The 70,622-nt window shown below is 51.3% G+C and overlaps 1 protein-coding gene across 4 annotated transcripts; it reads right to left on the reverse strand.

Annotated features, from left to right (window-relative positions):
- Nucleotides 1-5,310: 5,310 nt before the first annotated feature.
- Nucleotides 5,311-45,002, reverse strand: VWA5B1 (von Willebrand factor A domain containing 5B1). 4 transcript variants are annotated; one of them, XM_087445809.1, is made up of 21 exons: nt 44,864-45,002; nt 42,913-43,065; nt 41,369-41,588; nt 37,971-38,116; nt 36,929-37,060; nt 36,182-36,306; nt 32,139-32,315; nt 27,498-27,608; nt 25,576-25,778; nt 25,007-25,121; nt 23,388-23,573; nt 21,285-21,465; nt 20,218-20,408; nt 16,459-16,660; nt 15,646-15,960; nt 13,285-13,422; nt 10,780-10,911; nt 8,730-8,804; nt 8,025-8,094; nt 7,354-7,471; nt 5,311-5,817 (listed from the first exon to the last, which is right to left on the reverse strand). In XM_087445809.1, exons 1-21 carry the CDS (start codon nt 45,000-45,002, stop codon nt 5,311-5,313), a joined length of 3,636 nt encoding a protein of 1,211 aa, XP_087301935.1. The 4 variants fall into 4 exon arrangements, with proteins under 4 accessions (XP_087301935.1, XP_087301934.1, XP_087301936.1 ...); XM_087445808.1 differs by having other exon boundaries at nt 10,798-10,911; nt 41,369-41,639; XM_087445810.1 differs by lacking the exon at nt 8,730-8,804.
- Nucleotides 45,003-70,622: the final 25,620 nt, after the last annotated feature.

Consider the following 70,622-nt stretch of genomic DNA (forward strand, 5'->3'; position numbering starts at 1 on the left):
ACCAAGTGGAGCAGGTGCACACACACCCCATTCCTTCACTGTGAGCTTTGAGGTGTGCATCTACCCCCGTTCCGCGGTGGCGTGAAGGGCCACACCCACGGTAGTGACCGGCTTAGTAACCTTCCCTTTACTGGTATCCTTCGTGTGGCTACCGTACTTCCTCACTTGCCTAAGGGAGTTTTCTGGGATCACACAAATACACTATTTGCACTGAATCCTTATCTCAGGCTCTGCTTCTGGGGGAACTACTGTGACCAACTTGTCCCGAGTTTCCCAGGATTGTCCCAGTTTTCAAACTAAGTCTCACATCCTGGGACACCCCCCTGCCCCCCCGGACCGACTTGGTCCCAGGCAAATTGGGACAGTTGACCATCCTCAGGGGAACCCAAACCAAGACAGATGTGACCACACTAAACGAGGCAAACAGATCCTTGAACCATTAGTTTGAAAGCCAAGTATCACCTTTGAGAACAAAAGAGCAGACACAAGTATAATTTTGTCATATGATCAGGTTCAACAGTTTTTATGACTAAATGCTTTTGAGAGAACAGTAGCCACCATTTACAAATAATCCATTCCCTTGAGAACAGACACACGCAGACAGCCTTGGGGTGTGATTTGCTAGTTGTTGGTGGACACGAGACGGCTGACGTCCAGGATTTCCACAATGTCTACATAATCGGCTACCGGTCAAAAAGGCGACATGTGTTCCAAGAGCAAGAGGTGGCACAGGCACCGTGGGGACATTCTGGGTGAGCAGGCAAGGGGATGGGACAGCACGTTGTAGGCACTTGAGGCTTGGAGGGGTACAAGCACCGGCCATGCTACTTGAGCCAAAGCCACCTGGGCCAATAGTGAAACTACACGGCGTGTGTCACCACATTGGACCACATGGAGACGGGGCGCTTTGCCTTGGGAAGCGGCTGTAAGCTCAAGACAGCTGGCTCCGGGCCAAGGAGATTTGCAGCATGAACAGGAGAACTCCTACTTCGTCAGGTGACCTGGGAGGCAGTGCTGTTGAGAGGCTGAAGTCCACAGGCTGGGGACCGGGTGAGCGCAGGGGCCAGGGAGCGCCACGGGAGGGGACTGGGGTCCGGCCTGGAGATGCTGCCAAGCTCCTGACCTCAGGAGTGATCTCTGCGGATCAGCTTATCCAGCTGCAAAATGCCGCTCATGCCCCTGCCCTGGTTATTTTTACTCTGGCGCTGCGGAGCATGCTACAGCAGAGGAATGTGCCCATTTGTTGTTGTTGTTGATTTCTCTAGTCCCTGCTAGGTTGGTAAAAAAAAAAAAAAGATCTTCCAAATGCCACGGCAATGAATAGACAACCCATTCCTGGGTAGCAATGCCCTTCTTGTTCCTTTCCCAGGGCACTAAGGATGCATTTGTGTCTGGGGACCACTTGGAGATGTTCCACTACGCAAGTAGAGAGAACGGCATGTGGACCCCACAACGGCACGTGCTGGAGGGTCACACAGGTTCCAGCCAGGCAGGTGAATAGGTGGCCAGTCACCAGGGGGAGGCTGCACACAGATGGGGGAGACCCTTTCAAGCTCACTTGCTCTCATTGGGAGTCCCTGCCAAGGAAGAGAGAAGGGGAACAGTAGCCAAGAGAGGAAGAAACAGCCTTCAAATAAAGGTAGGGACCCACAGGGGCACGACAGGATTTAGAGGAAACTTCCAGAAACCTTTTCTGACAGCTGTTCCAGGTAAACCAGCTGGGGGGGAGGAAGAGGAACCTTTGCTTTCTCAAACACCTGAGGAGCAGGTGAAACCCACCAGCAGCTGGTCTTGGGGCCAGCTATTCCATTCATCAGTCACAGCAGTGGCGGACAGTAGGTGTCATTCGTTTTGTCACAGGCAGGGACAAGCTGGGAAAACAGAAGTGCTGGCTGCAAACCGAAGCTGCTTAATTACACGTCCAGGGTACGTCAGGCCAAGTGGGGGCCCAGTTTTCCCAGCATCTGGAGTCGGTCTCCTCAGCTCAGGGGGCTCAGAGAGAGGACTCTGCATCTGTGTGTGGCAGGAGGTTGGACCCTTGGGTGCTTTGTTGCAGGGACTGCCCTGCTCCCCCTGGACAAGGAAACCCACAGCAGGAGCGCCGGGGAAGTCCCGCACTGCCTCCATGCTGGCTGCACAAGAGCAGGGCTGCTGTGGTCAGCTCTACTCCACCAACGTGAGTGTCTGGAAGCTCCGGGGGCTGGCCATCAGTGCCCATGGTGCCTAGACAGTGCCAGTCTGAGGCCACACCCACAGACGGCAGGACCACAGGCTGGGGATGTGGCCAGTCAAGACACACCCAATGGGAACACCAGGGAGTGGGGCAGTGGTTCACGGAGCAGACATTCTTCAAATGCTCCTCACCCAGCTCCAAACAGGACAGGAACACCACCCGATATGTTCAGGTGCTAATCTAGTGTAACCTCATCATTCTATAAAAGATGAACCAGGGCCCAGAGAAAGCAAGCAACTTGCCAAAAGTCACATAGCACACTGGTGGTGGGGTTTAGACCAACACTTAAATTCCCCAGGTCTGGGCTGAGTGTCCTTCCCACTGAAGGCCAGGCTTTGCTGGACATGCCACTAGACATTTGTACTCCCCTGACTCTTCAGCCAGGCAGGGCATAAATGTCGCTTTGCATGACCTAGAAAGCAAGGGCTAGTTTAACAAAGAATTCAGATTAATCCAAATTAATCCGGAGCGCAGGGGCCAAGTTTCACCTACTTGAGAGCCTTTGGAATTGCTTTAGCTTCAGTGCATGTGCTAATTACTAAGATTCTTATCTTTTCCTTAAAGCTAGTCCCTTCCCTCCTCTGCTGGGCAATCCTGGGGGCAGATTCCTGAGACAGCGTGTCAGCTCAATACCACTAAAGTTCTTTAAGAAATGTCTCTTATCCAGATGTCCCCAAAAGCCCCTGGGTTACTTGAAATCAATGAAGATTTGTTCCTCTGCACCTTTGGGTGCTGGGCAGGGGAGCCGGGGGGTGCGGGGATCAGCAATTGACATGTGCATCAGAATTGTCCAGACCTCCAGCAGCTGCTCCTGGGGCAGGGTCTGAGGAGGGTCCCAGGAGAAGGGGAGTGTTGTGCCCACCGCCGTGCTGGATTCCTCGGTTACTCCTTCCAGGCGTCTGGCAGCACTAGTGCCACACTGTGCAGGTGCTGGGCCCCCTTGAGCCCTGGTCATTGTCCACACTGAGCCTGGAGACCCAGAATCCAGTTAATTGGGGGGCTGGGCAGCCCGGTCCAACCTGGTTGTGCTAGAAGAGGAAAGAGGCCCAGAAAGCACACGAGACTTGTTCAAGGTCACACCGACAATCAGAGCAAGTCTGTGGTCGCTAAGAGGAAAACATCTCAGAGGCAGAGAATCTGGGAATGTCAGAGCACAGGGAAGCCCCCCAGCTCCAGGGTGCCCAGAGAGGGGAAGCCACTGGCCCAAACTAGTGCCAGGCCTTCCAACTCTCAGCCCGACATGTTTCCATTATGGGTGGGCCAAGGAGGGGCTCCACGCCCTCCCTCCTTACCCTGAAGCTGGGGCTGCTGGCTGCACAGCTGCAGGAGTGTTATTTTGGGGCGGATGGGTAGGGAAGGTGTGCAGGGATATAAGGCTGTCCTCAAACCTGCTTGAGGCCTCCAGCAAGAGAGCCTAAATCCCTTGTCCCTCTGGGTGGCGCTGACTTTGAGCCAACGCTCCAGACGGGCACCCTGTTCCGCCGGGGGTGGTGGTGGCCATGGTGTTGGTGACTGCCCCGCTGGGTTCCTCCCCAGAGGGTGAGTCTGAAGCAGAGCAGTCAGCCAAGCAGCAGATGGGATTCATATTAAGTCTCCAGCCCCTTCCCCTCCCTTGTGGACGGATCACTGGATTTTTGTGAGAGCCTCAGAAAGGCAGTGTGGTGAGCTCCTCCTCGGAGATTTTGCAGCATGGCTGGAGGGCAGGGCAGGGCTCCCATAGAGGGGTGGGCGGTGTGTGGGCCAGGGTACCACATCCTGCTGGGGCTGCCTTTTCTCCATACCCGATGGGCGTTCTGCTGGACCCCTCCCTCTCTGCCCCTGGACAGAGGGGGAGTGCGGGGGGTGCCATTTCAGCCTGGGATCCCAAACTGGTGGGCTTCCTTGGTGAGGTCCAGACCCAGGTCCAGGGGAGTCTGAGGGGCAGAGGTGACTGGGCACCAGCCACGAGGGAAACTGAGGCTGTGACACACCCGTCACCACGTGGGATCACATGGTGGGCTTGAGAGAGGGAAGTCCCCAGGGGCTCTCTGCTATGAAACTTCCAGAATCTTCATTTCATTGAATAAACCATGCCTCCCAGCTGACGATGCCTCCCCAAGTGCACTGCAGCCAACCATCATTCTCTGTTGCCAAGAGGGCTTTCTCCCCCGCAGTGTGGCATGGCTAGAGCGGGCCCCCAGCGTCTCAGAATGCAGCTGACACAAGATGCCTCTTTAGCCCCTCAGCGCAAGTGGATAGAGTTCGTGTTACCCAATTCCTGCAAGTGTGTAAATTATTTAAGGCATCGTCTGGTTTCTCCACTGACTTCTGTGACCATGTCTTTCTTTTTGGCCTATTTTTGCACAGACCTCGGCTTAATTCGAACACCTTGGCCTGCAGGGGCGTCTCCCCTTGTCCTGCCCACCTCCTCTTCTTAGACAGAAAGTCACAGATAATCTGCAAACCTGTACTAAAATATACTAAGGGCTTCCAAGCCAAAAGAAAAGGCCCCTGGGTGACACTTTCTTAAAGTGTTGGGAAGGATGGTTCTCCGGTAGGTTTGTAAGTGTGATTTAGGGGTCCTGGACTGTCACCATGGAGACAGGTGCCTATCCCACAATGCAGCAGGTCTCCCGGGGCCTAGACGCAAAGCTTGCAGATCTGGCTACTTGCAATCTTTGGGTTCGCTCATCCACCCTTTCATTTGATGGGGGCATTGCCCATGTGATCCTCCTCCAGAGAGAGCTCAGGTTTAAATTGTATTCTCTCTCTCCACCCCCAGTGGCAGTACACCCCACGGCTGCCCACATGTCCGGGCAGAAAGGAACCTTTGAACCTTCTAGAGATCTGGTCTAGCTCCCTCACCTCACCTTATTTTACAGGTGGGGAAACTGAGGCTCAGACAGAGGGCTGGGGCTGGCCTAAAGTTGCACAGCTAGGTGGTAGCAAAGTTGGGACTGAACTCAGGCCTCCCGACTGCCAGTCTAGGGCTCTTTCTAGGAACCAATATATTGACTACAGCTTCAAAAGTACCCCCCACCAGGCCCAAAGAGTCCCCTTCCTTTTCTCCCCTGCCCCAGCCTCCCTCCTTCCCCCCACTACACGTAATTCGGGTTATAGCAGAGCATGTTGAACTCCAGGTTCTCGTCCCAGTGCCGCAGGAGCACGAACAGCTGGCGGGCGGCAGCCTTGAGTGTGCCCCGCTTTCGGCCCTCGGGTACCTCCTGCTGCTCCAGCCACGAGTTGGCCTTGGCGGCCACCAGCTCCCACTCAATGAAGTAGGAGGCCGAGCTGTGCTCCAGCCATGCCAGCGCCACCACCGTGGCCCACAGCTTCCCTGTGAGTTCTGTCACAGCCGTGGGCTCCCAGCCTGGCTTGCCCTCCGCCAGGGGCTCCGTGGAGAAGCTGTCACAGGAGGGGTGCTGAGGCGAGGCGCTGGTGCACAGCTGGGGACTCAGGGTCTTAGACTCGGGCTGGCGGGTGGTGAGGGACACTCGGTGGCAGGTGAAGGGCGAGGTCCACTTGAGCTTCTCCATGGGGATGTGGATGGCCTCGCAGAAGGCTTGGTTGAGCAGGAAGGCTCCGGAGGCCAGCTGCAGAGATACCTGTGTGTGGGGGAGCCCCTCAGTGGGCCTCAAACTTTTTAGCCCGTGGAGCCCCAGGCCATGCAAAAGTCCTGGGTCCCCATAGCCCACCCTTTCATCTCCCCCAGCTCGCCCCGCCTACCTGTGGGATTTGCTTGCGGGATACCCAGGGCAACTGAGTCAAGTCCATGCTTTATCTCACAGGCACGGATCACTCTTCAAGCCCAACTCAACATCTTCACTCCAAACCTGCATCCTGTCCTGGGCAGGGGGGTCCAGCTTGGCCACTGGGACCGTCCCCTGCTGTCCAGCAGACTCTGGACGGCTCACCTCCCTCTCCCTCCCTCCACACCAACCAGTTTCCAAGTCCCAGCAGGTCTACTTTCTAAACAGCTCTGCAATCCCCCACCTGCCTCCTCATGTTGTCCCTGCCTCTACCTTCCTCCCCTGTCCCCACCCCCCACTCCATCTTTCCTGCATCCTGAGAGGTCTTTGTAAGGTATAGATCATGTTCTATACCTTAGATCAGTGGCTTCAATTTTCTCTAGACTAAGTCCAAACTATGGTTTCCAAAGTGCGGGTTCATCCTTGGCCCTTCCCCCTCAAACCCCGTTCTCCAGCCATCCAGCTTTCTCTCTCCTCTCTAGGCTGTCGGCCGGAACTCCTCATCCTTCAGGTCTCGGCGTAATCATTACATTCTGCAGGAAGTCACGCTTCATTCCTCCCCGACCTCAAGCCTGGAGTAGGTGTTCCCCTCAGTCCCCCCACCAGACCCGACCTCTCCTGTCACAGCACCCGAGGATCAGAATCGCCTGGTTCCTGTCTGTGTCTCCACTAGACTCTTAGTGCCATGAGCTCAGGGACTGTGATCATCTAGTTCCAGGTTCTCTCCCAGGGTCTAGCACTGTCTGGCTCAACAGATACTTGTTGAGTGAATATATGCATGGTACTTTGTTGCCTGGGATATTTGGAAATTCAAAATGACGCTGTGAGCTTGGGGGTTCAGGGACTGGAGCTGTGCAGTGAAACTCAAACCGTGTCCCTCCTTCCAGCACCCTCTGATCCCCCAGCCCCGCTGAGCCCCGCATGTGGCAGGCCAGGCTCCCTTGCTCCTCCATTGAGAGACGCCTACTCCAGGCCTGGGCTTCTCACCCTGCCACAACGTGCTGGGTGTCTGCAGAGCCATTGCTAAACACGGTGCATGTCCCTGGCGTGTTAATTTTACTTGCTTGTGAGTCATTTCAAGGCTTATTTTTATGTATTGAAAAACAGACACACATAGATGGTGGAGTAGAATGCAAAATTCCTGTGAATTTTTAAAGCGAAGACAGCAGATTGCAAAGAATATTCGTGATGCTGGTGCTGGCTACTAGCAACACTCTTAGACCCCGGGTCGGGGGACTGATACAAACTCCCTCTGCCCTGCTGGCTACTTGGGTGGGAAGGTCTAGGTCTTCTTCCCTTTGTGGAGGGGGAAGGGCGGGCGGGCGGGACGCTCCCAGGAAGGCCCCTCTGCAGAGTGTCCGGAGACTGAGATCTGGGGTCTGGGGCACTCACCAGTGGGACGTAGTCGAAGCACTGGCTCCCCGGGGTCGACTCTGGAGCCTTGGTCAGCGGCTTGGTCAGGAAGCCCTTGGCGGCCCGCGTCAGCAGCCTGGACTTGTTGAGATTCAGCCTGTGAGGGGAGAGCCGGGAAGAGTGGCCATAGCCACCCTGGCAGTGTCCCTAGTTATCCCGCTCCCCCAGTGCCCACTCAGCAGCCTCTGAAAGTCAGGGCCAGAAGGAATCTGACCAATGGCTTCCTCCAACCTTCTCATTTGACAACTTGGGAAACTGAGGCTGGGGGAGGCTGCATTTCCCCTGAGTCACTCAGGGAGCTAGTAGGAGCTTGGATGAGGAGCAGGTTAGGGTTCCTTTTATGACCCTCTTCTGATAGCGTATTCTTGTTCAGCCCAGTGGTCAGAGGGTCCTATGCTAGCCCTCCCAGGGGGATCTGCATTTGCAAAGAGACCATGGACATGTGGGAGATGAACCACATGGGGGGGATTTTCCCGTGTGATGCCCAGAAGACAGCGGTATCTCTGGGTAGGGGGGCCTTCTTGACACGCTTCAGATTGTTTATTTTTGTCTAAATGTCAGGCTGGGCTTGCCTTTGGCCTTCCAAACCAGGGACAGCCCCGGGAAAACGGGCGGCAGTACAGTGTACCCCCAGTGCAAATCCCATGTACCTGGATCCAAAGAGAGTCTCCGAGGCCTTCAAGGAAGAGAGGGTATTGGTGGCCAGACTGCGCAGGGGACCTGGAGGGCCACAGAATGACAGTTGGGGCCTGACAGATAACCCTGTCCCACATTTACTGCCCAGCTGGAGAAACAGAGGCCCAGTGAGGGGCAGAGGCTTGCCTACATCCCTAGGGAGCTGAGCTAATCATTAGGCTGCAGGGCTGTTTCTGACACAGATGGTCTGGGGAAGGGTGAAATAAGTGGGTCCATGTGTAAGAAATAAGGCTCTAAGTTTCCTTGGCTGGTGGCCCCTGGCATCTTCTGGAAGGTTACCTGTGGGGGCAGTGACAGCTTTGCATCAACCCCCCTTGTCCCCAAGTGGGGACATGGAGTTTCCTTCCCCGGCACATTGCTGGAGGATTCTAGGCAGAGTGAGGTGGCAGGAAGGCCCTCAGCTGGGAATTGGGAGGCCTGATTCCAGGCCCAGCTCTGTTACTGACTTGCTGTGTGACTTTGGGCAAGTCACTTCACCTCTCTGAGTCTCAGTTTCCTTATCTTTAAATTGGGGATGTTCCTATTTACCTCACAAAGGGCTGTTTTGAGAAATAAATGGACCACCGAGGACTTTGTTAGGCTAAGACACTCTCTTGGCTGAAGGATCAATCACTGTCACTCTGTCAATTAAGAAGAGAGGCGGCCGACTGTCCACTCACCTTCAGAAGCAGCGTACTTCTCGCGGTCCGGGGACATGGTCTCACTGAAGGGCCCAGTGGGGCTTTCCTCCACACCTACAACAGAGGAAGCTGGTGAGGCCTGAGCCGCCAGCTCTCTCTCTCACCTCCCATCGCCACAAAGAGAGCGATGGTCTGGATTCACAGTACCTGGGGGTGGGCTGGGAGAGCAAGGCTAGGGTTTCCATCCCTGCTTGGAGGGGCCTTCATCTTCCAAAGACACCACCACTGCTCCACCATAAGAGTCAGACAGTGGGTTCAAATCCTGACTTCCCCATGGACTAGCTGTGTGACCATGGGAGAGTTACTTGCTTGATAAGTTTCAACTGCAAATTGGGGATAATAGTATCTCACAGTGTTGTTGTAAGGATGAGATGAGATAATACACAGATAGTGCTTACTGCCTGGCCAGAGGTAACACTCAATAAAGCCCTGAGCTCCAGATCCAGCCAGGAGGCAGGAGCAGGTCAGGGGCCTGGGGGTGGGGGCTGGGGATGGGAGCAAGGTGGGCATCAGCTCACCAGGTCTGTGCCTCACTGAGGAGGGCCCCATGGCAGCTCTCCAGGAGGCAACAGAACATGGCACTGACTTGTCAGGGGGCTCTGAGCCTCAGTCTCCCCATCTGTAAAATGGGGATAATAATTGCACATAGTTTGTTCGAAATGCATAATTGAGGTGATTGTTCTTATGATTGTTATTTCAAGGGCTGGAAAAAGATGGGCAATATACTATAAGGGAATAATCCAAATTATGGAAAAAACTTCATGCACAAATACGTTCACCAAAGCCTCTGGCTCCCCTATGAGATCGTCAGTAGCTCTGTGAGAGCCAAGAAGCTCTGTTTATTGCTGTGTCCTCGGGGGCAGCACAAGAGGGAGCTAGTGACTGAACGACAGACTGACGGAGGCAATAAGGAGGCAGACAGCATGGTGATTAACCTCGTGGGCTCTGGAGCCAGATACTGCCTGGGTTCAGGTCTTGGCTCTACCACATATCAGCTGTGTGATCTTGAGTAAGTCACTTAACCTCTCTGAGCCTCAATGTCCTCATCTCTTAGTGGAGAAAATAAAAGAAACTCTGAGATGGGTGTGAGGAGTCATGGATAATTAGAGCAGTGCCAAGCACACAGAGAACTCTCGGGACGTGTTAGCCATTGTCATCCCTGGGGAGGGAAAGGGCTTGTGAGAGAATAAGAGTTTAGAAGTCCGAGATGCTGGGTGTGACTCAGAGGATGATTGAAAAGAAGGGATTTGTGATTTCGATGGAAGCCATGGGCCACCAAGAGCTGAGCTACAGAGAAAGGAAAGGGTAGACTGGTAATTTCCCCTAGACTGGAAGCCCAGCTTGGCTCGGGGGTAGAGCAGGTTCCCCCCCGTTTTGGAGGCTCTGAGGGACCAAGGAGTTGGCAGAACTCCTTAATTCTAAAGAACTCCTCCGGATTTCCACCCCCTCGCACACTCTTTCTTTCTTAACCCATCAGTGTCTGAGAGCACTCTCTAGGCCCTTAGGTAAAAAGTTGTTATGATCTGGCTGCCTGGACTTGTAGCCAGGTGGGACCTCTGATGTCCTCCCCATGCACAGAAGAAGGCAGGAGATCCACATTGTACACGTGAGGGCATCAAGGAAGGGGTTAGGACTAGTGCAGCAGTTAGGCTGTCTTTAGAGGAATAGAAAAACACGCAGACATTCAAGACACAGAGGGTTAAAGCCATCCTGTGAATTAGTGCAAGGTCACAAACAGCTCAAATCCTGGATCTCAAGGACTCGAGCTGCAGGCACAATGAAATCAGCTGAAGGCAGAAAGGAAGTTGCTGGGAATCCTGAAAGAAACAGATGGAAATGCCTCTTTTCTCTTTGCTTTCTCTCTTGTTTATTAGGTTTCCCGGCATTCGGTGCCTGGGGGGCGGGGCGCAGGCTGGAGGCAGGGAACAGCCGCTGGGGTTGGCGGGCCTTGAAAAGGGAGAGCTGGGGGCCTGGTGTGGGCACGGGAGCCTGCTGCTCTCGGCGAAGCTGTGTCAATGGCGGCTCTTACCTGGGTTCTGAAATTTGCCATCTCCTGCTGCTGAGGCTTCCCCAAGCAGGGTCTGCGACCGTCTGAAGCCAGCAGAGGTGCCCCTCCACTGTCGGGTCAGGACCCGAGAGCTGACCATCCGCAAAGCAGCACCTTCCCGAGGACAAGGAGAAGTGGTCAGACGGGTACAATGGTGCCAGTCCTTTGCCTCTTCCCCAGGGCTGGCAGGAATGATTCTAGCTTCAGTCTGTCAATTATCCAAAGGCAGGAAGGCCTTGTACAAGGTAAGCCCATGAGTTTTGGAGCCAGACTGACCAGTGTCTGAACCCAAGCCCCATCTCTTAGTAGCTGGGTGGAGTGCTAACCACTCTGAGCCTCAGTGTCCTCATCTGGAAAATGGGAGTAATAATACCACCTTGCCGGTAGATACTATAGCTGAGATAATGTTCAGAAAGCAGCAACGTTTTCCAGTTAGTTAAAAGGCTGGTTTCTCAGGAACACCCCATTTTCCTGCTCTCCTGGTCTGCTGTCTCAGAGACCAAGGTCTCAGCTCCCCCTCTCACAGAGCAGGCCCTTGAAGTCCCAGGGCATCACCAATGGGGGAGGGATGGAAGAGAATGAAGCTACAGCACCCTAAAGTGTGTTTTGGGGAACCCCCCTCTCGGAGAGCACTAGACTATAAGTTGTCCCTTAAAAAACAAAGAGTTCTATTGGGAAATAGGTTTTGGAGAAGCTGCATACTATAGTCCATTCTCTGAACCTCTTGATGCATATTAACATCCTAAAGTCTCTGAGAAGTTCTGCAGTAAAGAGAGCTTTTGGGCTTTATTTAATCCAGTGGTTCCTAAATGTATTTCCTAATCTGGTATTTCCTAGTTTTGTGCTGAGTGGCCATTAACAAGACATGGAACTAAGGTTCTAGTTTCCTGGAACACACTCTGGGAAGGGCTGATCCCGATCTTAGGACTAGGCTGTGGGACTCGGGTTAAGATACAGGCCAGGTCCCCGAGTCTCCCAGGCTGCGGCTACAGACGCTGGGAGGATGGTCAGAGACGGGTGGGAGGGAGAGACCTCCTGAATGAGGATGTCATTCATGATGACTAAGCCCGGTGAAGGAGAATGCCCAGTGGAGCACCAGCAGCGTCTGTTGGCCAGAGCCTGAAACGGGAGCAGTTGAGGGAAAGAGGGAGGAAGAGAATGGGTCATTGATTATTTTGGTGCCACAGATAAAAAAAAGGTGGTGGTGGGGGGACAGGAGGAATGAGGAAAGGCACATTTTGTTTCCAAACACAGTTCTTTCAGGAGGTCTGCTAAAAAAAGAAAGAAAGAAACAAGGATCTGCAAAGGACAGGAAAATGTAATTCAGGGGGAAAAAAGTACATATAGTTCCTAAACATATGAAAAATACCTCAGAAAAGACTAAAGAAATTCCCCAAAGAGAGATCCTTCCGTTACCTATCAGACTGGCAGGGTTTAGGAAGATGGCCAATATTCAGTGCTGGCCAGGGTGGATCTCGGATCAACCTTTGGAGCAGGGCCAGTTGGTAACATATAGCCCAGTTTTAAATGGGCAGACCCACTGATATGCAATCTTACCTCTGAGAGTTAATTAACCCTGTGGAGGTAACCAGGCAGGTGCACAAAGATGTTCTTTGCGGCATAATTTACAATAATCAAAAGGGAATAAACTGAAGGTCTGATAATAGGGAGCTGGTTAAATAGATTCTGATGCACCTGAGGAGGCAGTGGAGAGCAGTGGGAGGGAGCACAGATGCTGGAGCCAGGTCACTGGGACTCAGAGCCCAGCTCTGCCCCTCACTGCTGTGTGACTGTCGGCAAGTTACTTAACCTTCTCTGCCTCTGTTTCCCTATCTGTAAAATGCGGGTAATAATAGTATCTACTTGCAGAGCTGCTTTGAGGATTAAATGATTTAATATATATATACATAAAGCGCTTTGGAACACCGTCTAAATGGCTGTTACGATCATGACAGCTCCCTGCAGTGGAATATGCTGCAGCTATTAAAATGATGATATAGACTCACCTTAATGGAAAGATATTTTCCAAACCCATATTTTGTAAAACACAGCACATATTGGTTGATCTAAGTCATGCAAAATTATCTATCTTTTCATTTCTCTATATGTTGATAGTCATGGAAGTCTGAAGGATGGTGACACCAAGTCACTTTTATTTATTTTATGTCTTTCTATATTTTGGAATTTTCTACAGTGAGCATATATCATTGTCCCCAATTGGAAAAATACAATAAAGGCATATAGGCATATTCATTTGGTGGGAAAAAGAGGCTGGATGGTGTCACAGCCTTCTGCAGAGCAGTGGATGGGGGCTCATGTGCACCCCCCGCATGGTGGCCAAACCATCTCCTGGGGGCCTTGCTGCTTCTAGGCACTTCCTTGCACCCCTTCCTGCAGGTGTGTGCACCTTTGTATCCCAGCCCCCCTCCTCCAGCCCACCGGGGCTGCTTGGGCCTTAGGAGTGCCCTGGCTGCCCACCTGCTGTACCAGAGTTGGGGTAGCCCACCACGGTGGGCAGGTACCGGCTCTTGCTCACGTCCACAGGCACGAAGGCCGTGTACTTGCTGATGATGTTGCAGGCCTTGCTGGTGTGCACCGCGTTCACCTGATAGCGGCGGCTGGACCCTGCGAAGAGAGAAGCTGGGGTCACTGTGCAGACTCGGAAAGTCCTTCCTGACCTGGAAACTCTGGAAGCTAAAAGGAGGACCAGACCAGTGGTCCCCATCTTTAGGATTAAATAAGCCCTGAAAATCAAGGGGTTGCCAACTTGCCAAATAAGGACATTAAAAAAACCCCAAGAGGGGCCGCCCAGTGGTGTAGTGGTTAAGCCCACGCGCTCCACTTCAGCAGCCCAGGTCCCAGGTGAGGACCTACACCACTCATCAGCCACGCCGTGGAGGCGTCCCACATACAAAATAGAGGAAGACGGGCACAGATGTTAACTCAGGGACAATCTTCCTCACCAACCCCCGCCCCAAGATTATTAACCTCCATCATCATTTCATAAAATAAAGACATTTTAATGTAAAAAAGGTAAGATATGATCTAAGAATAAAAGACAGTTACTTCCCTTAAATAACTTTAGTGTTATTAAAAAAACCCTTTGGTGCTGTCTGTATTTTCCATTTTCACTTTGCAGCTGTCTGGTGAGAACCTTGCTGCAGGATTTCACAGGCCCTCTGGCTGGTAGGGGGCGACCTTTGGTCTGGCCCATTTGGACAAACTTGCAGAGAAAATTGAAAACCAGAGAGGGAGAGTGGCGAGCACGGGGTCACACAGCAAGTTAGTAATGGACCTGAGATCATGACTCAGGACCGTCTGACCCCAAGGCCCAAGCTTTTCCAACTGAACAGGTGAGCATTCTCCATGGCTTGCTGCCTCCAAGGAGCCCTGGAGATGGATGGACAAGTGCTTTGTAAGCTTGAAAGGTGAGGTGCTCATCAGAAGAAAAAATATATATATTACACAAAAAATACAAATAATATAAAATATAAACATTATATTATTATATAAATAAAGCACAAACTTATAACAAATAATGTAAATATTCTCTATTTATATCTCTATCCATCTATTCTCCAAGTGTGCCCCATCAAGATCCCAGAGTCACTTTGTTAGGAAAGTCTGCCCCAAGTCCTGAACTCAGTTAGCTCCCCCACTATCCCTGTTATACAATCTCTTGGATGCCTGTGTTTCTTAATAGCACCTCCAACAAATGCACTCAATTAATTGCATGTATAATTATTTGATTAATGTCAGCTTCCTTGCTAGTCTGTGTCAAGCACTCATGGGTAAGGACGGGGATATTTGTGGTCACTGCGCTGTTCGCCCCGAGCCTGGTCTCCAGCGGATCCACAATCATTAACGGCCTTGATAAGGTAGTGGACCCTAGGTCTAGGCCGTTCTGTGGGAAGGTGTGGTTCCAGGGCAGCCGAGTAGGGGAAATGGGGCTGTCCCCATTGTTCTGTCTCCGGAGCCCTACAGGGGGCGCTGCAAGGGGAAGCCCTGGGAAGTGAGGGGGAGCGGGGATCCTGAGGCAGAAGGGAAGGAGGGTGGAGAGGAGAGGACAGACCACTGGATCCCCAGGTGGGGCGGAGGAGCCCAGGGCTAGGGGGAGAGGGATGCCTGGAGGCAGGAGCAGGTGGGCAGATCAAGGAAGGGATGGCGTCTTGGGCTGTGTGTGTGTGTGTGTGTGGTGGGGAGGGAGTGTTGGGAGGGAGTGTTGGGAGGGGCACCTAGGGGCAGCGGTGGCGAGGGAAGATGGAGCACTGGGCGGTGGCAGGGCTGTGAGAAAACAGAGGGCGCTGAAGCCAGGGGAGGAGGTGGACCATCGTGGGGGAAGGGGGATGGGGCATTGGGCAGGGCTGTGAGAAGACGGAGCGGGCTGGAGCCAGGGGAGGAGGCGGATCGTGGGGGAGGGGGGGGGAGCGTTGGGCGGGGCTGTGGGGAGGGGCGGGGCCCAGAGGACTGGGGGCAGATCATGGAGGAGGGAGGGGGCATTGGGCGGGGCTTGAGGAGGGCGGGGCCCGGACGACTGGGGGCGGATCATGTGGGAGGAGAGGGCGTTGGGCGGGGCTGTGAGGAGGGGGCTCCCGGAGGCCTGGGCGGGGGCGGATTATGGGGAAAAGGAAGGGGCGGTGGGCGGGGCCGTGAGGAGGGGCCGCCCGGAGGCCTGGGCGGGGGAGGATCGTGGGGGAGGGGGAGAGGGCTCTGGGCGGGGCCGTGAAGGGGGCGGGGCCTGGGGACTGGGCGGGGACGGATCGTGGGGGAGGGGGAGGGGGCGTTGGGCGGGGCTGTGAGAGGAGGCGGCCAGAGGCCGGCGAGCCGGACGCAGGCCCGCGCACTCACCTTGCTCGATCTCGCCCTCGCGCTCCGCCAGCTGCTCAAAGTCGCGGATGATGGCGCGGGCCGCCAGGTGGTGGAAGGTCTCTCTCCACAGGTCGGCGTCGCGCGCGCCGCCCCGCTCAGGGCCGGGGGGCCCCAGCTCGAAGCTCACCTCCCACTGCAAACGTTGGCTGTCGCGCAGCCCCTTGACCACAGCCTTGCCCAGCACCGGGCCTGGGGTGGCGGGCCTGCCGGGACTGGCCTGCTCCTCGGACTCAGCCTGGGGCTCCCAGTCCGACGACGTCTCGCTCTCGAAGACGGAGGGGTGATGGGACGGCTCTGGGGGCGGAGGGTCAAGGAGTTGGTGCTCTGATCTTGGGGACAGAGGGCAATCCCCAGGGGACCTCGTCCTTCCCAGGGCGCAGATACCCCTGAGCAAGTACAGTCCCCCCCATCCCCCAAGGAACAGAGAACTCCTTCCCTAGGACAGCTGGGGTGGCATGGGCTTGTCCCCAAGAGTGAGACAGACCCGGGTCCCAAGAAACCAGTTCCTGAGGGAGTCAGGTAGGGTGGGGTGGGGACACTTTCGGCAGCAAGAATGCAGCTGCGGGGTGGATATCTGGGGGCCTCACAGGCAGCCGAAGGGCCAGGTTGATTGGGAAGAGGGATTGGTGAGGTCCTGGGGGAAGGATGGGCCGCAGCAGACCCAACCCTCCCCCCACACCTCCCTAAGGGCACAGAGGCAAGCATCTGTCCTTGGCCTGTCATCTGAAGCTGGACCACAGCCAAGGATTCCTCCCTGTCCCCAGTCAGGACCTAGACCCTGCAGGCACTTACCCAGGTCCCCAGGGCTGCGGCTGTCTGAGGCAGGCTTCAGGCTGGACCCAAGATCCAGCTCTTTCACGAGGCTCCAGGGCTGGGTCTCATGGCCAGAGGGCAGGAAGGACTGGCAGCCTTGGGGTAGCAGTGAGGGCCTGCGGGCCTCTGGGCCCCGGAGTTTGGGGCCCTGGTTTAGGCCCGGGCCACTGGTGGGCAAGAGCTAGGAGTGCAAGAGGAAGGGGAGGCAGCTGGGCTCCTGGTGGCTGTTCCCTTCCTGCCACCTCCAGCCTCAGCTCATCCCTGGGCACTGCCCCTGCAGTACTCAAGGACGCATGACCTTACTCCTCATTACCCATGAGAAACATCAACACGAATAATTCCAAACCATGGAAAAAGTCCAAACCACAGAAAACCATGGAAAATCACATACCATGGATAATTCTAAACCCACTTTTGTTTGCCATAATGTTTAAAACTTTTTTGTGCGCGTGGTTAAAATTATCAGTCTTTTCCCTTATGTCTTCTCATATGTCATGCTTAAAATGTCTTTCCCACACAAAAAATTTTAGAATTTTTGTGATTTTAGTTTTGTTTGTTTAAATCTTTGATTCACATAAAATTTATTTTGGTGTAAGGAAATAGGAACCAGCCTTTTTCTTGATTTTCTGAATAGTATAAATCTCAACACCATTTATTGAATGCAGTTTATTCATTGAGTCCCTATGGTTTATCATTTCTCTGCTTCTATCCCCACAAAGCTCTCATGTATATTTGGTTTTATTTCTGGACTTTCTGTTCTGTTTTGTGGATTTAATCTGTCTATTCTTGTGCTGTACAAAAAACATCAAAAGGCAAGGGATAAACTGGGAAATATATTTGCAACATGCAAGACAAAGATCATTTTCAAGAAAATGCTCTTATAAATCATGGAGGGAGGGAGATAAACTCAATAGAATAATGGATTAAGGGCATCTACAGGCAGTTCATAGAAAAAGTATCCAATAAACCCATGAAAAAGTATTCAGCCCCAGGAGAAATTAGAGCAATCTAAATTAAAATAAGTTACAATTTTTTTCCATCTGGCAGATTGGCAAATATTTAAACGTTTGATCAGTGTGGTCAGTGGGGAGACAGGGTCTCCCATGAACTATTGGTGGAAGTGTGTACTGATGCACACTTTTGGGAGAACGATTTAGCAATGTGCTATCAACATTAAAAATGCACAGGCTCCTTTTACCCAGCCATTCCACTTTTAGGCATTTAATTCTGTGGAAATACACAAAGATGCAAATATCTATGTATGCACTGTGTATTTGTTTCAGTGCTGTTTGTAAAAGTGAAAATCCGGAAGCTATCTAAATGCCCATCATTGGGGGTTGGCAAATAAGTTACAGTCCATCCATGCAATGGAACACCACACAGCACTGAAAAGAACGAGGCGGATTTCTCCATACCAATATGGAAAGATGTTCAAGATAAAACATTTAAAAAAAGTAAATTGCAACTGTTCTGTATTTTGATTGTGGAGATAGTTACATGACTATATGCATTTGTCAAAACTCATAGAACTGTTCACCAAAAAGAGTAATTTTACCGTATGTAAAAAAAGTAAATTAAAAAGACATTAAAAAAGTAAATTGGAGAGCAGTTTATATATGTGATTATTCAAAACATAGATGTGTGTTGCCTGTGTGTGTGTGTTTATGTGTGTGTAGTATTTCTGGAAGGGAACACTCAAAACCAAGGGGGTCTGGGCACGGGGGAGGGGTACTTTTATTTTTGCTTTATGCCTGACTGAACTGTTTGAGGGTTTTTATTGCAAACTCTGAGTGTGTATTACTTTTGTAATTAAAGAATGTTAAATTAATTCAAAACGAATTTTGTGCCTCTGGGAATATATACATCGCCTGGTAGGAGAAGGGGATGGGGGAGCAAAGGCACTTACTAGGTGTAACAGAGGGAAAAAGTGCCTCTCAGTCTTTTAGTTAACCATGGGTCTTTTTCATCTCTATCAAGTATTTACTGGGAAGAGGAATGTGCCTCCCGATTAGATGGGGGCTCCTTGGGGCAGGGGCTGGGGTCTTCCTTTCTGTTTCCTTTGGGCCTGAGGTCCTGGGAGTAGTACAAAAGTGTGGGAGAAGAAAGGGACTGGTCGCTCTTAGAATGGCCACAGTGGGAGCTGGTACCCAGCCAGGGCTGCTGGGTCCCAGGGGATCCCTAACCCCCCTCCTGCATCAGAGACTGGGATTCCCCCCACCCCTGCCCCACCATCACCACCACACTGAGAAACAGAAGCTGCCACAGTTTCCCTGGCAACAGATTAGTGTAAGATTCAGCCCATCATCCCGCCAGAAGCTGCAGGGAGCGTGCATGCGTGTGTGCAGGTGCGTGTGCGTGCATTAGCATAAGTGTGTTGGGGAGAACCAGACTGGGGAAGAAGCCAAGCAGGGGATGGGGGAGAGATGAGCAAAGATGGGCCAGAAGCAAGCAGGAAAGAAGAGAGGTCAAGCTGCCCAGAGCTCTCACCAAGTAGAGCTGCATTTAAAGGACACCTACTGTGTGCTAGGTGTTGCACCAGGCACTACATCTCTTACCAGCCGACGCTTGCAAGAGTCCTCCACTTACCTTTGGCTCCCAATAACTATCTGTTGATGGCTGTGAGCTCAATCATCTGCACAAGCAATTCTCCCATTTTATAGATGAAGAAATTGGGGCTCAGAGAGGTTAAGCAACATATTTGAGGAGCAGAGTTTGCCTGACTCCAAGTCAATGACTTCCAACCATGAGTGGTCCCTGGCTAAGCACAGAGAAGGGCCTTGAGGGACAAGGTGACAGTGTCTCCATCCTTGGAGAGTGTAGGGGCTTATGTGTATGTGGAGGCAGGGAGGGATAGGGGTGGTGGATGGGAGTGGGAGAGTGAGAAAGGCTGTTTTATGGAACCACTGATTCACAATGACAAAGGAACCTCAAGTGTATTCTTAAGAAAATGGGTTAAGGCATACAGATAATACCAAACCCCAATTTAGTTTAGGACAGTGTTTCTCAACCTGGTGATTTTGCCCCCCTCCCCAGGGGACATTTGTCTGTGTCTGAAGACCTTTTGGTTGTCATAACTGGGGCTGGTAGTGTTACTGGCCTTCAGTGGATAGAGGCTACAGATGCTGCCAAACCTTCTACAATGCACAGGACAGCCTCTACAACAAAGAATTATCATGTCAGTAGTGCTGAGGCTGAGAAACTCTGGTTTAGCCAGACAGTGGGTGACTGGTCCTGCTGTGACTCTGACTCTGAGATGATCACTGCCCTGGGTGAATGTCCAACCCTTGGGATTTGCAGAAGGTACAGTGTGAGGGAGTGGGGAGGCAAGGGCTTTGCAGGCAAAAGGTCCTGGGTTGCAATTCTATGACTGGCTGTGTGACCCTGGATAAGTCACTTTACCTCTCTGGCCCTCAATTTCCAGAGAGTGGGGGTAGCCAGACCCCACACTCCATCCTTTCCCAGGGGTGCTGTAAAATCAAATCAGAGTGTAGAAAGGGATGCTCCTTGGCAACTGGGAAGTGCTGTGTGCGGAGAATGCGTGATGTCGTTGACCAATGGGTATCATTATTAGGAAGGTATCATTGGGGTCAGGCAAAGGAAGGTCCAGAAAAAGGAGGAAGAAGTGACTCACTTCGCAGTGTAAGTCATGGACTGGCCCCATCCTTGTGGTTGAAGCAGGAGACACAGCTTTTCCTTGCCCATGACCTCCCCCACCTCCAACCTGCCCTGCTTGGGTACCTGCAAATCAGTCTGCCACTGAGGAGCATCCAGGCTGGCCTGGTTGGTGAGGTCCTGCAGCTTGGCTTTCCGCAGTGGGTATCTCCTGGCAGCCACCGTGGGGTCACTGGCCGTGGGGGCCCTTGGGGAGGGCTTGTGGTTGGTGATCTGGTTGGTGCTATATGCCCGCCGTCGCTGGGAGAGGTCCAGACCTGGGCAGGGATGGTGGCAGGGGAACCATCAGGGTGGAGGGCAGTGCGGAAAGAGAGAGGGGTTTGTGTAACCCTTTCCTACTTGGAAACTTCTTGAATTTTCTACTGCTTGCCTACTGAAATATGTGTAGGTGCCGCACCTTACCTAGCATTCAAAGCCTTGCCTAATCTGGCCCTAATCTATCTACCTAGCTACTCGCCTTTCTGCTCCTTTTTCAAGGTACTATGTGCTCCAAACGTACTTGATGAGTAACCGATTGTGTATGTGTTTTCTAGGCATCACGCCTCCACATCTTTGCTCAGGAAGTTTCTGCTGCCTGGACTCTCCTCTCCCTTCCCTTCTAAGAACGGGTGCCCTCGTTATGTCTTTGTTGACATCTTCTACCAGATGTGCCTTTTTCCGGGGTCCCCATGGTTTGTTAAACTTTCCTCTGGCCCCTGTCACTCTGCTTTCTATCAGAGTTAAGGCCAATTGTATCCCTCTCACTAGATGGAGAGCTTCTGCAGGACAAGTACCATGTTTGAGTCATCTTTGCTTCCTATACTGTGCTCAGTGCTTAGCCTAAGTAGGGGACCAGTAAAAACCCTCTGAATGGAAACTAACACCATACAGAGGCTTTGGAGGCAGACAGGTCTAGATCTTTTCTCTGTACTCTGCCTCTTTCAAGTTCCATGAGCTTAGCCAAGTTGCTTAAATTCTCCAAGTCTCAGTTTCCTCATCCGTGAAATACGTATAATAGTACCCACCTCTGCAGCTGCTAACTATTCAATGAGATTGTTTGCTAAAGTGCTTAGCACGTAGTAAGTGCTCAGTAAAATGTAGCAATTATAGCCTCCCTGGAGAAGGGAGTGAAGCACGAAGGGCAGCAGACTAACCAGGATTGGTGGTGGAGTCTCCACTGGATGGCTGGGCCCCTTTGGCTTGCCTCGGGTTGAAGGGTGCCCCCAAGCTCTTGGTACGGTCTCTGCCGTCTGGGCCAGGCCCCTCCTGTGATTGGCAGAAGACGGAGCTGCCAGACTCTTGAGAGTGCAGCGTGCTGTATCGTCTCCTCTTGTCCTGGAGGGAGGAAGAGAAAAGAGGGCTGGGAATGAGGCTAGATGTCAGGAAGGACATGTCAGACAGCAAGGAGCGTGAGAGGAGGAGGTGGAGGTTCCATCTTTGAAGAACCAGAAGAATAGGGAAGTTTTTTGCTTGCTTGGGGGAATTTAGGCAGATTTCTGTTTAAGAGATGATGGATAGAACTGACGTTTCATATCATTTATATTTTTTATATTTTTAATTATCTTCTTTATTAAATGAAAAAAATATATAATTCTAAATGCCACTGCTGTCTCCAAATAGATAACCCAAATTAACAAAATGAACCATCTGTTCCTTCCACTCCATTCTCCATGATATAAACATACGTATAAAACACAAGGGCTTTTTGGGGTCATTATTTGTTTTACAAAAACTGGACCATATTACTTACATTTATTAATATCTTGAATTTTACACTTAAAATATTTTGGAAATCCTGCATATCAACTATTCTTTTTAACATTTGACTGCACAATATTCTACCATCCCTTAGTGTCAGGCATTCGCTTTGGGGCCATTTATTTTTGCCATCATAAAAGTGTTACAATAAATCCTTGGACATAAATTTATTACATCACTTTTATTTCTATGTGTTAGATTGTTTGGAGGGATTTCTGGGTTGAAACGTTATGTATTTCTAATTTCATTAGTTATTTATAGATTCCTTTTTAGAAAAGGAGCAAGTCATGTTTACGCCAACAATGTACAAGGGTTCCCTTTACCCAAAAGCCCTACTAGTAGCTGGGGAAAACTTTGCCTGTCTCATGGGTAAGGAAAGGAGAATGGATTTGGTGGTCCCTTCTAGCGGTAGGGTCTGTTGATGATCTGCTGTGTCCCAGACCTCCAAGAAGGGCCTGGATTGTGCAAAGACTTGACCAGAATTTTGTTTGGTATTTTTTCCCTGCAGTTGAATGCTCCACTCTTCATGACACATTAATCATTACTGATCATAGTTCTTAAGAGATTCCATAACATTCTAAAATCTGGAAATGTCACATAAAATTCTAACTTCTCTTGAAAGAATGGAAACATGTTTAACACAGGGCCCACATTCCTGCATGGCAACAGTTTGTGAGAGCTCAGTAGGGGCTGCCCAAGTTAGACAGGGTGTGTACTCTCCAGTCTGCCATATTCCTCACCACTCCTATTGCCTCTTTAGGAACTGAGTGATAATGGCTGTCTCTCATGGCATTTCCCCCTTTCATTTTTACAACAAACCCATTTAATTCATTTTATACCCGCCCAATCCCTCTAGGCATTGAGTTTCTGACTCCTGCTTAAAGACAAAACAAGATGATAAATCCTTCAAGGGAGGTGGAAAGACTCACTAAAGAGAGAAAATGGATGAGGAAATAGTTTCTCAGGCAGTCTCCCACATTGTAGCACGAATTCCACCTCCCCTTGAGTGCTTCACTTTTATCCCACTTCTGCCACCATATATTAGAGAATTATTTGTATAAATAAATAAAACACAAACTCAGCTAAGGAGATATGACCTGACTCAAGTGTTCAGGGAAAGAAACCTGAGTGCAGTTGTTTTGAACTGAATTGTTCATCAAAATCACTTTGGGGAGATTATGTAAAATGCAGGTTCCCGGGCCTTACCCTCAGAGATTTTTATTCATTAGACCTGGGTTGGAGCTAGAGCTCTGCATTTTAAATGTGTTCCCTAAGTTCTTCTGCTGCAGGGGATCTTGAGAACCACATTTTGAGGTGGTAGCTTTTACCCAAGCAGTGTCACTGTGACTGAATGCCCATGGCCTGGCAACTACACCCCACAACTGTAAACTTAGATCCAATTAGTTCCTAGCTGCCATAAACAGTCTCTCCAGCTAAGGATGTCTTTATGGGTAGAGTTCTGGACCCCCATTGACCCCTGGAATTTCTAAGATACTTACAGATCTGGGATTGGAGATGTATAAGGAGGCATCACACACAATGCCATAACCCACCAGCCGTTCTCCAGGGAAGAGGGAGCTGGTGCTGACAGGTGAGATCAGGACCTCAGTGGTCTCAGGGAAGACCCACTCCACAGTCACGTCACTCAGGACCGGGGCCATGGCCTTCTTCAGGGATTTGACCATCTGTTGGGCAGGGTCAGAACACAGGTTAGGGGGATGTGTGAGCAGGGGTATGTACAGATGAGGAGCATGAAGACCACGTGGGTATGAGCGTGATGGGATGTGAGTGGGAAAGAAGGGACAATCGGCCTTGAGGTGGTTTGCCCAGCACTGGACATGCCTCTGAGCTTCTTAGACTCCTAGAATATCAGAGTTGGAGCAGACTTTTGCTGTCATCTTCTCTAAGCTAAGCATTTTATAAATGAGAAAATCCAAGACTTAAAGTAGGGCTGTGACTAGCCCAGGGGACACAGAAAGTTTGTGTCAAAACATAGACTGGATAGTGATCTTGAGCAAGTTAATTTCCTTCCTGGGCCTCAGTTTCCCCTTCTGTTAAAGTGAGTAATTCTCAACTCTCCATGTAGTTGGGAGGATTAGCTGAGATACTAGATTTGAAGTGTCTACCATGTGATAGGTGTTCAACAAATGACGGCTGTGGTTTAGCATCACCTAGGCTGATTTCCACAGATGTACCACAAAGCTAGAGAAAACTGATTTGGGGATTGTGCAGCCATAGAGATGCATTCTCAAATCTCCCTTAAAGGAAGACTGTGCCCTTTTGCTGGAAGGCATGCAGTTAGGTGACAGTCTTCAGATGCAGTGCCCCAGTTTTCCAGCCAACATCACACGTCTCCCTGGAAGCCCTCAGGCAATGACTGAGCATGGCAGGGATACTAGTGCCTGACATTTCAGCCCAACATAGATTACCTAATGGGAAATCTTTGCTCTAGAGCTTCCTGTTTGGTCAGTTGAGACCTTGCCAGACCTGCATTGCAGTCTGAAGCTCTCCCTACCCAATCCTGCTTCCCTCCTTTCCTTTCACAGGTGTTGTGTCTGCCTCATGGACTGAAGAGTTTTCCTTCCTGTTTTTCTTTTTTCTCTTTCACAAACATTATCTCCCAATAAACCTCTTGAGCTCTTAACTCCAGCTCTGTCTCTGGTTCCTGGAGGACCTGGACTGACACAGAGGTTTTCTCAGGGTTGGATTATTTGTGCCAATTATGCAGGAAATGGAGAAAAGACTATAATCTCCTTGATTTCTGGGCTCTTTAGATTCTTCTGACCCACGATTTGTCATCATCAGGAACATGGCCAGAAATGACCCCAAACACAACTCCATATCCGTAGAGGCAGTGACTCCTTCAGGAGCCACAATTTTCCCCAGCCAGTGGATAGAACATCTGATCCAGTGGCTGAGGACCAAGGAATCTAGTATCTTCTACCAGCTCCAAGAGTTGTTGCTTTGTGGCCTCCACCTTTCTGATTCTCACTGGGGTGCAGTGCAGCCTAGTGGAGAGCTCAGATTTGGGGTAAAATCCCAGCTCCACCACTGCTGTATGACTGGTCTGGGCCTCTGAGGTTCCAGCACCAGAAGAGACTGAGGCCCTTACACTTACCTTGGGTTGCAGCCGCTCTCCTTCCACCAGGAACTCAGCACTGCCCTTGGACACAGTTGCCAGCCCTTTCACCAGTCTGTGGCAGACATTGGGTCCAATTCCAAAGCTATAGCACCTGGGGGAAGGGGAGGAGAGGGGCTGCTACTTTCCATCCTTTCTGCCATCTTTGTCCCCTGATGGAGAAAGGGACAGAGCATGATCCAGCAGAGCAATCTCAGAGCTGGCCCTAACTTCAGGCAGAAGGTGAGTGAGAAGGAATAGGGTCATCAATGAACACTCATATTCACACATACATCCCATAAACTCCCACCCCAGCACAGAGTCAAAGCAGCAGGAACGACTTCCTCTGAGCAGCCTAGGCTGCTCTTTGGGAGCTGTATGCAGAGGTGTGGGCATCTTATCCCACCTGAACTTGAGAGGGGAAAAGCAAACTTTGAAGTCAGCTCCACCACCCTGGAAGCAAAGCACTATAAGATTGTCTCCTCTCCTTCTGGCATTTTCCACGTTGCCTTGTTTCTGGCACCCCCAGCCCAGGATAACGAAGCCCTAGACCTTCAGCCTGTGCCAACCTGGTTGAGAAGGCGTGGTTTCGCACCAACTCCAGCACCTTCCCCGTGTCGTTGACTGCCCCGTCTGTGATCAAGAAGAGAAGCCGCGGGTGGCCTCGGTGCACTGGCTGCCGGATGATCCACTTGAGCGGGGAGAGGATGTTGGTGCCACCCATGTCAGCCCTCATTCTCTGAATGTTTTCGCAGGCCATGGCCAAGCTCTCCTGCAGGGAAGGGACATAGGCAGGGGAGATAATCCTCAGGGTCACCATATGGCACAGAGACTCTAAGTACCCCAGGGGATGAGTCCTTTGTTTCCCTAGATAACAGTTTAGCCTCACTAGAGTTGACCTGTTCCCAATTTCATCTCTGCTCCATGCACAGGAAGAGTAGATGGCCACTTATTTGGTGTGATTCTGCCCAATAACATGCCCACCAATACTGAAATGCCACCATTTGTGGTGTAATAACTTATCATTGCCCTTTCTGGGTTCCTATTTAAAAATATAAACATTCCTAGAAAAAATGGGACATCAAACCCCTAATTACTCAGCACATATGAGGTTTCCTTTTCTGATGAGGGAGGCAGGCGGTGTGGTAGAAAGTACACTAGACTAGAAGTCTTACTACTTGAGTCCTGGCCTGACTGTGACACTGAATCCCTACCATGCTTTGAGGAAATCATTTCCCCAAACTGGACGTCAGATTCCCTGCCTCCTCGACTAGCACTGTGAGACCCAACTGGCCAAGGATTACTAGCACTGGATGGATGTCACCGCAGCAAGGACAGATTCTCACTGGACATCAGATGTTCTCCTGCTGCTGACTCAGGAAGATGCTCTTCCAACATCCACACTGGGAGTAACAACAATGTCAAAAGTCTTAATGTGTATATGTATCTTTGGAACCAGCAAGACTAGGAATTCATCCCAAGGGAATCATGAAGCATGTATGCAAAGTCTTTGCTACAAAGATGACTACATAGAAAAAAATGGGAACAACTTAAATGCCTAACTAGAGGGGTTTAGTTAAATAAGTCACAATCTATCTGTGTAGTGAAATACTAGGTAGCCATTAAAATTATTTTGCAGATTAATACGTACTGGCATGGAAATATGCTCATGGTGGGCTGTTGTGTTAGAAAAGTAGGTTACAGAACAGTATGGAAAGTCTAATCCTATCTTTACTGAAAATGTATGTACATGCAGAGAACAAAGTCTGGAGGGATTTATACTAAGCTCTTAACAGCGGTTTTTCTTTTTTTCTGACCGATGTGATCATGAGAGATTTAAAAAATTTTCTTTTTGGTTATCTAGTTTTAAAAATTATAGGACAACAAATACACATTATTTTTGTATTTTAAAAACTGGTAAAGTTATTTTTAATTGAAAAGTGGTCCCTATATCCTTCCATTCTCCCTTCCTTCCAGTTCCTAGACCTGGGTAGGATGCTCCAATTTTTAACGTGCTGCTGGGGTCACAGTCCTCTTGTTCCACATTGTAGCTTGAGCCTTGTGAGTTGCATTCCTAGCCCACTTCCATGCCCACTTACCCACCTACTCACTCTCCTATCCCTTACCATTCGTTCCTCTGGCTCAACCTTACATGAATTTATCATTCTCATGAGACAGAGGCTTCAGCGAGTGGGATATATCCTCTCTCTACCCCATCCCTGTACCCCCTCTGTGCACACCCATACTTTGCCCAACCTATTCTTTATTTTAAAGAAGAGGGATGTCATAACGCTGAGATGTCAGAATAATGCCTACACAGAGATAGCCTCCCTTTAATTCTCTGCTCCTGGGCATCATCTAGGTTCTATGTGGGTGGACAGCTTCTGAGACAGGCCTCAGGGTTATCCCCTCTTTCTTTTTCCTTCCTTTTCTCTTTCCTTCCTCTCTCACCACCCACCCTCGCCTGGTCCCAGTCTTGCCCCCTCCTTACCTCACTGTAGGTCTGACTGGAAGGGAAGAGGGTCTTAAATGTAGATCCAAACCAAATGACATTGAAGAGGCAGGCTGGCATGAGGCTCTTAAGAGCCACCAGCATGGCATCCTGGCAGGCAAGAAAGAGATTCTCAGGATTCAGGAAGGAGTTATTACCTCTGTCACCAGACACCAGTATTCTCATCCCAGCACAGAAGAAGCCTGCAAACAGGCCTTTCACCTGTCTATCTACACCCGTCACCTTCTCCCCTAGATCGAGAAATTTGCTGAGGCTGACCAGCGGCTGGACCAAAGCCATCATCATAAAACTGCTCATCCGTGTAGCAAGTCTGACTTCTCAAAGCCATTCTATCATGGGTTGCCAGTTGGATTTCACCTCCTGCTGACCCTGAGAGCTAGAGAGAGCAGGGAGCACCCACTCCTTTCTGCCAAAACAAAATTGACATCTAAGGGAAGCACGTGGCCTGGTCCAGGTTACACTGGCAATGGAACAGGCTTCTGGCTCTCATCCAGGGCCTTTTGCAGCAGACTCACCCTAACTATCATTGACTAGGGATGGTCCCTTTAGCTCACATTTGTTGAACGCCCAAGATGAGCTTTACATACGTTACCTCATGTAATCTTAACAATAACCCTCGAGGCAGGCACAACACTATCCCCATTTTATACAAGAGAAAATTGAGGCACAGAGAAGAGAAGTGACTTGTCGGTGAGCATCCAGATAGTAAATAGTGGAGCCAAGACACAAACACGTGTCACTTTACCTCCAAAGTTTGTGAACCTTGAAGAATCTTAACCTGTTTAACTATGCAGCACCAGGAGACCTTGATAAAGCTACACTGGACAAAATAATGACAAAGAGGGGAGGTGGAGGAGATGACAGGAGGGAAAAGATGATATTGATGATGATGATGATGATGATGATAAGATGCAATGATAAATATCAAGCAATTGCTATGTGCCAAACACTGTGCTAAGCACTTTATATTAATTATCTCATTTAATCTCTATGCCATGTGTTATAGCATAGTGGTTAAGAAGATACACTTTGGGGCCGGCCTTGTGGCTCAGCAGTTAAGTGCGCGCGCTCCGCTACTGGCGGCCCGGGTTCGGATCCCAGGCGTGCACCCATGCGCTGCTTCTCCGGCCATGCTGAGGCCGCGTCCCACATACAGCAACTAGAAGGATGTGCAGCTATGACATACAGCTAGCTACTGGGGCTTTGGGGGGGGGAAAAAAAAGGAGGAGGATTGGCAATAGATGTTAGCTCAGAGCCGGTCTTCCTCAGCAAAAAATAGAGGAGGATTAGCAAGGATGTTAGCTCAGGGCTGATCTTCCTCACACACAAAAAAATAAATAAATAAAATAAAATAAAATAAAATAAAAAGAGAAGATACACTTTGATGTTAAATACATCTGGGTTTAAATCTCACCTTTACCATCACTAACTTGACCTTGGGCTAGTTATGTCACTCCTCTGAGCCTCATCCTGACACATAGTAAACACTCAGTAAATGGTTATTATTACCAACCAATGAGACATGTATTAATATCAATACCTCTGTTTTACAGACAAGGAAACTGAAGCTCAGAGGGTTAAGGAATTGCCCCGGCTAACAAAACCTAAGAATAGGACTGAAGCTTTCAAAACACAGCTGTGAGATCTTTATTCATGTTGGCTTTGCCTTGGCATGGAGCTCAGGAATGAGGGGGGGTCTCCCTTATGCCCATATAGTTTATTGGTAGCATCCCAGGATCTCAGCATGGCTTCAGGGAAACAAACTGCTATACTCCAGAATCTAGAAGGAAACAGCTGCAATTGGATCCTGGCAATTTCCACACCATACGGCCTTCCAGGATCCACAGACCTGCAGCTCCTCTCACAGCCCACTCTGTAAACATTAATATTAAACATTAACATTAACGTTCTCTCTGTCTCCCTTTGTTGTTTGTGTCAATACATTTTGTTTCTCTACAAAAGAAGTCAACATCTGCTTATTTTTTCATTAGCCACTAATGTATATTCCTGCTAGCAGGAGACTCTGCTGATCCATACAGATTGTCTCTGCTCACACCTATTAGAATTTTTAAAGCCATGCTTTTGGCAGCAAATGGCAGCTGAAGAATGAGACCAGCTGCAGGAAATTAAATTGGCTGAACTTTCCCCTTTGGCATGCTATTTGGATTTCTGTTCTCTCCTACCTCCCTAAGCCTAGTTTTTCCTAAAACTTCAATATAATGGGCCACAATTAGTGACCAAAGAAACCCCCCAATGGCCTCTTTGTCAGCGGGGAAAGGGGTGTGTGGCCTGAGCAATTTCTGTGCTTTTTCTAAAAGAGGCATGTATAGCAGAATGGATTGTGCCAATGCAAAGCCACTTGTGAAGGGATGACCTTGAGCTCAGTGAGCTGAACTGGAAAAGAGAGCAAGAGAGACTCCATGGGGAAAGGGCCTCAGAGGAGAGCCAGAGGGAGTTGTTTTCAGAGAATTCTGGAACATAAATGTTGGAAAGGTCTTTAGTTCAGGAAATGGATTTCCACTCACAAACCAGCTCCATTTAACTGGTAGTAACTGCCTGGAACACTGAGATGAGAAGAGACTGAGTCCAGGCTCAGCATGAAAAAAATGTCCTGGTCAGTTACTGATGTCTGTCTGGGCTTGGGAGAGGGGAACAGAGGGACGTGTGACATATGTTTGCCCTCCCTGAATTAATCCTTCTTTCTCATTTTACAGAAAGGATAAATGAAGCCCAGAGATGAAAATCAACTTGTCCAAAGCCACATAGCAAGTAGTGGCAGAATCGATCCTGGAACCCAGGCATTGCCCTTTCCACTAAGCCATGCAGCAGAAATGACATAATCAGAGAAGAGAGCTTTTCTTAGTGGAAGTGTATTATAATTCTCTATCAGCTACGTAAGGGAAACGAGCACTGAACCAAGATATGGAACACTTAGGCGACCTCACTAACCCTGTGATATTGGGAAAAACACTTAACTTCTTGGGGACTCAGTTTCCTTACCTGAAAAATGGCAGGAAAGTGGATTAAATGCTCTCTAACAAGTGCTTTGGGTTTATGATCCCATGATTCTTTAGAGTAAATGACGAGATGTCTTAAGAATTGATATAGCTGTAGAATGGAATACACGTGGCCACACAGGCCTGGAGCGTGATTCAGCACTCCAGAACTATGGACAGCTCCCCATTCCAATTCCTGTCTTTGATGGCAGGCCGGATGGGGAGAACATATTAATTAGTCCTGCATCCCAGTGTGAAGAGGCCTCACACAGGAACTTGGGTCTCTTATATGATTGCTCTGTCATACTTCAAGACTTGTTATATGACTATAACAAGACTGAGGGGTTAGCTGTCATCACAGACCCCACCTAACCTCTCTCCTTGTTGCTGATCCTGTTGCCCTGGAAACAAGAGTTTGCTCCAGGGACAAACTAGGAGGAGGATGAAATTCAGGTGACAGCAGAGCCCTCTCCCTCCTGTTCCCTCATCCCTCATTTTCTTGAACTATGATGATCCTTTACCCAGTTCAATAAACAGTGACTGAGGGCTTTCTATTCATAAGCACAGAGCTAGGTCCCATGGGGAGAGATAGATGAGGAAGATATGGTTCTTTCCCTTAAGGAATTCATAACTCCAGAGGAGGAGACAGACATCTACACAACTGAAAATACAAGGAAGGGTTGTAAAATGCCATAATAGAGGCGAATAATCTCCTGAGGGAGATGAAACGCTTCTGGATGTGTGGGGGGAAGGTTTTATCACTCTTCTGCATGCCTTTAGATACGCCATTGCAATAAGACCATGCTCCCAGGCATAATTAAGTAGCACGGCTGTGCCCCTTACTTGACTGTGAGCTCCTTGAGGGCAAGAACTATGTTTATAACCTGCTGTCTTTCCAGATGGCCAAACACAGGGCTTTGCACATACTAGGCATTAAAAAAAAAAGGATGAATGAAATCTTTTCTACTGGATTCTACACATTCATTGACAGCAGAGGCTGTGTCCAGTGAACATCTGATGCCAGGTGTTACTGACAGTCAGGTAGACATGGGTTTAATCTTAGACCACACTAGCTATGTGACCTTGGGTAGGTTACTGGAACTCTCAGGATGCGTTTTCCCATTTGGAAAATGTGACAAGAGGACCAACCTCACAGGATTATTGTCTGGATTAAACACCAAGCTATGCATTAAGTGGCTAGCACAGTACCTGGCATGTAGTAGGCCCTCAGCAAGTGTTAGTTTCCTTCCTCTCTTCCCTGTGCCCATCTCCGCTCAGTACCTAGTGAGGTGTTTTAGCCAGAGCAGGCACTCAAGAAAGGTTTGTAGAATGCCAAGGAGAGCTATTGATGACTTCATCCCTTGTAAATGGACAACAGTACTATCTCTGCTCACACCACGTCAGGGCTTTATTTTGGGAGTGAGTTGAGTTTGGGTGTCTCTGTTCAAACTGATTTAAAAAAAAGTTGTTCCTTTTATTCATGGATTGCCATTTGGGAAAGTGGTTTAACTGTGGAAGGAGGACTGCTTGGAACAGAAAGTACTGAGGAAACTGGTTTGGGGGAGCACAGCTGATTTACCCTGGAGCCCTAGACCCCGGGGGAGGGGGGTCCTCCTACAGGTACCTTGACACGGAGGATGTTGGTCCCACTCATGCTGCCACTCCTGTCGATGAGGAAGATAAACTCCCCATGGGCCTCTCTCAGGTTCGGCTGGACTGACTGGAGGTCGGGACAGAAGTTGAGCATGATGACAGAATGGTGGGGGATGTCCTTGTGGAGGCGTTTCCGGATGATTTCTGTCTGGAGGAGCAAGGAAAACTCTCTCACTTGGGTATTCAAGGGGTCCAGAGCTACTCCTGAGGGACCACGCTGGTCCCTCGTTACTCACCAAGTTTTGTCAGATCTCACCCCACTCTTAATGAAAGACTGCCAAATCGATGGTTCCTGGCTCCTCCATTTGCTAGACTTTCACAGTTGCAACAGCAAACATAGACTTTGGAGGCAGAAAGACCTGGGTTTGAACCCCAGCTCTGTCACCGTCCAGCTGTGCAACTTTGGGCAAATTCCCTGCTCTGGGTCTGTTTCTTCATTCATAAAATGGGGCAAACGACAACCACTTCTCAGGGTGCTTATTAGGATGAACTGAGCTGGCACACCAATGGGAAGCTTCTGACACACACGCAGGTCCCTAGTTGAATAGTGATTTCTTTCGCTTTAGCACTGAATGTAGAAGCCACTCTCTGGCTCATCCTGGTTGTGAACTTGATTTTCCTGGTTTACTGCTTCTCTCCCACTGATAACTTCTTACTCATTCTTCAAATTTTACCTCTTTGGAAAACCTACCCCAATCTTCCAGGCATACTTAATTATCTAGTTTCCTCACCGAGTTGTACGGATTAAATGCAATGCTTCTGCAACCTGCTGCCTGGCAGAGTGATTGTCTCTAAACAGCAGCCGTCATCGCTGTTGCGGCTGCTGTCGCTATTTGTCATGGGGGCCCGGGCACTTCTCACACTGCACGTTTTTGCTCATATTTCTGCCTCCCCTCCAGCGTGTATGCTACTAGAAGGCAAGTCATGCCGAGTCTCTTGCCTCTCCAGAGCTTAACATAGAGCCTGGTACAGAGATGGGCTCAGGAAACGTTAAAGGGAGGACAGGACCACAGTTCTGTATCTTCTTATGAGGCCTCTTAGCTGGCTCTCACACGCTGCTGCTGAACCCTCCTTGATTCTCCCACTCACTCTGCACCAAATCTCATTTTCTCTGTCCTCCTTCTGCTTTTCTCTCTCTCCACTCCAACTTTCTCTCTGTCTCTTTATCTGATTGTCTCTGCATGTATGTGTCTCTTTGTGTCTGTGTCTCAGTTTCTGTCTGTTTGGGTCCCTTCCCCAATTCAATAGATGACATCATCACCCACCCAGGTGATGAGGATGACATCATCATCCTCAATGATGATTGACGCCTAGGTCAAACCAAAGACCTAGGACATGTCCTTGATGCCTTTCTTTTCCCCACTCCACACATCTACTCCTTCAGCAAAGGATTGCCAGCTCTACAGCTAAAATACAGCCTGAACATGTCCTCTTCTGTTTCCACCGCCACCACCCAAGTTCAGGACAGTGTCATCTCTTGCTTGGACCTTTCCATGACCTCTTGCTGGCCTCTCTCCTCCACTTTTATCTCCCTGTGGTCCATTCCACATAGAGCAGTCAGCGTGGTCATGCTTTTCATCCTCTTGCTTGAGCAATACCTTCCCCTCATACGTTGCACCATGGTTTATGGAGCCCCCTATGGCTGACCCCTGCCTACCTGTGAGCTTGGTCTTTGCACACCTTGCTCCTTACGTTTCAGCCATACTGGCCACCTTTCTGTTTTCCAAACACATCACCATTATTCTGCTTCCAGTTCTTCGCTCTCCACCAGCTCTCACTCTCAAGCAGGCTTGCTCTAAGCATCCAGCTAAAAAGCACCGAGCACTTATCACTCATTGTCATATCATCCTGTTTTATTTTTTCATGGCCCCAGCCCTCTCCAAGCTGCTCTTGCTCGTCTATTTACGTCTTGTCTGTGCTAGAATGTAAGCTCTGTGTGTCATTTGCAGTGTTGCCTCCTCACTGCCCAGAACAGAGCCTGACATCTATCGGGCACTTAGTGTTCGTTGAATGAATACATGAGGGAATGAATCTATATGGGTCTTTTTGTTTGCCACTGACCTGTGTGTGAATCATTTTTATTTTCAGTCTCTCTGTCTCTATTTGTCTCTGCTTCTCTATGCATCTCCATCTCTTCTACATAGTGTCTTCCTCTGTGCCATTTGCCCTCGCTTTGCTAAATCGTGGTGTTTGACAGCTTGTCCCACCCACTCTTCCTGTCTGATGTTCGCCCTCTGGTTGCCAGCCTCCCTCTTTGGTGAGAGATTGCACTCTCCCTCCTACGTGGAGCTCCTTTGCTGAAAGCCACTGCCCAGCCTGGCTTTCTTGATGACAGACCCCAAGGCAGCAACAGCCACATCTGCTGGTGAGAGGAGCCACCTCCCGGAATCGATTTTTTTTTTTTTGGCGAGGAAGATTAGCCCTGAGCTAACATCCGTTGCCAATCCTTCTTTTCTGGCTGAGGAAGATTGGCCCCAAGCCAACATCCATACCCATCTTCCTCTACTTTATCTGTGGCACGCCTGCCACAGCATGGCTTGATAAATGGTGTGTAGGTCCGTGCCCGGCATCCGAACCTGTGAACCCTGGGCTGCTGAAGCAGACTGTGCAAACTTAACCACTACACCACTGGGCCGGCCCCCAGGAATCTGATTTTTGCCTCTTAGGGGTGGGTGGGGGCTCTGGCTCAGGATTCTCTAATGTCTCCCGGAGCTGCCATTATTCAATTACAATAAACTCATCATTTCTTAGCAGCTTCGGGTTGATTGCTGTTATCCTTGGAGCTCAGGAGAATACAGGGTATTTGCATAACCAACCCAAGGTGGCAAATTAATTCTCATTTGCTCCAGCGGTCCCAGAGCTAATTGATTTAAGGCTTGGCAGGCAGAGGAGCCAGCCCCAGGCCTGGAAGGCCCATTGCCACTCCCCTCCCTTTGCCCATGTGCTGAATTCTCAGAGCTCAGCGGCAGCCCTGGCATTGCCACCCCCAACTCTGAGAATCTGGCTCCAGCCTCTCCCAACTGACTCATCTCGGTGAGGGGGCACCTCTGCGAGGTGGGCATTTCCAGTGGGGTCTCTAACATGGGGATGATGTGATGGGCATTGAGCCATCCACACCTTCTCTTCACCATCCCTCCCACCCCCCACTCAGCAGGTGCTTCAGTGGGGTCCTTAATAATGTTCCTGTACCCTCTAAATTCTTAGCCCCATTGTCACCAAAGCCAACTCCCAAGAGAACGGTCTTCCCCTTCTCCCAGCTCACCAGTTATTTTTGGGTGCTAAGCCTCATTTTTCTCATCTAAAAAGAGGGGACGATAAAAAGAAGTGTGTCATCATTCTTAAACCTGTCTTGGTGTTCAGGACCCGGCTCCACGTGCAGGGCTGTGAGCAGGAGAGAGACTGCGGTGCAACTGCGGCTGTCGGCTCTGCCTCCTACAAGTCTCCCCCCCAGCCCGCCACCCAGGGCCTCCGTGTCCTTTAGCTTCACGAGGGAGGGGGCAAGTAGGGGGAAAGGATCATTCTCAGGCTTTCCCTGCTCTGCCTTTATTCTTAGGCTCCCAGAGGGAGGAAGAGCAAGAGACCCATTCAGCGGGTGGGAAAAGGGAGGCCCCAGAGTGAAGACGAAGCTGGGAGGGCACCCAGCTGCAGGGTCTTGGGTACCCCTGGGGGGTGGAGTAGCCTGGAGAGGACCAAGGTTGTTTCTGCCACCAGCCTAGAATTTTGCCTGGCTTAGGCACCTTGGAGGTACTAGGAGAAGGTGACCTAGGAGGTGACCAGGAGGTGGGATGACAGCGCCAGGGTGACGGCTGCTCTGGAAGTCCATATTCCCTCTGCCCCCCAGTGCCCCAGCCCACGGAGGGAGACATTGACGAGGATCTGCCACCAGCTTGCTGTGTGACCTCGGGCGAGTGACCCCCCCACCCAAGCCTCAGTCTCCTCGTTGGTCCAGTGAAGACCAAGTCCCCAGCCACCCCAGTCCTGCCACCCCTGCCTCCCGGCTATAGCCCTCCTCACCTTTCGCTCTGCACTGCTGTCTCGTTTCATCCCTTTAATGAAACCTGTTCTTCCCTTCAAGTGCCGCTCGAACTCGCCCAGCGTCATGTCCCCTTTCTCCATCAGGACATGCGGCATGTGGGGCTCTGCGGAGGCGAGAGCAAGTCTTGGCACCCTCTGAGTGTGAGGGTGAGGCCGGGGCCTTAGATTAGGGCTGGGGTCTTCACAGTGGGGAGGACTCCCAACTGGAAGAGGGGAGCCTGAAGCAGTGGGGGACCATGGGAAGATTCCTTAGTTGGGAAGAGGAGAGCCTGGTGGCCGTGGGGGACTCACTGCCCCTCTCTTGGGCTCAGTTTACCCATAAGTAAAATGGGAGTGGGACTGGGCTCTCTGATCTCTTCAGGTCCTGACATTCTATGAATTCTTAAAGTGACAATAGAGTTGCTCCCTGAGGGTTCAGAGCTGCCAAGGTCTCACTGAGCTTAGGGTTTCAAAGATCCTCTGCTCAGCTGGCCTGGGGGAATATGCCCCAATGGGTGGATGAGACCCCGGGGCCTCTGGATCTAAAATGGGGGGCAGGAGACACTTAATTCTGCCAGCTGGAGCTGAGTTTCCCAGGAGGCAGGTAGTTGGTCTCCTCTCCTCCGCTGTGTACCCCTACCCTCCCCCTGGCTGGCCACTGGGCAAGGGACCACATGTCTGTGCCCCCCAGGATCAGCACCTCCTCCCTCCCATAGGCATCCCGGGGGCCCAGCTGGGGCACAGTACCGCTGGGGTGGATGACAATCTCCACGGGACGGTCGAAGCTGTGCCTGTTAGCCAACGTGATAATAATGCTCTTGGCCGAGCACGCAGATGGGGCAGCATCGGCTCGGATCTCGTGGGTGGGACTCTCCACTCCTGAGAGGCACAGAAAGGCGGGATAGACTCAGAAGCTCTGGGAGAGATAGGGGCTCGATGGGGGTGGTCCCGAGACCCAAGCCAGAGATGACTGGCACTCCAGCCCCATCAGGGGCTCCTGCCCTGCTGTGTAACCACAGACAGGCCTCCTCAATTTCCCCATCTGCCAAATGGGGGCTTAGGTGGTATCAAATGGTTCTTTCTGCTCTGACCTCAGGATCCAGTGGGGGTCAAAGGAGTTGCTTCCTCATAGGGACCATAAAGATAGAGAGAGTTCACACTCCATCAGTGGGCGCTCCACTGTGTTGGAATGCCTCCTGTGTTGGAATGTCATGTTGCTCTGGGAGAACACTCGTTGACAAGAAACCATATCCTAGTGTCCTTTTAAAATCTTGAGTGAATTGGGGAGGGGAACCATCAGAACAATGGTTCCCAACTCTGGCTGCACGTTAGAACCACCTGGGAGCTTTTAAATAAATACTCAGGACACACCCTAGACCAATGTCATCAGAAGTTCTTGAGTGGGATCTAAGCAGCAGGATTTTGAAAGCTCCCCGGATGATTCTGCTCTGCAAGATGAGAACCAGGAAGCAGCTTTATGGCTGTGGCCTTTAGGAGAGGACCAGGAACCACCATGGGCCCATGCACCTTTCCCCAAGGAAGCCACTGAGGTGGAGATGGGGACAGCCTTGAGACCTGTCCTTGGGCGGGGCTCATCTTTGGGCTGTGCGTTGGGGAGCAGGAAATGGGGGTCCATAAAGCTCTGTGTGCTTCAGGTGATCTTCCTTTTGGGTTGATCAGTTTCCCCGCCCTCCCCTCCCTCTCTATCCCTGGCAGCTTTGGGCCTGGAGCCCTCCCCACCCCGGGGCCTTGCGTCTTCTTTTTGGCCCTTATCTGAGCTCCCTCTCACCTGCGAGCAGGCACGGCCCGCGGATCTCCAGCTGGAAGTTGAACTCATATTCCATGGGGTTGGACACATCGGTGTCCAGGAGAGTTGCCAGGCACAACTTGTTCCAGGAGTCCAGCGCTGGGGTGCCAAAGCAATGCCTGTCTTTGCTGGGAAGGGGGACGAGAGGAGGAACAGGAGGCGGGCAGCCAGGGCCGAGGCAGGGGGCCAGCATGCGAAGACATGGAGAGGACGGTGAGTCCCAGGCAGCCCTGGCACCCCTGCAGCCCAGACTGAAAGTGGCTGAGGAACTTCCTCCCACCCCAGACCCTTAATCTTCCACTCAATCTGACCCCGGGGAGAGCCTGGCTTCAGACACAAGGCACAGCTACCTACGAAGGATGGGCCGCTGCAAGGCATGGTGCTCCACGGCATCAGCTCACATTGTTCTCACCACGGGCCCCAGAAGAAGACATCGGGGCCCCACTGCCCCCATCTCCCACATGGGGAATCCGAGGCTCAGCAAGATGAGGCCTCAGTTCCCCCAACCAGGACCTGGCAGAGCGTGCGTCCTTGCCCAGGTCTGTCTGTGATGCACTACCTCACACCACTTCTTGCGTCCCTGCTCTCTCTCTGTGAGCTGGGAGCCCTTGCACAAGCCACTTCTCCTCTAAGTCTTGGTTTTCTCATCCATTAAATGGGATAATAATGACACAGTTGTCTTGAGCGAGGCTTAGCAAAGTGTCTCACCTGCTGAAGGCTCGTTTCTGGGCCCTTTTTCTGCGTCATCCCCTGCTCTGTCTCTGGTCCTGCTCCATTCCCCTCCCCTCCCCCAGCACACCCTCTAAGGTCTTTGATATATGTCCTTAATATGCACATATCCTTGTAAAATACACGGTGGCATGGGGTTGTGAATGTGTTTTAAACTGAAAAGATTGCATTGTATTATGAATCTCATTCAATCGCTTCCTTTTTTTCACTCAACGCTGTGTTTTTAGGCTCTGTCCAGGGCTGCAACCCCGAGTCTTTGCTGCGGACACGGTATCGTTTGGGGGCACCCGTTACGTTGTACTTATTTGTTGCTGCCTCCACCCCACTGTGTCCACAGATACCACCACCGTGAAGATCCTCACCCGTGTCCCCTTGGACTTATGACAGGGTTCTCTGGGATCCCCGGGTCACAGGGCACACATCGACTATTGCCAGATTGCTCTCCAGGGTGGCTGGCCTAGTTTCCACTCCCACCAGCAGTGAACAAGAGTTTCCTTCTCGCCTCATCCTCACTAACACTTGGCGTTATCTATTTTCTTATTTTTTCTCGTGTCACTCTATCTGAGCAGCTTTCAGGTCCAAACGGATCTGAGGCAGGCTTCCCCCAAGACTGCCTCTGCTAACCCCACCTGCTGGGATGGGCAGGAATAAGCTTATCAGGGCCTCTTGTTCTCTGATCCACCAAAGTCTTGAATGTCCCAGCTCTGCTAGGCCATGCCTCTCAAATGCATGAGGTTTGGCGCCCATGGAAGCACTTATAAAGACGACACCCAAACTGGTGTTTCGTGGTCTGAGACTGGCTGGTGCTGCCAGCTTCTCTGCTGTGCCAACAAGTGTCCTCACCCTGGGCTTCAATGTCCTACAGGATCTGAGTCCCTACCACCCCTCTGACTTCTCTCCTTCCCTCTCCCACTCTGCTATCAACATACTAGCCTTCCTGTTGCTGCTCAAGCACACCAAGCCTGCTACTGCCTCAGGGCCTTTGCACTTACTGCTCCCTCTGCCCTCTGCCCAGAATGTTCTTTCTCCAGAATATTTCCTTGGCTTGCTCCTTTCATTCAGATCAGGCCTCACGTGTTGCCTAAGCCCCGTCTATTCTAGCTAAAATAGCACCCACCCCACCCTGTCCCTCTCTAGCCTCTGTAGCATTGATCTTCATAGAACTCATCACTTAGCATATTACTTGTTTATGGGCTTATTTCTTTACTGTCTGTCTGCCCCATTAGAATGCCAGCCCCTCGAGGGCAGGGACCTTATCTGTCTAGTTGCCTGCTGTATTCCCAACACCCCAACAGTGCCCGGCACAGAGAGGGTGTTTAATTACTATTCGTGGAGACTGAGGAGTGCCCTCCAGGCTGGCCCCACGAGGGAGGCTGCAATAACCCTTCCTCCCAGCTCGGCCTGAGATCAGCACTTTAATGGTGGTGTCCAGGAGTCTGCTGACAGTGTCCCGTGTCCCAGTGGGCACCTGCTCCCAGCTGTCCCCGGAGCCCTACCAGTGTATGTATCAGACCCCTGGAGACACACGGCACATCCTCCCAGATTTCAGCTTGGCTCAAAGATTTGAGGTGAGAGTTGGGGTGTGGGGAGTTAAGTAGTTTAACTAGCAATTAATTTCAAGTGTTATTTTTGTACCAAAATGGCGCTAAGATGCTGTGGAATAGATTTTAAAAATTCACAAGTGAATGAGAAAATACAAGACTTCAAAAGACATCCCCGTATGCAGCAGGCTACTTAAAAAGGCTGTCCTCTCTCCCTGCAGAAGAAACGCTCATTCTGGTCCTCAGGCAGGGAAATGGGAGGAGCCCTGATCTCAGCTACAGGTGCCTCCTTTCCCTCCTTGCCCACCAGGAGGGTACTGGGCCTGCTGTCTTCCCCACTCTGCCCTGCTGAAAACCCTTTTAATGGCTCCTTGTTGCTTTTGGGAGAAATTCAGAGTTGGCCGGGGCGACAGGGCATCCTGTGTCTTTGCAGCCTCATCTCATGCCACCTGTGCTTCAGTTCCTCTCTGGGGCCCTGTCTTGCTACCTCAGGGCCTTTGCCCCTGCTGTTTTCACCGACAGGAACACTCCTGTCTGTGCCTAGGCCCCCCTCATCGCTCAGCTTTCAGCTAAAGTACCACTCCCCAGAGAAGCCTGGCCCCCCAGGTTGAGTCCTCCTTTTATACTCTTAGTTCAATGAACTTCTCCTTTACTGCTGTTTTACATAATTAATTATGCATGCAAGTACATAAACAGTTCCCCACTAGTTGTCAGTTGGATAACCATCTCTCCCACCAAGTTCCACAAAGGCAAGAGCCACGTTGGTTTCATGCCCTCTGTATCCCAACAGCCAGCCCAGGGTCCAGCACAGGGAAGGTAGTCAGAAAATCCCTCTCGAGTGCGTTACAAAATAAAGCTTTGGAAATTCTGGGCCCAAGCTGCCCAAATCCCAGCACTTCTGGCTAGTAGCCAAATAGGGCATTTCAGGGGGATTCTCAAGTGCTCTAAAAGTGAGCAGGGGAGGAGCAGCTATTCAGATGGTGGCCCCTATAGTGCTGAGCCTCACCATCTACTCCCTGTCTCCCCCGCCCCGCACCCCCCTGACTTCACCCCACCACCTCCCTGCAGCCCACTCGAGCCTTGGACCCTTGTCTGGCCAGGGCTCCTTACCCTCGGGCCTGTTGGTTGGAGGGGCCTGTGCTCTCGGTGCAGAACTGGGGCACGGTGGGGGCGCAGACGGCAGGCAGCAGGACCCGCACCGCCCCGCTGGGCAGTGTCGGGAGCTCCGAGGAGGTGCTGACGAATATGGTGACGTTCTCCATGGGGGCGATGGTCCCCAGGTTGACCACGAACAGGATCCGCTCCAAATCCTCGTCTAAAGCCACCTTTCCTGATGTGTAGGAATGAGGGGTGACAGACACCCCCTCTTGCAGAATGTTTCCTAAGTGCCGGGCCTGGAGTCAGGGGCTGTGCATGTATTATCTCTGGCTCCCTCTAAGTTTGCTGTGCGGTAGGTTTGAGGAGCCCATTTTACAGATGGGAAAACTGAGGCTCAGCATGGTGGTGCCACTTGCCCAAGTTAGTCAAAGAATTGAGCCAGAAACTGAACCTACGTGGGTCTGACGCCAGGCCCGTGTACCTCCCACTGTACCCTGCTGGGAGTGGGGGCTTGGACCCACAAACCCCCAACACAGGGTCACATCTCTATCTGCAGACTCTCTTTCCCCCAGTGTCACACCCAAGCACCCCCCACCTTTGGGATCCATGTTTTCTCATGCGCTCTCCTTTTATCTGAAAGGCCCACTCCCTCATCCCTACTTAGCCAGTCTTACCCCTCCATCCAACCCCTCCATGAAAACCTCCCTGGTATCCCATGTGGACTCTTCTTTCCCTCCTCTGGCGTTATCCAGACCTCTCTGGCACAGCCACCTGCCGCCTCCTTCCGTGGTTACTCCTAAGTATGTCTCAGCTGTTCTTCCGGGCTGCGAGTAGTCATAACAACTTGAGGGCAACTTCGCATCTTACATATGGCGAGTGCTCATTAAAATATTCTTGATCATCTTAATGATCGGGTGAACAAACTTCACCTTGATCGTAGATCCAATGGTAGGAATCTCTTACATCATATGATACTTGGTCTGGATTCAAGCCCTGGCTCTACACTAATGTGCTGTGTGACCTTGGGTCAGTCGTTCGCTCTCTCTGAGCCTCAGTATCCTCAATAGCCGGCATCAGTAGCCACGCTTTGAGTACTTACTCTGTACCAGGGACTGTGGTGAGTGTGCTGCAGGCATGCTCTCTGTTGAGATTTGGGTGTGTATAATTGTTAGTTCCATTTTGCAGATAAGGCTGAATTTCTTATCTAAGCTCACACCATTTGCAAGCAACAGGATAGGGAGTCAAATCCTGGTGTGACTCATTCCGCAACTTCTGAGCTTAAATGACCTGCTGTTCTGTTCTTTAGAGACATCTTAAAAATCCTTTCATTGCCTCCTTTGGTCCTTACCACGGTTTCGAGTGAGAACAGGAACAATTATCTCTATTTCACAGACATTAAAGAGAGGCTCAGAGAGGTTAATTATTGGCCTGAGGTCACACAGGATTCCTGACTCCTAGTTTAGTGCTCTCTCTACCCTATCCCATTGCTGCCATTTCAGTCTGCCTGAGACCCCAGCCAGGCCCAGGCCCTGCCACGGCCCTTCTGGCCTCCTTACCTGTGACAGCTGTGGCTCTGACGCGGGTGGCATCGAAGTGGCCACTCTCCATCTTGGCTTTGTCCTTGATCTGTACCGTCACAACGCGGTCGGCAATGATTGCCTCAAAGCCGATCACTGCGGTGTACTCGTCCAGTGGATACACAAAGAGGCCTGCCAGAGCAGGGCCAGCATCGCGGGGTGCTCCAGCCCCGCTCTGCGTGCCCCACCCCTGGGGAGGAACCTGAACCTTTGGCCTGCCAGATGGATGGACGGCAGTCACTGCCAGTTAGAGGATGCCGGAGGGGACTCAGGCTGGGACCCCGTGGCTCTGGGGCTGGGCACAGTAAGTGCAGCAGCAGATACTGTGTGAACAGTGGGGCAACAGGAAAAGGGACGACTGCTCCCCTGTCCCTGCCACCTTACTCTGCGGGCGCGTAAGGCCGGTGTGGCCAGGGCTTCTGATTTTCCGAGAGAGAGTGGAAATCCAGCTTTTTGTGTGACCTGATGTATGGGCCTAATAAAACACATCTGTGTGGTGGATTTGTCACCCGTGGCATCTAGGAGCTGGGGCCTTGGTGGAAGTAGACTAGGGTTCTCATCCGGGCCCTGCCCCCTTTCCTGGCCTGGTGACCTTGCATAAGACATTCAGCTTCTCTAAGCGTCACAGCCCCAACTGTAAAACGGGGATAATAGAGCCAAACTCATAGAGTTGTCACAAAAATGGAAAAAATAGCCATCACTTGTTAAGCTGTGTGGTCCAGAGTGTGTGCCCCACATTTTTATATCTTAGTGCTTCTCACATTTGAGTCCACGAATCATCTGGGGATGTTAAAAGCAGATTCTGATCCAGTAGGTCTGGGGCAGGGCCTGAGGTTCTGCATTTCTAACCAGCTCCTGAGTGATGCCGATGGCTCGGGGACCACACTCGGAGGATCAAGGTCGTGTCTCATTTGATCTGCCCACTAACACTGGGACAGCACAATGCGGGCTCCTGATGGGCCCTCCACAAACCCCGGCTTCCAGTACCTCTGAGCCTCAGTTTCCTCATCTATAAAATGGGGAAACTGGTTCTTTCTGCGTGCAGAAATCCACGGGACTGTCCCAAAGTTGTTGAGTAATTTAGTCTCCTGGGCCCCCAGTTCCATTTTAAGCCACCCTCTCTAGGTTTCCTTAAACAGAGGAACAGGGTCATTTACTCTGCCCGGGAGACTTCTGAGGGGAAGAGAGTTTCCCTGCAGGTTCCTTTTGGGAAGTGAAATGGTTTCAGAACCTCAGGTTGGGCTGGAGGGTGGTGCCCCAAGACATGTAGCTTGGGGGTTAGGAGGCCCCCACAGCTGCAACGAGAAGGAATCCAGCCACACAAGCCTTTACGCAGCACCCTCCTGGCCAGCCTTCCCGCTAACTCCCTCCCTCAGGTGGAAAGAGGAGTTTACAAAGAACTCTTGCAGGCGAAGGTCCCTCCACACTCCTGACGGCCCCACACTGATGATTCACTTTCGCAGAGTGTTTTTCATTGCACACTGTCCTTCCTCAGGCATTACCTCATCGGCTCCTCCCCTACCCTGGCGTCCAGACAGGCAGAGGAGCATCCTGATTTTGAGAAGGACAGTGGCTTCCCCCAAGGTCACAGGGACAAGAGCCAAGCCTAGGACTGGGAGCTCGTGTCTTCCACTGGGTCTTGATGCTCTCCTACTGTGAGGCTCCCTGGAGAAAGTGGAGGACTGGCCGTTTGACACAGGTGGGCGGGCCTTGTGGAACGTAAATAGTGCTGAGACAGTTGGCTGGGGCTGAGCCCAAACCTCGGCTCAAATCCTGACCTGACTTGCTGCTAGCTGTGAGCCCTAGATGAGGAAACTGAGGCCCAGAGAGGTTACATGACTTGCCCACGTCAACCGCTAGTCCATGTCAGGATGGGGATTCCATGTGCAGGAGGGGGTGGCCCTGGGGAAGCCCCAACAGGGGTCCTTACCCTGGAAGGGCTGGGCTTCCAGGTTGCCATAGGTGAGGGAGGCGGTGAGACCCAGGGCGTAACCACTGACGAAGGAGGTGACATCGGATGCAGTGAGGGGCAGGGCTGCCCCTGTGACCTGGTTCAGCAGACCCGGCATCCCGCTGGCTACTCAGCCCTCAGGGCCTGCAAGAGACAGGGAGGCAGGAAGTCGGGGAGGCTGCCCATCCATCCCCACCCAGCTCTCCCACTTTAGACCCAACAGGCAGTCAGAGCATCATTCTCTTCATTTCCCCCAGCACTTCCCAGTTAGGGACCCATGATCACTCTCAATGTCCCTGAGAAGAGAAGTGGTAATCCCATTTCTTCCCATTTCGCAGTAAAGAAACTGAGGCCTGAAGACGTGTGACCTGCCTGGATTCACTCAGTGGGTTGGAGCATAGTCATGGCTGGAGTCCAAGCAGGCTTGCATCCAACCTGAATCCCCCCGAAAGACAGTGCTCTCCTAACTGCAGACGGGAGTCTGGGGACGCGGGCTCTGACCCATCCCTTTGTCAAGCTCATCATCTCTGAGCTGGAGATGCTTCCTCTGCAAAATGTGGGGGTTGGAATAGCTCACCAAGACTCTCCTTCTCTGATTCCAGCGAATCTACCCATTACAGCCAACACTCCGGTTGTGAGGGGAGGGAGGAGTACCCCAAAGAGAGACAGGCAAACCTCGTTTTGTTGCGCTTCATTTCATTGTGGTTCGCAGATATTGCGTTTTTTACAAATTGAATGTTTGTGGCAACCCTGTGTTGAGCAAGCCTATCGGTGCTATTTTCCCAACAGCACTTGCTCACTTCACGTGTCTGTGTCACATTTTGGTAATTTTCAAAATATTTCAAGCTTTTAAAATTATTATTATATTTGTTATGGTGACCTGTGATCAGTGATCTTTGATGTTACTATTGTAATTGTTTGGGGCGCCGCAAACAGCACCCGTGTAAGATGGTGAACTTGACTGATCCCTGTTGTGCGTGTTCTGACTGCTCCACTGACCAGCCGTTCCCCATCTCTCTCCCTTGCCTTGGGCCTCCCTGTTCCCTGAGACACAACAATACTGCAACTAGGCCAGTTAACAACCCTACAATGGCCTCTAAGTGTTCAAGCGGGAGGAAGAGTCACAGGTGTCTCACTTTAAATCAAAAGCTAGAAATGATTAAGCGTAGTGAGGAAGGGCGTGTCAAAAGCTGAGACAGGCCAGAAGCCAGGCCTCTTGAGCCAGTTACCAAGTTGTGACTGCAAAGGAAAAGCTCTTGAAGGAAATTAAACGTGCTGCTCCAGTGAGCACACGAATGGTGGGAAAGCGCTACAGCCTTATCGCCGATGTGGAGAAAGCTCGAGTGGTCTGGACAGAAGAGCAAACCAGCTACCACATTCCCTTAAGCCAAAGCCTCATCCAGAGCAAGGCTCTAACTCTCTTCAATTCCATGAAGGCTGAGAGAGGTGAGGAAGCTGCAGAAGAAAAGTCTGAAGCTAGCAGAGGTTGTTTCATGCTGTTTAAGGAAAGACGCCGTCTCCGTAACATAAAAGGGCAAGGGGAAGCAGCCAGTGCTGATGTAGAAGCTGCAGCAAGTTCTCCAGAAGATCCAGCTAAGATCATTCATGAGGGGGCTACACTAAACAACAGATTTTCAGTGTAGATGAAACAGCCGTATGTTGGAAGAACATGCCATCTAGGACTTTCATAGCTGGAGAGGAGAAGTCAGTGTCTGGCTTCTAAGCTTCAAAGGACAGGCTGACTCTCTTGTTAGGGGCTAATGCAGTTGGTGACTTTAAGTTGAAGCCAATGCTCATTTACCATTCCAAAAATCCTAGGGCCCTTAAGAATTATGCTAAATCCTCTCTGCCTGTGCTCTAGAAATGGAGCAACAAAGCCTGGATGACAGCACATCAGTTTACAACATGGTTTACTGAATATTTTAAGCCCAATGTTGAGACCTACTGCTCAGAAAAAAAAGATTTCTTTCAAAATATGACTGCTCATTGACAATGCATCTGGTCACCCAAGAGCTCTCATGGAGATGAACAATGAGATTAACGTTGTTTTCATGCCTGCTAACACTACATCCATTCTGCAGCCCATGGAGCAAGGAGTAATTTTGACTTTCATGTTTTATTATTTAAGAAATACATCTTGTAAGTCAACAGCTGTCGTACATAGTGATCCCTCTGATGGATCTGGGCAAAGTAAAGAGGTCAAAATATCAACATTAACAGCAGTTTGGAAGAAATTGATTCCAACCCTCCTGGCTGACTTTGAGGGGTTCAAGACTTCAGTGGAGGAAGTCACTGCAGATGTGGTGGAAACAGCAAGAGAACTAGAATTAGAAGTGGAGCCTGAAAATGGGACTGAATTGCTGCAATCTCATGAGAAAACTTTAATGGATGTGGAGTTGCCTCTTACGGATGAACAAAGGAAGTGGTTTCTTTAGATGGAAGCTACTCCAGGTGAAGAGGCTGTAAAGATTGTTGAAATGACAACAAAGGATTTAGAATAATACATAAACTTAGTTGATAAAGCAGTGGCAGGGTTTCAGAGGATTGACTCCAATTTTGAAAGAAGTTCTACCGGGGGTAAAATGCTGTCAAACAGCACTGCATGCTACTGAGAAATCGTTTGTGAAAGGAAGAGTCAATCCACACAGCAAACTTCATTGTTGTCTTATTTTAAGAAATTTCCACAACCAACCAACCCTCAGCAACCACCACCCTGATCAGTCAGCAGCCATCAACATTGAGGCAAGACCCTCCACCAGCAAAAAGATTACAAGTTGCTAAAGGCTCAGATGATGGTTAGCCTTTTTTAGCAACAAAATATTTTTTAATTAAGGTATATACATTGTTTTTTTAGCCATAATGCTATTGCACACTTAATAGACTACAGTATAGTGTAAACATAACTTTTATATGCACTAGGAAACCAAAAAATTCCTGTGACTTGCTTTATTGCAATATTCCCTTTATTGTGGTGGTCTGGAACCAAACTCAAGATATCTCTGAGGTATGTCTGTACCAAAGTGAGGGGAGCCACCATCCCCCCAGGTGTGCAGGCCAACAGCCTGTGAGGCATTTCTGGCACCTCTTTTCCCCACCTCCTACACCCAATCCATTGCCATGGCTTGTGATTTATCTCTGGAGAAGCCCTGGCATCCATCCATGTCTTTCCTTCTCTGCCACCAGCATCCTTGTCCAAGCCACCACCATCTCTATCTGGACCACAGCTCCTCATTGACCTCTTAAATCTACTGCCCCCCCTCCCTCACTGAAACCCATTCTCTATTCAGTGGCAGACGAACATAGCAACCCACAAATTGGACAGGTCTCCATCATCCCTGCCATCCTCTTTCACCCACCAGTGGTTTCCTGTTGCTCCTAGGATGGAGACCAAAACCCTTAAGGTGGCCTAGGGCCCTGTGTGGTCTGGTGCTGCTGGCCCCTCCAGCTCATCAATAACCATGTTCCCAAACATACTTTGTGGGTCTCCCAGCTTCCATTCCATTTCTCAGTGTGTTCTGTGCTGTCCCACCTTTGTACTTGCCACCTGGAAGGTTCACCCCACAACTCACTTTTCAACTAGTAACCTCCTACTCATCCTTCAGTGTCAACTCAGGGTCGCCCTCACAGGGAAGCCAGACCACCCGTGCCCAGCATCCTTCGTCTGCCTCTTATAGAGCTGAGTCTCTCTCCCTCAGGATACTCCCATCAGTGTGTAGGGATACGTGTTGTTTCTGTAGATTATTTTGTCATTGTCTGTCATCTCCTCTAGAGCGTGTGCTCCTGGGGGGCCTGGGCTGTGTCTATTTGCTTCCCATTGTATCCTCAGTGCTGATTAAATGAATGGATGACTGCCATCATTCCATCATGGAAGGCTTCATAGCGCTTCTCAGGGCAATGTATCTGTTATCTGTTAGACTCCTGAGACCCCCTCAGGTAATCATTGTCTTTGATAGGGATAGGGATGGGTTGGGGTAGAGATGGGAAGCAAAGTCAAACGAAGGGTGTGGAATACACATTTGAGGTTAGATTCTCTCTGGGTTTTCCTTCCGTGGTGTATGAGCCAGGCATGGCTGCCATGGGCTGGTAGCCTGTTGCTACTTATTTGCAAGGCTGTTCACTGAGTGCTGATTACTCTGCCTTTTCTCAAAGAAGGGAACCCTTCCCCTCTAGGTCCTCCTCATGTCCCCTTGAGGATCCTTGGGTGCTCCCGCCCTCTCTGCCAGGCCAGCAGTGTCTTTTTAATTATGTTCTCCCTTGTGGCTCCGGCCCAGACAGCTCTCAGCTTTGGCTTATCTTGATGACTGATAAGCAGGCGGCAGATAAGGAGCAGGAGGGGGCTGCTGTATCCCCAGCTGCCTTCTTTCAGAGGTTCTCTGTCCCCGTGGCCCTAGCAAATCCTGGCGACTCCCAGGGGGCAGAACAAGATGGCGGAGTTCATTTCCTGATCCACGTGTCCCGCCACCCACACTCCCTCCCTCCTCCTGCTGGTTCACTCCTGGCCAGAATGCTGATAGAGGAATGCAGCTTCAGGGAAACAGCACCCAGATGTGCGGTGAACTTGGACTTAAGTCCACCATGGGGTGGAGCTTTACCAAGGGCATCTTATCCAACCCAGTCTTCCCACATCGCCACTGGTGCCCACCCCAGGCTTCCTGGGGAGGCTCCTAGCCCAGGGAGTGGGGCTTGGGTGAGCAATGTTGGTAACACGGGACAGACTCCCTCAGAACTGATCCTTTAATGATATCAGCCCTCTCGGGAAGAGTAAACTTGAAATTCTTTGGGGCCTAATTAATGCATATCTTTCATAAATTCATCCAGCATTGATAAGCACCTACTTTATTCCAGCCTTGAATCTTTGGGGATCCAAAGATAAGACACAGCTCTGTCTTGAAGGAGCTTACAGTCTAGCGGCAGGGGAGGTTGGGGAGAGGGGGAAGATAGTAACAGCAGCTGGAATTCATTGATCATCGAAAATGTGCCAGGCACCTATATCATCTCATTTAATCCCACAACAACCTTATAAAGTGCACTATTGTTCTGCAGATGAGGACATCGAGGCCTCAAGAGAGATGTGTTTGGCTTTGTACCTGAGTTTGGGGTGCCCGAAGGACAGGGGTACAGTGGATGCTTGTGTAGAACTTTCTCCTGGGAGGCGCCCAGGGCCATCCCTGTGAGAGATGGGGACCAGAGCAAATAATGCTGAGTGTCTTCCCTCCAACCTTCCCGCCCTGAGCCTCGAGTGGGCACCAGGCCGCAGGAAACATTCAGGAGAGACTTGACAGGGAAGAAGTTACCAGAGTTGTCTCCAGGACAGTGTGAGAGGGCAGGGCTTAGCCTCAAGAACAGCGTCTGGGTGATGATTTTAGTGTGTCAGGGTCAACATAGAGACCTTAGAGCAGCCACAGGAGAATTGGAGGGCAGGAAAGAGGATTTTTAAGAAGGGATGCCCTGAGTGACAAACTAGGTCCCCTGTAATATTCTTTAAGAGGCACAAAAAGCTTTGAATTCTGTGGGTGTTGGACTGGCTTTCTCTGAATGACACGTCGGGCTGACCCTGATCCCTTACAGGTCACAGGAGGCTCCGGTGTGACTTCAATACCAAGTCTGCTTCTGGATGGTCTAGAACTTGTAACTGCCAAACGATCGCGTCCTTTGAGCAGGCCTCTCTGGAGCCAGACGAGCCTGGATTTGAATCCCGGTGGATAACTTACTGCCTCCCTCGCCCTGAGTGAGTCACTTTAGTCCCTGAATGCTAGTTCCCTCGTCTACAAAACTGGGTGAGCGGAGGGGCCACCAGCTCCCATCACCAGAACTGTGAAGGTTGTGTTGAATAATCTATAAAACTGTAAGATTAATAATAATCTTTAAATCTATAAAACTATAAATAACCTATAAAACGATAAATCTATAAAACTGTACAGTGCCTGGCACGTAACAGGTGCTCAATAAATATTTATAAAGTGAAATGAACGAACGAATGAATGAATGAATGAACGTCAGCAGCCTCCCGAGGACACTAACCCTTCGTGATCGCCGAGGTGCTGGGAGACAGTGGGGAACAAGGCAGATGTGAGACATAAACTAATGGAAGAGACAGATTTAAATCAAGCTGCAAGCCAACAGACTCAAAACCTGACCCCTTCTTCTCACCTCCCCTGCTGCCATCCTCTTGCCCCCCTACAGTCTATTCCCAATGGAGCAGACAGAGTGATAGTTTGAAGATATGGATCCAGTCATGTGACTCTCCAGTACAAACCCCCTGACGGCTCCCCACGTCCCTCAAGGCCCCCCTGATCTGGGTCTCATGCCTGTTTCCTTTCTGATCTCCCCATTTTTGACTTCATTCTGGCCCTTCTCCTGCCTTAGATCTTTTGCACTGGCTGTTCCCTCTTCTGGGAATGCTTTTCCCTTAGACAGCCATATGTCTCACTCCCTCTCTCCTTCAAGTCTTTGCTCAAATGGCATATTCTCAGGAAGGCCTACCCTTAATACTGTATTTCAATTGGCAACCCGTTTCCCCATCTTCGCTTCCAATCCCTCATCCTACTGTTTTATTTTTCCCATAGTACATATCACTAACGTTCTATATATAAAAATGTTTATTACGTTTACGGCTTATCTTCTGCTTCCTCTCTACAGGGGCAAGGATTTGGGGCCTGTTTCTCTCACTGATATCTCCCTAGGACCTTGAATAGTGCCTGCACTAATGGTAGGTGGTGAATAAATGTTTGTTGAATAATCGAATCAATCAATATGTAATCATAGTGCAAAGCTGGCCGTTTCTGGGTTTCCCATTCGTCCAGCTGAGGGAGAGAAGTCCCCCGGCCACGAGGCCCAGGTCAGTTCCTCGGAGATGTCGAAGCTAAATCCACTAGAATCTCATCCCAGTGTTTGCAAGTCAGGGCCCCAAATACACCCTCCCCAGCAACACGTGGGTCCCACCCATCTTCTAACAGACTATCAGTCCCTCGGGGACGCTCTGCTACTCTGCGCCCCTGAGCCAGCCCCTGGCCATCTCCCCCTCTCCAAACATCCCCGCCCCCTGTGCCTTCTGCAACCACCACTCCGTAGCCAGCAGGCTCCCTGCATTCTGAGCCTCTGAGATTCTCTCTGCGTCCTTGCTCGAGAATCTGCTTCCCCTGCAGTCCTCTCCAGGAGGGGCCGCTTATTCCTCGTCAATCCTTGGAGTCGGGATGTGCAATAGCTGCCCTCCTTGGTCCCACTTGCTGCTCCAAGACCTTCACTCTTCTCCTATGAAACCCCTTCTCTGGGGGCGGGGGTACTGACGCTTTTTGGCTGCCCCCACTGTGGCTTACTATCTCCCAGGTCCTGATTACACCTTCCTTTTAGCAGACACTTGGCACCTGGCTCCTGGCTTCCTCTGCTCCCCGTGCCCTGCCATCACCTGGGGTGACTTTAGCATCCATGGGAGTGGTGCAGCCCACTCCCTGGGCTTTTGTCTCCTGACCCCCGCATCTCAGTAACTTTGCTTCCCCTCCAGCTCAGCCTCCATTCCCACTCTCACGCCTTGAACTTGAGACGCTACCTGTGATCACTCCATCTCCAAAACCACTCACTTAGGCACGTGGGTCACGTGTAAAATCGCAGACTCTCCACACTTCCTATCCCTTGTCCCTTGCTTGTTTTTTACTTAGCACTGGTCGTCATCTGACGTTCATATATTCTGTTTATTTATCTTGTGTCCCCCCAACTCTCTAGAGTGAAATCCCCAACAAGGGTAAGGATTTGGTTTAGTTTGTCCACTGCTGCATCCACCACCCACGGAATAACACCAGTGGCATATTCGGTGCTCAGTAAATATTTGTTGAACGGATGAAGCATCATTCCAAGTGCTTTATATAACCAACCTGGCAGCAGCCTTCGGAGGTAGGTACTCTTAGTATCCCTGTTTTATAGATGAAAACACCAAAGCTCAGAGAGGTGGGGTAGCTTGTCCAAGGCCACGCAGCCAGTAGGTGATGGGGCTAAGAACTGAACCCAAGCGGAAGGACCACAGAGCCCATGTGCTTAACCATGAGGCTACACTGCCCCTTGCATTAAGCTTCTCCCCAAGCCTTGACACCTCTACCCAAGCACTCTTGAAATCCTCCTCTCCTCTCCATCCCCACTGTTGCCCTCTCACTGCTCTCCCCTGGACCATCTCTACCATCTCCGACCTGGTCCTTCAACCGGGACTGTTTCCCTTCCAGTCTACTCCATCACCTCACGTGCACACACACACACACACACACACAGGCCTCCCTTTCCCCTGAGCTTAGTGGCTTCCCGTTGCTTTTGTCCAACAGGTCAGGTTCAACTCGGAGCATGGCATTCAAGGCTCTTCCCCGTCGGGTCCCCATCTCAGTCCAGGGTCACCTCCTGCCATGTCCTGCATGTTCACTTTGCTCTACACACACTGACCTCACCATGTCCTGAACAGGTTCTTCCCCACCCTTGAGCCTTTTCCTGGAATGATGGTTGCCTTCTTCTCTCCCTCTCAAAGTTCTGTTCACCGTTCAAGGCCCAGGTCCACTGTCGCCTCCTCCGTGAAGCCTTCCCTGACACTCAGTCCATCAGACACACCCTCCTCAAGGCTTCCACAGCCTTTGGGCACTGATGGGTCTGTCACACCTCACATCAGGAAGCACTGTAACTGCCCATCTGTGATGCTGTCAACCCCACAGGGCTGCGAGTGCTGTAAGAACAGTGGCTGCACCTCCTTCTTCTTGGCCTGTGTCCCAGCCTCCTGCCCAGGGCTCAGTTCAGAGCGGAATGGGGGGCATTCCTTTCCATAAACGGGGGCGCCTACCAGGTTCTAGTGCTTTACAGTCATTGCTCATGCTCACACCCACCCTCACTTTACGGGTGGGGAAAATGAGGCACAGTAGTGGGGGGAGCCTGGAACCCAGAATTACACAGCTGGTGAGTGTCAGGCTGGATGGGATGGGAAGCCTGTCCTTTCCCTCTCGGAGGTAGGCCCAAGAGCCTGGTGAACTGGGGCTGTGGGGGCAGGGACCCTGGGCTTCCCCTGGTTCTGAAGCCTCTCAAACTGCTGCTGTGATCCTGATTGCACCGTGAGCTCAGCCAGCCCTTGCCCACCCCCCAGGCTCCAGAATATGCCTCTGGGGAGACCTGTGGCCTAGGCCCCAGTCTGTCCTGGAACAGCCTGGGGTGCAGTGTTCTCAGCTGAGAACGGAGACCAGGCCAAGAGCTACCGGCAGGCAGCGTGTGACTTGATTTAGATGAGATACGGGAAGGATGCGCAGGGAAGGGAGGAGGGAGAAGAGAGTGCTGGGACCCTGCTTCGTGTTCAGTCACCATGACAGGGATGGAGAACGCCTGCATCGGTGCTCCTGGGGTCACGCAGAGGGGCCTCACGCCCGCTTGCCAGGGGACATTTGCTTTTCAGAAAGAGATTGGAAAGGAGCAAACTTGCCTGGAGTCCTGCTAGCCACTTCCTGGCGGCCTTGGGCCAATACCTCGGCTGGGCTCTGCCACTTACATATTGTGTGACCTTGAGCAAGTTACTTAACCTCCTTGTGCCTTAGCTTCCACATCTGTAAAATGGGACCATGACGGTGCCCACCTCCTCGGAAACTGGGTGGATAAAGGAGAGAATGGCTGCCGAGTGAGGGGGCGGGAAGCAGGTGGGGCCTGAGGGGGCTGGGGGCTTCTCTTCTCTGCCTTCTTCCATAGGCGCTCCCCACAAGGCCCCCTTCCTGGGCTGGGTGAGCCCTGGACAGGCCTCCAAGCTGGCAAAGCTGGAAGGTCCTTGGGTCTCTGCCGAAGCGCCCGTCTCAGTAACCCCTCTGATTCTGTCCTTGGGGCCCAAATCTGCCCTTTGGTCCCCAGTTCATTGTTGTCCTAGGGACAGCATGGCAGGCCTCCTCCCTCCACCTGGAAAGCCATTCTGGAGGCCTCTTGCCTTTACCATGGCCAGATCCCCCAGATTGTGTCTACAGAGTTGGGGCCCCCAGCTGAGTGGGCTCAGCCAGGCCTGGGCCAGACGCAGACTGTGAGCCCACCAAGCAATTCTGGCCTTGCCGCCCTGACTGCTTACCTCGGGCTGGGGGTCCTCATCCTTTTCCCGTCGCTGGCCCCTCTAGGAAGTCCATGTTTTCATACCACTTTCACGCCCTCTAAGGACCACCCCACCCACAGACTGGCACCAACGCTCGCATCAAAGTGGGGACAGAGTCGACAGGTTCTCTGGATCCAGTCTCATTGTTCTAAGCTTCTAGAACCCTGGGCTGCTCACATGCTGGTCTCCTTCCTCTGAACCTCCCCACCTTGGGCCCATATCCAGCTGATATAGGTAACAAATCCATGCTTCTGAGACCCCCATCCCACCCCATTTACCTTGTGCTCTAGCCGGTCAAGATCACTTGCTATTCCTTCAAACAAGCCTGGCTTTTCCTGCTTCCATATCTCTCCTGATGCTGCTGGCTCTGCCAGGAAGGCCGCCCCCACCCTTACTCTCCCCCAGAGGAGATCTTACCCATCCTGTGAGGCCCAGCTCAAACGCCACCCCCTGCATGAAGCCTCCTCGGGGTCCTGCGCTGGATATGACTGCCCCCCACCAGCACAGTCGGCGCCTCTCAGGTCAGCTGCCTCATTCTGCCTGTGCTGTGTGTCCATTTAACAAATGTATATGGGACATCCACCACGTGCCAGACTCTATGCTGGGCCTGGGCCACTGAGGCCAACAGGACGGACAAGGAGCCTGCTCCCCATGCACCCCAACTGGAAGGCTGTCAGCAACTAGCGCTCAGGTGAGAACTCTTGTCTCTCTCCCCAGTGTCGGGCCTGTAGTCAGTGCTCAGCAATGAATTGAATGGGTGAACAGCACGTGTTCCATCATAAATGAATGAGTGAATGAGTGAATGAATGAATGAATAGGATGGAATGTGTCAAGGATGGAAATAGGCGTTGGCTATGGGTTCATTAAAGAATCTGATAGTGGGAGAAATCCCTCTATTTCAGCCCAAAGCCTGTAGGTATGCCATCCTGGAGATAGCTGTCATCTCCCTTTGCGGGGGAGTTGGGGGCATTATCAGGACAGAAAATGCCTAGGCCTCCCAGTGCTTAGTGCGCCCACACTGCCGAGGGACCTGGAGGTCAGCCCGTCCGGACGTCCAGGACAGTCAGCCCTGCATGTGGCAGAGGCCCAAGTCGCCCACAGCTTCTGAGGCTTCCGGCTAAGAGGCTGCGTCTGGACTGGCTGAAGGAGGGAGGAAAAGGCACATCCAAATTTGAAAACTCCAAGTAAACGAGGGCTGCCTGTAGGGCCTCTGAAAAGATCCTTTGTTGTTAAGGAGAGATGGTTTAAACACACATGAATGGTGCTGGCGGCAGGTAGATGACGCCTGTTCCCCGGGGGCCCAGTGAGGTTCCAGCGTTGGAGTCTCTGCCCACTGAGGGTCACTCGGAAATGAGCCCCCGCATCGCTGGGAAAATTGGACTCCATTTACACAAATTCATTTTACACCCACCTTTCCAGGGGCACATCTGCCAGAGGAGCTCCCCCGCGGAGCTGCCAGCATCCCTGCAGCCCCGCGAAAGGCACTGAATGGATTCCGCGTGTGGCTTTGAGCCTCGCCCCTCTCTCCGGCCCATGACTCCCTGTCAGCTGAGGAGCTCACGGGATGATGGCGTGGAGGGAGGGCTATTTTAGAATCCACCCTGCAGCCACTTCCCTTCTAGAACTGCTCTCTTGCTTGGGGACTCCTAGGAAACTGAAGAGAGATGCTTGCACTGTGCCCTCCCCAGACACCTCTAGGTGGTGAAATGAGCTGAGGAAGCTCATTCCTGCTCTTGGAACCTGCCTTTCCTCCTCCATATCCAACACTTTCTTACTGGAAACTTCTTTGAAACTCAGTTTCACCCTCTATATAATGGGCATGTAAAATGGCGGTTTATTTCCCAGTTATTGTGAAGATTACAAGTGAGATACTGCATATAAAATGCTCGCCCGTGTCTCGTCCCCAGTAAACGGCGGCGATTGCCCTCACGTCCTTTTCTCTGTGGGATTTCCTCCCGGCCTTACCTTCCCACCAACTGAGACTGCATCTGGCACCTGTGTTTTTAGCATTTCCCCATGGCGGCCATGGCCACCCACAGCCCCTACACGTGCCATCCAGCCACGCCAGGGACCCCGTCTCGCGGGGCGTCCAGCCTAGGTGTTGGCTGAAGAATATATTCGTTGCCAAGCTTCCCTCTGAGGTTTGTGCCAAGCTGTGAGGCTGCTCCCCCGCACATGCTGTCCCCTCGGGTGGCACAGAGAGGCCTTGTGGGCTGAGGGCACTGGACAAGGAGACAAGGCCCCCAGGCCTAAGTGCCAGCTCTGCCACCCACTCCATGTGGGCCTCAGACTGGGACCCTGCTGTCACACACACTGCTGTGCCCACCTCTCAGGCCTGGCACACAGCACAGCTGGTGGGGCATGAAGACTGATGGGTTGCTGGCTTAGTGTCTGTCTTTGCCCAGGGAGTAAAGGCCAAAGCTGTCCTGTTCCGTGTTATATTCCCCAGCACGTGAAACAGTGGCTGAAACAGTTCCTAAAAAATAATACTAGCTAACACGTATCGAGCAGTTAATATCTACAAGGATCTTCTACGTGCTTGTCACTAATTAGCTCAGGTGACCCTCAGGACAGCCCTCTGAAGTAGGCATGACCATTATGCCCATTTTGCAGAGGAGGAAACTGAGGCCCAGAATGGCTCCATCCCTTGCTCAAGATGACACACTTGTAGGTGGAGCTGAGATTTGACTCTGACTTCAGAGATCCATCTCTTAACCACAAAGCCTTATCACCCCCTCAACACTTGATTGCAGAGTGAATAAATGAATGACCCAGAGAGGGTCACCTCCCAACCCCACTTGGGTCTTGGAGTCTTTATCTAATGACATGAAGAGGTGGGCCTGGAGAGTTAATCCCATACCCCTCTCCCAAATTGGCATTCCAGGGTCCACTCCAGAAGGAATCAAATGCTCCCAGTTGTTCTAAGGGAACTGAAGATGGGCATCAGTTCCCCATTTTGAAGTTCCCTTTTTAAGGGGGCCGCATGTCTGACTATTTAGTCTACTCTCAGAGGCGGCACTGAGTGTTTCTGGAATCTCCATGAAGACTCTATGAAATAGATCATCTTCACTTTACAGCAGAGGAAACCACAGCCCAGAGAGGTTAAGTAAATCTCAAGGTCACACAGCGGGTTGGTGGTAGAGTCAGGATTTGAAGGAGTCAGTCTGGATCCAGAACCTGGGTTGTTAACGGTGTCCCTCTGTTCCTGCTGGCCAGGTCCTAGTGCCAAGGCCCAGTCAGTGCACCTGGGACCTGCTTGCTCTTACTCAGACGCTGCAACCCCTCAGCACGGATGAGGGCAAAACCCCCAGGTTCCACCGCCCCCTGCTCCTGCTCTTCTGACGCTCCTTCTGGGAGCACCCCCTTGTGGGGAGTGGGGAAGCATCCTTCCCCCCGCTTCGAGCAGAGATGATGGATCAACACCATTGCTCTCCTCCTAGAGTCAGCACACTCGAGGCGACTCCCACGGGACAATCATCTGAACCGAGAGGGAAGCGGAACATAGTGGACACATGGAGAGCCTCCCCATGGATCTCACGGGGCGACTTACTGCCGGAGAACCTCAGGAGGGGTTTGCAGTGTCCCTTGTCTTGGTAAGCCTCCAGCTGGTGAAGAACCAGGCGGAGATTCAAAGACAGTGAGGAGGGCCGGCCCGGTGGCTTAGCGGTTAAGTGCACGCGCTCCGCTGCTGGCGGCCCAGGTTCGGATCCCGGGTGTGCACCGACGCACCGCTTCTCTGGCCATGCTGAGGCCGTGTCCCACATGCAGCAACTGGAAGGATGTGCAGCTATGACATACAACTATCCGCTGGGGCTTTGGGGGAAAAAATAAATAAATAAAATCTTTAAAAAAAAAAAAAAAAAAAAAAGACAGTGAGGAGCCAGTTGAAGAAGCTGGGTCTGGGGCACAGAGTTCCCCACTGCCAAACAGGTTTAAGGAGTAGGATTCAGAGGTTCCCCACGCTTCCAACAACCTGTCCCCGAGCCGGGCGCTGTGCTAATCAACTGATGTGGATTATCACACTGATTCTTCATGACTCCATCAGTGACTTTGTTTAATGGATGATCTGGGTGAACACAGAGAAGTTAAGAAACTTGCCCAAGGTCACAAAGCTAATAAATGATAGCTCTGGGACTTGAACTCGGCAGTCTCATTTCGGTGCCTCTGCATTTACACTTTACCATCGCAAAATCCACAGCAACAGTATCCCATATCCACAGAAGCGAGAGGAAAGCTTTCTCTCTGCGAGTCCAAGGTACAAAGCGGGGTTGTCAGCAGCAGAGACTAAAGCAACTGGGGACGAGTGAGCAGAGCGAGGAGGCCAGCTGCGGGGTCCCTCTGCTCAGCCAGCCTGAGGGTCAGGAGCTCTGGATCCATACGCTGGGTTTGAAGCCAGGCTCCGACTTGTACTCTGGGTGACACGGGCTAGTTCCTTCACCTCTCTGAGCCTCAGCTTTCTGATCTGTAAGACGGGCACAGGAGAGGGCCTGCTTCCTGGCATCGTCATGATGAAATGAACAACGTGTGTAAAGTGCTGAGCACAGTGGACGGCACGGAGGAAGTGCCCCTCAGATCTGGACAGGTGTGTGTGCCTCAGCCAAGGTAGCCGGGGGCCAGACTCCAGCTGTGTGAACACACACGGCTGACTTAAGTGAGCGGGCAGCTTTGGCCTGTGTGGGGGGAGACGGGGTGAGGGGCGAAGCTTATCAAGGCCAGACCTCCCAGCAGGCTCTCGAGGAACCTCTTAGACAGCGGGTATCTTAGAAAAGCCTTCAAGGTTCAAGGAATTGAAAATGATGGAATTAAAAGTAGTGAGGAGGGCTCTAGTCCCTCACCAATTTACCTCTCAAATCCACCACACAGCCATAAAAGTCATAGTGACGAGCGTCCACGCCTCATATGAAGCGATTTATAATCAAGGCACTTTCACATCCATGAGGTAATTGGAGCTTTATGAGGAGGCGCAAAATAAAGGTTATTATCCCCATTTTAAGGATCAGGAGACTGAGGCTCAGAGGAGGAGAAGTAACACAAGAGAATGAGAGCTCCTGTGACAGAACTTTCTCTATGCTGTGGCCTAAATGTGTCCCCCCCCCAATTCATATGTTGAACCCCCAACCCCCAATGTGATGATATTTGGAAGTGGGCCTTTGGGAGGTGGTTAGGTTTAGATGAGGTCGTGAGGGTGGAGCCGCCACGTTGGGATTCTAGAAGAAGAAGAAGACACTAGAGCGCTCTCTCCACCACGTGGGGATACAGCAAGAAGGTGCCTAGCCGTCTGTAACCAGAAGAAGGCCCTCACCAAGACCCCCACCCAGCTGGCATCCTCACCTCAGACTTCCAGCCTCCAGAACCGTGAGAAGTAAACTGCTGTTTAAGCCATCCAGTCTATGGTATTTTTCTTATAGCAGCCTGAGCAGACTAAGACACTATTGAAACTAACCTGCCGCTTTGCTAAGCTGGGCTTGAGAGTGGCAGAAGCCGACTTTGCTGGCCATGAGGAATCCAGATCTGCTGATCAGTGCTGAGTGGCCAGGGTTGGGGGCTAAGATGTTCAAAGGGATCCATCCCAAGATAACCCTTCCTCTTCCCCCATTTCCTGTTAGCATTCTCATAAAGGCTTTGATGCCCTTGCCTTGAAGAAGCCCAAGTGTGATCTTCATGCTGTTGGGCAGACCTTTCTCCTCCTCTGGGCACATGGCAGGTTGCACTTCCTTGCCCCCTTGAAGGCGCAGCTATATGTCTTGCTTTGGCCAATGAACTGAATGGAAGTGAAGCGTGTCACTTCTAGGCGGAAGCTTTAAAAGCCAGTGTGTAATTGGCCATGTCTTGTTCCCTGCCACAGTGATCACGGAGACACGTGTTCATGAGGAGCCTCTGTTAACCTGGACCTGGGAGTGACCATGTTATGTGACAACATGTGTGACCTGCTTTGGACTTGCGAGAAGAGCAAAAATTAAAATGTTGCTAGCTTTTACTGCAACCTAACCTAACCTAACTTGGCAAGTAGAACCACGAATGTTTGGGTCTCTGAGCAAAGATGATGGTTCCAGGGGCAGAAGCTACAACATTGGGAAGGGAGTAAGAGGTGGGGGAAGGGAAGATTGGCCAGGGGTCCACTAGAATCTAAGCTCCACGAAGCCCTGTGCTTAGAGGAGGGCCTGGCAATCAGCAGGTGCTCATTAAATATTGAATAAATGAATGAACGAGGCAGGCAATGCAGAAGCAAGAGACGTGAAAACCAAAAGTGCACAGTTCTGGAAGGGGCCCCATAGTCATTCACTCATTCATTCACTCGTTCGTTTATAAATTCTACAAATATTAAACACTGACCACATAAGTTCTCCTTATTCCCCCAATAATTGGACCAGAAAAAGTCCACTCCAAGTGAATCCATTTAAGACAGGGACCAAAATTTCATAGGAAATGGTGAATGAAAAAAGTTTCCAACTGGGATTTTATTTTGAAAAATGAAAAGAAAATAGAATCTTACACTGGACCAAAATAAGATTATAATTATACGATGTGCTAAAACTTTCAATCAACAAAGAACAAATCAAGTATTGATTGGGTTGGGGGATAATTTTTTTGAACAAAATTACATGCTAGCATGATATGACATTTTTTCATTTCATATTTCACTGACAGCATAATGATTAAAGTTTCCTATCATGAACACATTGTTGCCAATTTTCTCTTCTTCTGTTGTTAACTGGCCTACCTCTGGCAGGTTCGCATTTGTCTACGACTTTGCGTGGGGTTAGAAGAGTCTGCCAATGTCCCCTTTGATCAGCTTCATTAAATCCCACAGCTTTCCCAAGATTTCAGTTTCACTGTGCAATCCTTTGGCATGGTATGGTCAGTTGCTGATCACACCCAACAACCAAAGAGAACCTGATAGACGTAGATGTTAAGTGATGGGCAGGGATTGATGCTGATGTTGAGCAAGGAGAGATGTTCATGCAGGGACTACTTTTTAAGTGGTCAATTCGTTAATGTTCTTCTATTATGGTCACTTTGTTTTTAGCCCACAACTTCATATCTGTGGGGTCTCACACAATGATTGCTCAGACCCAGGCATGGGTCTGAACAAGGAACAGGGGATACATAGTAAACCAGGTAGACCCATCCCCTGCCTTCCAGCCACTCTCACCCATGGCCTCATTCTAGGCTTTGCTGGGAACATCCACTCCAGCTGCCCATCCTGACTCTGTGTCCTCCACTGTCTCTAGAGTGGCACCTGCAGAAGGAACCACTTAGCAGTGTCCTGGGCCCAGCAGTTGGATCCCCAGTGTGGTTACAGGAAAAGGAAGCAGAGCTTTGTACGGTCCCACCTGGGACCGTTGTCTCAGGAACAGTCACAGTGTACCATTTAGCAAAGAGTTTTCCAACTGGGGACTGGGATCCCTCCAGATCCTAGTGAGGATTCAAGAGGTGAAATTTCAGCTCCTCGGGTTCATTGATTTGTCCTCCTGGGGTCCTGATCTGATCACAGTGCTTCCCTGCTCCAGGGATGTCGGTAGCTCTGACTGAAGCCCAACTCCTTCATGTCCAAACCAGCCTCCCTCATGATCCCCCCAGTCCACCTCTGCAGTCTGATCCCATATTACTCCCCCATTCTTACCCCATCTTCCTGACAAAGCAGATTATTTGCTCCTCCTGAGACCCCCATGAGCCCCAACTCCATGCCCTTGCTATGCTCTTCCCTCAACCCAGAGCGCTGTTGTGCCAGCTATATATTTCTGGGTCCTTTCAAGGCCCACCTCCTCCCTGGAGCCTTTCCTGATCCCTTTATCTGGGTGTGATTGTCCCTCCTCTGAGCCCCCTAGGATACAGCTTCACTCAGCCACATCCTGCCACAATAATCCCCAGCCACGGAGTGGTCCTAGCATCTCTTCTGGCACAAAGGCCCTTCTCATTTCAGTTTCTCTCAGGGAACCTGGGATGAACACGTACTCAGGAACTGTTTGACGAACCTGCCAACGTCTCTCATTTCATTTCTGGTGAAATGGCTCTGCCCATTGCTATGTGACCTTAAACCTAGCTCTCCCAGACTCAGTGTCATTATCTGTAAAGTGGGGATTAAATAAAATATCATGGGTAAGGTACCTGGTAAAGGGGAGTCACAAGGCAGGGAAGACACCAGGTACTGGTCCCCTCCCTCCTGCTGCCCCTTCTCTGTTTCTTTTGTAGGCTCATCCCTTAGGACCAGGACTAAAGTGAAACAAGTGACTGGTCATTGGAGGCAAAGATTCCTCAAGGTCCAGTCTTAGGCCTTCTCCTCTGCTCTCTGCTCTCTCTCAAAGTGGTTGACCCTTGCCCTACTCCAGTGTATGAGCAGGCAACTCTCAAATGTCTATCTCCAGCCTGGCCCTTGCCTCCGTGCCTAAGGCCCATAGAAGCCCCTTTGGTGTTCTCCTCCTGGCTAGCTTGAAGAGATCTCCAATCCAAGAGCCTTTTTCATGGGTGCTCTTTTACATAACCTTGGGCAATTGATTAATGTCGCTATCCCCACTTGAGACTGCAAGCTCCTTGAGGGCAGAGACCCAGTGCCCAGCACAGAGCCTGGAATAAAGTGGCACCCAATGATCCAATTATTTTCATTCCTTTCCCTCTTTCCATCCTAGCTTGTCTGTCCAATCACACTGACTTACTAGATACCTGTCAACCAAGACCTTCTGCCCCTCCCAACCCTGTGCTCACACTTCTGGCCACGTATGAAACCTTCCCCACTCCTCTTTGTCCATCCATACATCCACATCCCTCCATTGCTTCCTCCAAGTCCCCACTCTAACGTCACCTCCTCCAGGAAGCCTTCTTTGCCTCACACTGAACACCCCTGATCCCAGTCCCTCTCCCAGAGTGTTTCATGGGTCAGCCATGATGCTGGGCAAGTGCCCCTGAGAGCACAGGCTAGGGAAAGGCTCCAGCTGGGTTTTCATGAGGGAACACCCAGTGGGCACATTCTCCTAAAGGAGATTAACGGGACGAAAGGATTTGTGCACTCCTGGTAATCTGAAGCCGTACTTTGTCCACTGATCCCACTGGGCTGTTCCCACTGCCCCCAGGGAAGTCTGTTGACTTCTTGTTTATGGTGACCCTCTACTTGGCATGGGCCCAAGCCCGCTTCCCAGTCTGGCTGGACTGGGGACACCTGTGAGACCACCAGAAACCTAAGTCAGCTTTGCCACTGGTTACCCAGGTCATGTAGTTGGAGGGAATTGGCCAGGAGGTGCCACGAGAGAGCCACTCACCCAGCAGAGAGGACACTGTGACCCTGAGTGGGAGCCCAAGGCCAGGGTCCTGGAGGAACAGCTGCTCTGGAGCCCTTGGGTGCCTCTTCTGCTGTCCCTGCTCCCCGTGGAGCCAGGCTCCCCCAGAACCATATCAGCATCATATGTCTGGTGAGTTGAGGCCAGCCGGCTACTGCAGGTGCCCACGCAGAGCCGAGCACAGCGAGGGGACTAGGAGGGACAGAAATGAGGCTCTTCCCTTCGGGCCAGGACAACGGTACTAACAGCCCGTTTCACCAGGCAGCAGACCCATGGCCAATGACTAGAGTCCCTTCTGAGAGCTTCGTCTGGCCCAGATTTGGGGCTGGGCTTCCACAGACCCCAAGTCACCTAAGGCTGGGGAGGACGCTCAGAGCCCCAGCCACCCCCAGCCCAGGAGCCTTGGCCTGCCTCAGGTTAGAAAAGCAGTGGGGTCTGCAGGCTGCCCATCAGGGCTCAGTGCCCACCTCACTTTGGGCCCTGGATCGTCACGTGGGCGAGGCTGAATTGGAAACAGCTGAAATGCTGTCCCTGGGGAGGGAGGCTAATCAAGGCTGGATGACGAGGTGTATGCAGCTACCATGTCAGGCCTTGGGGATCCTGCCCAGCAAACTCTGGGTCAAGTTCAATCCATAATTGCCTACACAAGTGCATGCACATGCCTGCATGCCCCACACTTTTAAATCCCTGCGTATCAGCAGACACAGGGCGTCCCACACGTGTACCCCTAAACATTTAAGCACATATACACACGCACCACAGCCCCCCTTACCAACTCATGTAGCTCACTCCATACACTACCCTCCAGGAACACACCCCTACACTCACACGCCCCATACACTTCTCAAGCACACATCCCCCCACACACCTCACACACACCCACTCAGCGGCAGCACCCCCCAACCCAGCTAACCAAGGGACCCTCCGTGCCTTCTGCCCTCCACCCCTAAGCAGGAGGGCTGGAGTTCATCCAGTGCCCTTTGAGCCTCTGCCCGGTTCCCGTGACCTGATTGGGTACAGACAGGTGAACCCAGGGAACAGCCTCCTATGCCAGCAGAGGAGGAGAGAAAAAGCGCTCTGCCTCCTTTTAAGTCTTCTTCAAAAAAAGAAAGGAGAGTAGGAACGGACACAGGAAGGTGCCTGTTGCTCTTGGAGAGGAGGAGAGGAGGAGAGGAGGGGGAAGGTTCTGGCCCCTGCCCCACCAAGCCTCTGTCTGCTGTGTCGCAGGGCGGGTGCCGTGCGCAGAGGGAGTGTGGGGATGGAACTGTTGGGGCTGCTGGAGATGTTATGACGGGACTTCCAGCGGGGGCTTGACGTGTTAGCAGACGCCACTGCTGCACACGGGTGCCAAGTCCCCCCAGCGCCCCCCCCCCACCTGCCCACCTCCCACGCTCCCGAGGACCCCTTCTCCCTCCTGGAGCCCTGCTTACCTGGCAGGAGCTGGGGGACGTGGGGCTCTGAGAAGGGCACACGCTCGGCTGGCGGCTTGGGGGACAGTCACACGCCAGGCACCCAGAGGGCAGTGGGCACTAGCCTGGCAGCCAGGGGTGGACAGCCTGCAGAGCTCCTGACTGCCCGGGGGCCCAGGAGGACAGACAAGAGAGGATGGGGGACCGGGAGATGGTGGAAACAGGTGGCAGGGATGGGGGGTGGGGAGACTGGGAGAGAGGGAGGAGGGAGGCAGAGACAGAGGGGAGAGAGAGACAGAGACACAGGGAGAGGGAGACAGAGAGAATCACACACAGAAAAAAGACAGAGAAATAGAGAGAGAGAGAGAGAGCGAGAGAGAGCTCCAGAAAGAGGGAGAGAGAGGGGAAGGAGTAGAGAGAGAGAGACTGCGCGCAGCAACATGTGGCAGCGGTCTCTCTCACTTCTAACGCTAGAACATCCTGAGCCCCATCTTCTGCAATCCCCCTCCCCACTAGTGCAAGCACACACTGCACACACCCTGCTGCACATACACACTCACTCACATACCCACTGACACGCAAAGACACACAATTTACCACACATGCACCCTTACACATCCTCACGCACACATCCTCGGGACAGCCCAGCTGCCGGCCCCTCATCCTCACACAAGCTAATCAGCCCTTACCTTGCCCCACAAGCAACACGTGTCTGGGCAAACACTCGCTCCGCCCACAGCCCCAGCGGCTGCCTCCCTGCACCCAGAGCTGCTGGAGGGGGCGCCCAGGGCTGGGTTCCGGTGCCCAAGCCCAGCGCCCGCTGCCCTGGCAGCCGGCTTGATGGATGCCCACATTGCGATGGCTGTTTAGGTGGCCTGCAGGAAGCAGAGCCATTTGTTTTGTCAGAGTGTAACCATGACAATCACCCCATGCGCACACCACTGGTGCTGCACCCCCCCACCCACCCCTTCCCTCCCCCCTTCTCCTGAGCATGGAAGAAAGCAGGAGGCCACTTAGCAGCCTCTGCTAACTCCTGCTGGGGCTGACAGAGGGGGCCTGGCCAGCGATAACAGGCCTGCGGGCAGCCCCTCCCTGGGGAACTGGGCTGCCTCCAGGGCACTCAGCACTGTGCAGGACCTGCCAGGGCCCCAGAGCCGAGCTGGCCTCCTCTACATCTCCTTGTCCCCCATCAAGTCCATTTTAGGGCCAAGTGATACAAGCTGTCAATCCACTCCCTCCACCATCCCCAACCCTATGGCCCTATGCAGCCAAGCAGACAGCTCTGGTTACTATGGCGGTCATGGGCAGGTTACCTGCTAAGACCTTTGGCCATGCCTGTCAAGCCTTAGAGTCCCAAGCCATCACCTCCTGGTCATGCCAAAGCCACAAGGGAAATTTCTAGGCTTTTAGGTGCAGCTCCAGGAGGCATCAGACAGGAGGTGTCTCTGGGTACAAAAGTGGACAGTCCAGAGAGCCAGAGGCTTATCCTGCTCGAAGACAGTAGATCTGGAAGCCGAAAGATGTGCCAGGCGGGACTGTGAAACCTAACTTTGGAGTCTAGAGTTAAAGCTTTCACAGCAGAGAAGGCAGATGCCTCCAAAGTGCAGGATAGAACTAACCATTACACACCTAACGCGTCTCATCTAGTCCTCATAAAAACCCCCAGAAGAAGGGCTTTATCCCAATTTTATAGAGAAACTGAGGATCAGAGAAGTGGAGTGACTTGCCCAAGGCCACACGGCAAGTGGGAGAGCCAAAATTTGAGTCTGACTGCATCTTTCCCCCCTGCCTCCTTCACCATACCTCAGGTGTTTCCTACCAGTAAGGGACTGGGGCTTCAGGGGCATGGCCACTTAGAATTCCAAGCCCCCCGTCAAGACGACCAAAGCCCAGTTCTCAGCCGCCATGAAGTTCAAGATCTCTGGCCACAAACAAGCCCTCCCATTCAGGTTCCATAGCCACCGGTCGTTCTTTCAGCCATCCAAGCCCGGAGTTCGCATCTCAGGACCACAAAGTTCTCTGGAATCAGGTCAGCCTGGCTGAGTGGCTACGGGCCATGAAGAAGGAATGAGAGGTGGCAGGAGGAGGTGTGATGTGAACTGGGTAGGTAGGGGAGGCTGCCAGCTTGGAGGTATTTTCCAGAGCTGCCTCTGCCTGAAGGCCTCAAGATTTCCTTACTCATTGTACTGGTTTCCCAGGGCTGCCAGGCAAACGACCACAAGCTGGGTGGCTTAAAAGAACAGACATGTACTCTCTCACGATCATAGAGGCTGTAAGTCTGAAATAAGGTGTCCGCAGGGCCGTGCTCCCTCTGAAGGCTCTAGGGAAGAAGGCTTCCTTGCCTCTGTCGGTTTCTGGTGGTTGCCGGCGGTCCTTGGCTTGTAGCCGCATCACTCCCATCTCTGCCTCCGTTTTCACCCAGCCATCTTCCCTGTGTGTCTCTGTGTCTTGATGTGTCTGTCTCCAAACCTCCCTCTCCTTTCTCTTATCAAAACACCATCGCTGTTGGGGCCCACTCAAATCCAGGATGACCTCATCTTAACTTGATTACACCTGCAAAGACCCTGTTCCACAGAAGGTCACATTCCTATACCAGGAATTAGGACTTGAACATATCTTTTTGGGGGACACAATTCAACCCACAAAACCCATTCAGAAGAAAATAAAAAAGGACGTGGGATAGGGCATGACTCCAAGAGGCCAGTTCTCTGGACTTCTAGAAATTTGGAGAGCAGAGGAAAGTAAGTGGCAACGTAATATGGTGGTTCAATGTGGACTCTGGCGCCAGACTGCCTGGGTTCAAGCCCTGACTCTGTCATTCCCTGGCTGTGTGCCCTTGGGGAAATTACTTAACCTCTCTGTGCCCCAGTATCCCCACTATAAATTGGGGGTGACTTGAAGTATTGTTATGATACTTAAATGAGTTAATATTTGCGAAGCACTTTAGATGGCACAGCACTTAGTAAGCATCATGTGAGTGTTTGTTAAACATTAAATGTCCCCTAGACCAATGTTACTGTTTTATAGGTATGAAAACTGAGATCCAGAAAGGGGAGATGACATCCCTCAGGTCATCCAGTTGGGTCAGCCAGGGTACAGGTCACTTTTGCTTCCTTCCTCCAGGGTTACTCTTGGGGGAGATTAAATCTCCTTCCTATTTGTTGTGCAGTTGGAGAAACCAGGTAGATGGTCTGCAGAGGCAGCGAGAGAGGAGGACTTGTGTGCAGAGGGGGAGCAGGGATCCACCGAGGACGGAAGCAGTAGATTCCTCCCGCTTCCAAGCACACACCTCTTTTCCCACCCACCCCTCTGTTTGCAGGATTGGAAGCAGTTGTACGACTCTTTCTGCCCACACAGAGGAAAACAAGTCTCTGGAATGTGTAATCAACACAGTGTGAGTGAGAAGGGAAAGCTGGTCCTAGAGTGGCACAAGCTAGGGGGCCCAGGGCAGGGCTGGCAGAGATCAGGGAAGGCCTGGGTGGGGTACAGGCCTGGGGGGTTGGGTCTTTCCCCAGAACCCCCTGAGCAGAGTGGCCATGCTGCACAGACATTGTATCTGAGATGATCCCTGTCTCAGGCTTCATTCCTGTGGGGGCTGGACTCAGCTGCGTATGGCTGTGGGATACTCAGGGGAACAGGTCCAAGCTTTGGAGGCAGTGAGCTGACATGTGCCACATTCTTGGCAAAAAACTCATGAACTCCCTTCCTCTCTTTAAAGACCTTCGCCTTCCGAGCCTGCATCTGGTGCAGGAAATTGCACGGATGGCCCCAGTTCTCCACCTCTCCCCATCCATGCCCTGTGCTGTATGATTTGGCAGTTCTTTCTCTAAGAAGGTAGAATATAGCTCCCACCCCTTCACCTTGGGTTCAGCCCCATGACTTCACTACTGGGCTGTTGGCGGGTATAACATAACTAAAGGCTTGTAAAGTGCTTGCCTGATTGGGCTTGTTCTCTTGGGCCTCTGCCCTCATTGCCATGAGAAGAACATGCCCCACTGGTGCCAGGAGGAGGATGAGGGATACACAGAGCAGGACCAAACCACCTCAGTCAAGCACAGCTGAGATCAACCAGTCGCAGAGGTGTAAGCAAGTCCAGTCAAGCCTGGCAGAGCCCAGCCAAGATCAACCAACTCTTAGTCGATCTAGAATAAATGATTGTTGCTTTAAGTCGCTGAGTTTGGAGTGGTTTGGTTTGAAGCATCTTCTGGCAATAGCGAACGGATAAGCCGCGTCTTTTAGATTTCACCTTTCTGATGTCTTTTGGGCACACGCCTCCTCTCCATCCCCCTGCCTCAGCACCAGCCTCCTAACAGCCTCCTACCTGGGCTCCCTGCCTCAAGTCTCAGGTATTCCAACCCATTTCTCATGCTGCACCAGATCTTTGTGCTATCTGATGATGTTTGTCCCTACCTGCTACCTCCTTTCTCAATCCAGCGTAAAACCCTTCAATCATTCTCTCAAGGCTTTCAGTAAAAAGTTCCCCCACTTAGCTTAGCATTCAAGTCCTTTTATGATCTGACCCTGCCCTCTTTCTGGCCCTGCTCCTGCCCAGTCCCCCACATGGACCCTTCCTCCAGCCACACAGAACTACTTGTGGTTCCCTGGACTTCAAGTTGTTTCATACCTCTGGGGTTTTACCAGCATTGATCCCTCTATCCAGAAGACACTCTTCTCCATCTAGCTATCTTCTACTTGTCCTGCAAAGCACTATCTCCTTGGGGAAGCCTAGCCATCTCAGTTAGATAACCTGATAATCTCAGTTAGATAACAGGGTTCCCATGCCCAACACTGGGCCCAGCATACAGTAGGTGCTCAACTAATATCACATTGGATGAATAAGTGAATGAATGGACGAACGAATGAGCCTCTCTTGAGAGCAGTATCACGTCTAACACACACCTGTATTTACAGCATCTGATGCTGGTCCTGACCTGTAGCAGGGCTTCATTAATATCTGTTGAATAAGTGAATGAATG

This window comes from Ceratotherium simum, chromosome 22 (assembly GCF_057802395.1).
Source record: "Ceratotherium simum simum isolate JZ-2026a chromosome 22, ASM5780239v1, whole genome shotgun sequence".
NCBI lineage: Eukaryota > Metazoa > Chordata > Mammalia > Perissodactyla > Rhinocerotidae > Ceratotherium > Ceratotherium simum.

What these genes read in the sequence shown, in the direction of transcription:
- VWA5B1 (XM_087445808.1), bottom strand. Translation starts at nt 45,002, where the DNA reads ATGCCGGGTCTGCTGAACCAGGTCACAGGGGCAGCCCTGCCCCTCACT. An exon ending in CAGAGCCACAGCTGTCACAG is followed by an intron (nt 41,640 to 42,912) that starts GTAAGGAGGCCA and finishes CCCGGCACTTAG; the next exon opens with GAAACATTCTGCAAGAGGGG. An exon ending in GAAGTACGCTGCTTCTGAAG is followed by an intron (nt 8,095 to 8,729) that starts GTGAGTGGACAG and finishes GTGGCCCTCCAG; the next exon opens with GTCCCCTGCGCAGTCTGGCC.